This window comes from Saccostrea echinata, unplaced genomic scaffold, assembly GCF_033153115.1.
Source record: "Saccostrea echinata isolate AGI-Se365-2 ecotype Australia unplaced genomic scaffold, CSIRO_AGI_Sech_v1 ptg000062l, whole genome shotgun sequence".
NCBI classification, from domain to species: Eukaryota; Metazoa; Mollusca; class Bivalvia; order Ostreida; family Ostreidae; genus Saccostrea; species Saccostrea echinata.
The window spans coordinates 6,068,924-6,141,012 of NW_026889811.1; the positions used below are offsets into that span (position 1 = coordinate 6,068,924).

Genomic DNA, 72,089 nt, shown 5'->3' on the forward strand with positions numbered 1-72,089 from the left:
TGGAGAAAAAAGCAAAAATCAGTTCAGAATTGAAAAGCTTTAATGCATAAGTGGTCCTGACCTACCCTCTAAAAGGGAATGGGGGGGGGGGGGTATGATTTGAACAAAATTGAATCTACACTAACTAAAGATGCTTACATATTTCTTTGTCTGTGACTTTTTTCCTACAAGTTTGAACTTTCGTTATGGTCCCACCCTACCCCCGGGGGTCATGGTTTGAACAAATCTGAATCTACACTATCTATTATGACCAATCATAGCTTTGTTGTTCTTGAGAAGATTTTTAAAAAAAATTTCCTATGTATTCATATACATAACTTTAATTGCCAATTGTAGTCCCACCCTATCCCCAGGGGGTCATCATTTTTTTCAAACATGAATCTACACTAACTTAGGATACTTCCGTATAGTTAATAACCAATCATGGCTTTGCTGTTCTTGAGAAGATTTTTTTTCTATATATTCCTATGTAAAACTTTTATCGTCCATTGTGGCCCCACCCTACCCTAGGGGGGTGGGTTATGATTTGAACATACTTAAATCTACACCACCTGAGGATGCTTTCATATAAATATGACCACTCATGGCTTTGCTGTTCTTGAGAAGAAGATTTCTAAATTTTTTTCCTATACCCCTATGTAAAACTTTCATCGTCCATTGTGGCCCCACCCTATACCAGGGGATCAAGATTTGAACAAACTTGAATCTACACCACCTGAGGATACTTCCATATAAATATGACCAATCATGGCTTTGCTGTTCTTGAGAAGAAGATTTTTAAAGATTTTTCCTATAAATTCTTATGTAAAACTTTTATCGTCCATTATGGCCCTGCCCTAAACCCGGAGGTCATGATTTGAAAAAAATAGAATTTACACTACCTGAGGATGAATCCACACGAGTTTCATCTTTCCTGGCCCAGTGGTTCTTGAGAAGATTTTTAAAAGATGCCATTAATTTTCACTAATTTGTAATTATCTCCCCTTGGAAGAGGGCGTGGATCTTCATTTTAACAAACTTTAATTCCCTTTACCAAAGGATACTTTGTGCCAAGTTTGGTTGAAATTGGCTCACTTGAGCCTTCGGCTCAGGTGAGCTAAAGATTCAAATATTGTTTCATTTCTTACCATGTCAATCAGTCTCCCTAACAAAAAATATTATGCTTCTTGTCAGTTTGTCTCTATATATAATCAATACCCATCTATTTTCGCATAGTGTTCTAAGAGTTTATAAGGTGTAAGCATTCTATGCCGTAATAGTGCACGGCTTCTTTTTCTAAAGAAAATCCGACATCACCCACACCAGGGATCGAACTCACGATCACGAGATTGTCAGTCCGACGTGCTGCTACCGACATGACGCCATTATCAAACACTTATTTTAATGTATATAAACCTAGTTTCAAGTATTTGACACTTAAAAGAAAACAAAACATTTTTTTCAAAAATAGTTTCTTACAATTTTTTATCCCTTTTTTTAAATTAAGGTTCTTTGAAATTTTGTGTACATTATACCTAACTGCATGAAACACTCAAAATTATGACGTAATTGTTTCACATCGTGACGTTATAATAGGGGTATAACAGCATGTTAGTAAGAGGTGATGAAACGTTGGAAATCGAAAAAAATATTTTTGCTTTTATACAACAGTCAGCATAATAATAACAAAAGTGTTGTGGTTTGCATGCACCTCCGGCTTGTGCACCATGTATCAAACCCTGACTACTTTTTAGGCATAGTGCATGCAAAGCACATTACTATTACATAAATCAAACGCTTGAATCCATACTTTTCAAAACTTATTTCCCTTGGTCGCCATCTTTGAGGAAGAACCAGTAGAACCCTCACAGTAGGCTTTGTAGTTTTCTGGTTTGTTTTTTTTGTCATTTGACTAGAAAAATTTTTTGCTTCTATACTGATTGTCACAGGATAAGGCTACCCATACATTGAAGGAAAAGAATTTAAACGCAATTGATGCATCGGAGCACGCCCATATATTTGGTAGGAAAAAGTCGTTTTTTCCCTTTTGACCTTTTGGTTGACCCCGCAAAAGGACACACCTTTTGCAAAGTATGGATTAGATTATTCACCAAAGTAATGTGGAACAGCCTATTAATGTCCCCAATTCAACATTCCAAAATTATACATGTTGATACAAATTAATAAGGAGAATATTAGTGGTCCTGATATGATATCTACACTTTTAACCTAAAGTGACATTGAACATTGCCAGAATGACCTTGGATCAAGGCAACAACATACCTAAAGGCCATGTGTAATATTTTTGTGAAAATGAACGTTCAATGTTTTTTTTCAATTAAAGAGCTGTGAACAAGAAATGAACTTGACACTTTTCCTGGAAACGGCCTTGACCTTGCCAAAATGATCTTGAATAAATATGAAGGCACACCCCTGAGTCATTAGCAATATTTGTGTCAGGTATGGGCTTCCAGTGTTTAATCATTTTAAGATGTAGACAGTGCACAATGTATATATTTTTTAAATAGATCATGAACCTGATCAAATAACCTTTCATCAAAATCATGACATACTTTAAGGTCATAATCAATTTTTCTATGAAGTATGGACATCCAATACTTTCCATTAGAAAATTACCATAGACCTGGCACAAATTTAACATTTTTTCTGCCAGTGATTTTCACTTGCTATTATCATTGGTCAAGACCATGACACACTCTTTGTTCACATGCAATCTATGCCAAAAATGAACTTCGAAATGGCTCTCCATTACAAAGTTATGTGGCCTGGACACATATTTTAAACCTTTTGTTGAAGTGACCTCGATCTTACTGGAATGACCTTGGGTTAAGATTTGAACATACCAATGGGACATAAATCTTTTTGTGAAGCAATAATTCAAAATGTGGCCAGGACATAAATTATACATTTATCTGTAAAGGACCTTGAAGATCATGATACACCTCTTAAACAATCTCTGTATGAAGTATGAATATCCGATGTGCCTACATAAGAAAGTTACAGACCAGACAATTTTTACACTATTTACTGCCAACGACCTTGCACTAGCTGAAATGACCTTGGGTGAAACGTTAAAGTCAAAATTCAAGCTCAGATTATAAACAATCGTTTTTTCAAGAATGAACTTTCAATCTTTCTCCATTACGAAATTATGACCCCATCATGATTGCACAGACAAATGAACACAGAAACAGACAGACAAAGTGATTCCTTTATACTCCAGTCTTTGTTTGCTGGGTTATAACTATGGCACAAATGATGTGTTATCATGGCAGCCGATATTTTCATTGTTAGAATAATATTGGTAAAACTTCTTTTCATAAGGTAAACTATTTTTATTGTTTCTTTATCACTGCCGATAAAGTTAAGTCATGTAACTCCCATAATAAGATAATACTGGGCGTTTTTCTGTATATAAAATGTATGCCAAGTGTAACCATGGTTACCACCTATATAAAGATCTATTCTAAATACTTTCTTTACATAATAAGTGGAAATAAGGTTTATTGTTTTTATTTTTATATGTAAATGGCCAATTTGGTTTTTTGAGTGCTTGTGAAGGGTCAATAAAGATTCAAAATAGCCGAAAATCTAAATTTTGTTGAAATCAACCTGTCTGTTACCATGACAACCAAGGCACATAGCAACCAGACTTTGTTTGATTTAAAATTCTGTTGTCAAACTATTATAATTGTAACTATTATAACGAGCAAAGTTTCATGAAACAAAATCGGTTACCTTGCATGCCAAAAAAAGTTCAAGTTGTTACAGAAAATTGTTAGTAACTCTCCATAACATATTTTGGTTCTTATGTGCTCAAATGTTGTTACCATGGGTTAAAAGTATAAAAATGGGCTAAATTATAAAAATGTACTTTGCTAAGACATCTATTACAAAATCAAATTTGATTAATCAAAATATGCTACCAAACTGTGGATTAATATTTTATAATTGTTCATAAATATTTGCCGAAAGTGACTTTATTTGCTTTGTTGCTATGGAGAATTTGTGGTTGCCACGGAGATAAGTATCTTTACAATATTTTTTGGCTTGCAAAGGTGTCTCAGATATATTTCCTTACTTTAAACTGTGTTTTTATACTCTCAGATAACAAATTATTAGATTAATAATGTTTACATTGTACGATTTTCCATTTTTATTTATCAAAACATCCATTTTTGTTGCTAGGCAACGGATTGGAATTTTCAAAAAACACGCCTTTTTGAATTTAAAGTCCAAAAGAGACATTCCTCTGCTTTTATTCGAAATGCTTGCAACTCCTGTATTACGCCAGAAGTTTGAGTAATAAGGCTTTGAAAAGTACCAAAATCAACAAAAATGCTGAATCAGCAAAAAACACAAAACATGCATATCTACCCATGTCTAGTACAGATATATCTCAAAATCTTATTTCTATGTAATGCATTGTGAAAACACTTTAAATGTTTATCTTTACGATAAGAATAAATAAGAAGAAATTATTAAATATTCACAATAAATTTCAAGCCCTAAAGATTAGTGATTTTTTTGTCCATACACATGGAAAATTGACTGGTTGCTAAGGAAATTTCTTTTGTCATGGTTCCATAGTAACCATGACCCAAAACTTTTTTCACTTTGCATACATTGATAGTAGCAGAAGAGAAATCTATGTGTTGAAAATCATCAAATTCTGAGAACCCTCATGATTCACTTTCAAACCTACTTTGCCTGATTCTTTCAGAGACTTGCACTTAAGAATAAAATATAATTTCATTGATATTTCAAAGAATTATTGTTGTAACTATGACGTCAAAACGTGCGTTGTCAAAATTTTGCAAAAATTTGACAACGCACTTTTTTGACGTCATAGTTACATCGCTAATCACATTACGTCACACACTCGAGATTCCTTGAACGGTCCGCCCACTGAGCATTTTAATTGGTTAAAACTAATAGTAAATATTCATGAGGGAGTAGTCCCAGGTAGTAGCTCTGATTTTACAGGAAGTAGTCCTCATATAGACAGTTTAAAGGTATTTATATAGAATAATATAGTCCTCATATAGACAGTTTAAAGGTATTTATATAGAATAATAACAGTAGGTTGTTTGTTTGTTGTTTAACGTCCCTCTCTAGAATTTTTCACTCATATGGAGACGCCACCACTTGCTGGTGGAGAGCTACAAATTTTGATCTCTACTCGGCACTTTGGGCCATTGAGCAGTGAGGGATCTTTTTCGTGCCAGCACCTACTGCGACACAGGACACCGGTTTATACGGTCTCATCCGAAGGACCGCGTTCCACAGTGGGATTCGAACGGATCGGCTCCTTACTCCGCGTTTCTAGAGCAAACGCTTTAACCTCTGTGCCACGCGGGCGACTAATAACAGTAGATGAATAATAATATATCGAGGTTGAACACGTGTTTGAATTTCAGATACAAAAGTTTCGAGTGTTGAATATATTTGAAATTGATCCAAAAATAACGTCACAACTGCTATTATCTTTAATAAGCGAAAATTGTTGTATTAATGCCTCTTTTCATTTTGACTTTTCCCCTAAAATTTCATTCAGATATATCCAATACTTTATAAAATATTAAAATAAACACAACGTCGGGTCCCTTCTATCGCTGCACGGGAAAAATGTACCGATGTTGTTATTACGTTTCTCTTCGACATTCATTTTGAATTTGATAATACATAAGATTTTTGCAAAAAGGAAATTCAATGAAGTTAGAAATAATATTTGGACAAAGTTCAAACAAATTTAATACTACAACGCAAAACAAGGCGGTTTATAGCAAAATAGCAATAAAGATTATTGAAAGAAGAGAGGTTAAAAAGATGAACTGAAAATGAATGCCAAAAGTAATAAGTTATAACGTCAGTAACATTCTTGCCCTGATGCGATAGACAAAACCTAACGTTGTATTTATCTTTATATTTTTAAAAGTGTTTTATATATATAGGTGACTCTCGAAGATCAAGGGACCGTAAAAAATGTTCGAGATATCAAGGGGTTTGAGAGATAGGAAGTGAATAAAATCCGGAATTTGCAGTTCTGATCATCATTGTTCTACTTTCATAGATACCGGAAGTGTATGTTGATAATGTCATTGCACCTTTGCATTCGTATTTTACGGGTAATTCACTAGATTTCAACAACATTGATCGTGTTTTGAATAAATGAAATGATTTCTTTAAGTTTCAATATTTATTTGTTCTCATTTCTTGACTACATGTAACCTGAATAGCAATTGTCGATGTGGCTTTTCCCCGGGCTTGATCGGGTCCTTCACCAGATTGCTCGTAATTAATCGGTATTCAGTTCTTAATTAAAATAGGATTTCTTATGTATTGCATTGTTTGTCATACTTGGATTGTGTAGACTCTAATAAAAGTTTATAATCTATAGAGAATTATTAAATTAACTTATTTTATCAACTCGCATATTTTTTCTGAGGATTTGAGATTAAACTTGTGTAAAAACTTAAGTTTTTTTCCGAGAAATCCAAGCCGGAAGTTCGAGAGATCACGAGTAAATTTGCTTGGTTATATAGAGCAAAAAAAAAAATAATAATAATAAAAATTAAAAAAAACAAATTAAAATAAAATAATAATAATAATAAAAAAAACAAACCCGGGACCAGGGGTTTAATTCAAAAAATCGGAGTTCGAGCCATCGAAAGTCACCTGTTATTAAATGATTTTTTAGGCAAAAATTAGGATAGATAGGGGTGTTAGTATGTCAAATTTTGTTGGTAACATTTGATTGTTCAAAATTTTGCGGCAGCTGTAACATTACAACATAACTTGGATCAACCCTCGTACATTGTACTTCAATTATAGTGTGCCATGCTTCGTTTACGAGTAACCTCTATAGCTTACTCGAAATTTCAAGACTGTTATTAAAGTATCATCTCCTGTTGTAATATTAAAAAAGTACACGACGATAAATAACTAACTGCATAATTTTGGAGACTGTTTGAATTACTTTTCGCCAGAAATACCAGGTACTGCATAGTGATAGTGACCATTGATAGTGACAATTGGGGATTTATTTAGCACTGACAATTAAATACATTTACTCTATGATTTATAACTGAGTACTAGAATATCTATTTTGTTTTTCCGTGATGATCCTTTTTTCTTTTGCTAATAGCTATAGGTGATATAACTTCATCTATCAGAGCCCAACCTTTACACCAGAACCCCATAACCAAGGGCTATGTATTTCACAATTTTAGAAAAGGCAGCCTTGCTCATCGTAACTATGCACTTAGTTTATCTGCTAAATACTTAGCAGCAGAAAAGATTTTCAAATAATTTATTTTCACTAAATAAACAGATCCCTGCCCTAACACCAGAGCCACTGACCAAGGGGCCATGAAATTAACAATTTCATTCCATGCAATCTTGCTCATCAAAACCATGCAATCAGTATGCCACTATGTTTGCTTAATACCTAAGGGCAGAGAGGAAGTTTTGCAAAGAAATAATACATTTTCACTATAAATCAATAGAGCCCCGTCCTAACACCAGAAGCTCGTACCCAACAGCCATGAATTTCACAACTTAAAACTATGGATGGGTATCGCCAAAAATTTCGTATCGCGATATTTTTTCCAAAATATCGCGATAATATTGTGATATTTTGGAGCACAATGTTTGTTTGATTTATAAGCAATTACTCCTTTTTTTCATTTTTGTTGTAAATAAATGAAAAAACCATTCATTTCATAATGTATTTAATGTGTTTATATTGAAAAAAAAAATTAAAATCAAACTGCAGAAAACAAATAACAAGAAAATAAAATATTACTTATAATAAACTGTTCAAACTCAAATGGTTACAAACTTTCCTGTTTTGTTTGTAAATAAAGAAAAAATGATTGGCTGATTTAACTCAAAACACAGAAGTCAATTAGATTTGATTTTTAAGATTAGGGCAGGTTTTTTTTTTTTTTTAAAGAAAATTAAATTGGCAACATGCTTCGGCTTTAGACGTGCCCTCTGTGCGCTAAGTATTTCTCCAGCAGTAGAAAAAACTCTTTCGGAAGGGACACTTGTTGCAGGTATACATAAGTAAGCTCTAGCAAGTTTAGAAACAAGTGGGAATTTAAATTCATTTTCTTTCCACCAAGAAAGAGGATTTTCCTGAAGAGGTATTGCTTGTGCACTTCTGTATTCATTCACCTGCTGCTCAGCAATCACATTTGGTGATTTTGGAGGCTCAATTTCGGTAATGTACACATCATCTAAAAAACTGTGGAGTACAGATTCCATACAATCACCACAACTAGTAGAGGAAACATCTGCTTTGACTCTCATTTTGACAGAACTAACAGCCGGAGAATCTGAAAGTGAAGATAGTGAGGGCAGAGGTGGCTCACTCGGGACTTCAACATCATCTAATTCAGCATCTTTGTTTTCTTTCTCTCTTTTCACTTTGATAATATTCTGTACTCTAAAGACTTCTAAAACAATATCAGAGTACACTGCTGATCTCTCATTTCCTGATGAAAATGGAAGCATTTTGAATCGCGGATCCAGTGCAGAAACAATGTGTAGAGTGTGTTCAATGCGAGCAAATCTTTCCTTTAAGTCTTTAAACATAATATTTTTCATACTGCGGACAGTGGGAGTATCAGCATTTTGTTCACAAAGCTTGTCCAGAAGTTTATTGTGAAGTGGCAAGATAATGGAAATAGTGGGGGATTTTTCTGAACACAAGAGTGTTGTTTTGTCCTTAAATGGCTTTAACAGCTGGATCACCTCCTCTGCCACAGAAAAGTCATCATCATGGAAAGACTTCAATTCAGATTCTCTTTCTTTTCCTAACTCCTTTGATTTCAAGGTAGCAAATATTGCTACCTGCATTTCAAGAAATCGTGAGATCATATCATAGGCACTGTTCCATCTCCTGCGGACATCCATTATTAATTCGTGTTGAGGTAGTGACAAAGATTCAGCTGTATTCTTTAGCAAAGCTGCTGCAATGTTGCTTGTATGAAAAAAGGCAACAATTTTTTCTGATTTTGGCAAGAATATTTTCCAGTCTTTTAACCGCAAGGCATTTTTGACAAGGTAAAATAATGTATGAGCATAACAATTAACATGAATGTTTCCAAGTAGTTCACCTGCTTTCATCATATTAGCAGCATTATCAGACACCACTGGTGGAAATCCATAAGAAGTGGGCAGATTCCATTCCTTCACAGCATTTCTCAGAACCTCTGCAACATTTTCTCCTACAATCAGGACAAATATTTTTAAAATCATTTTTTCAAATAATAAAACCAATTATTATATACATGTATACTAATTAATATTTAAAATTTATAGCAATTTTCTTGGAATATGTAATTGATCAAGCAAATAAATATAATCAAATCAAAATTTTAACATTTACAATGATGTTACCTGTATGGGATTCTGGCATCATCCTGGGTTGTAAAACAAAATTACAAAAATTCCAATCTTTGTCAATATGGGTGGAAGTAATCGTAATGTAGGACTCTGTTGCTCGTGAACTCCAGCCATCAGTGGTCAATGCTACCTAATAAGGAGTGAAATATTAATTACTTCACTTAAAATATTTATTTAAGATTTTTCTTAAACTTTTAAACATACTGGTCTATAAATCTGAAAATATTTTTCTTCACTGCAAATTACGCAGTAAATACTTACTTGCTCTGCTTCGTGAAGACTACTTTGAACTTTAACTTTCACATCTGAATACATTTTTGGAATGACAATTTCACTAAAAGTCTTTCTGGAAGGAACCTGCTAACGATTATCTAAACAAACTATCATATCTCTGAATTCAGGGGAATCAACCATACTGAATGGTCGAAGATCTTTGACAATAAATCTAGCAATTTTATCCGTGATTTTCTTTGCACGTTCCGTGTTTGAAGCATACTTTTTACCAAGCAAAGAAACCAAGTTTCTAGATACAGGTGTGTTTACCATGGGCTTTTTAACCTATAATTTTTCTGAAGTAGACTTCGTAGGATTAGGATCTTCAGCGAGCAAATTCGGATGATGTCTCCTCATGTGACTGTTCAGGTTGATAGTTCCACCGGGGCATTTCACTTCAATTTTACATTTCGAACATACGGCTATGTTTTCAATAACTTTTCCTGTTTTCTTGTCTTTTTTTACGAGGAAGTATTTCCATACCTCAGATTTACCTCGGGTGAATTTTATTAAATCGACGTTCTTCAGAAGTCGCCATTTAAACTTCTGGTAATTGTAATTTAAAGTTTGGTCGATTAAATGATTTATTTCCGGAAATTTTAAACATGTGGAAAATATCGGTATTTTGGTTCCCGTATCGCGCGACAAAAAATCGCAATATACCGGTATACCGATAAAATCGCACATCCCTACTTAAATCAGCATCTTTGCTCATTATAACTTCGAATTTTATTTATTTGCTAAATAGACAGGAACAGAGAAGTTTTTTTTCCCAAATACTTTACTATTTAATTGATAGAGTCCCATCCTAACAACCGAACCCCTGACCCAGGGGCCAAAAAATTCACAATTTTGAAAGAGGTATCCTCGCTCATCATAACTCTGCACTTACTTTGTTAGCTTAATACCCAGAAGCAGAATAGATTTGCAAAGAATTAATGCATATTTCTCTATTTGATCAATAGAGCCTCGCCCTGACACCAAAACCGCTGACTCCAGGGGCCATGAATTTCACAATTTTGGAAGAGGCACCCCTAGTCCTCATAACCTTGCACTTAGGTTATGTGCGAATTATACAGCTGTAGAGGAGATTTTCAAAGAATCAATGCATTTTCATTATATGATCAATAGAGTCAAACTCTAACTCGAGAATCTCTGACCCTGAGGCCATGAGTTTCACAATTTTGGTCAAGGAATCATTTCTTTTAATAAATTATTCCCCCAGTTTGACTGCTTAATGTCTAGAAGTATAATGATTGATTGATTGTATCGAGAATATTTCACTCATATAGAGACGTCACCTTATACCGGTGAAGGGCTTCAAATTTAAATCTTTACTCGGCACTCAGGGCCATTGAGCTGTGAGGGATCTTTATTGTGGCAACGCCTGCCGTGACACAGGGCCTCGATTTTTAAGGTCTCATCCGGAGGACCCGCAACTTTTACTTCAAAGTGCCGAGCGCATGTCCAAGGAACAGTTGCTACCCATTTTTTATCGACTTGGGTCAGTCCCGGCCGATATTCGAACTCCCGACCTCTCCTGAGCTACCGTGAACGGTCCCTTGGACTGCAATTATTTGCAGTTTCCGATCATTTTCTTCGCAGAGGATGCACATACTGAAATGAAATTAAATCTACAGATTTATCAAAAGAATATCTAGGTCAACTTCTGTTTTGGATACGATCGAGCAATATTTGACTGAGCTATGATCCTTGGACTTGGAAATATTTCAATTATTGGGGGGGGGGGCATTAGTGTTTCACAAACATCTCTAGTTGAAAATTGCAGTAATTATGATGGTTAGGCCAAACCCCTTAGGCCCCCGGGAGGGGGACAGAGACAATGAAATTCACAAATTTTGTATCCCTTTGCCCCAGATGCTCCACACCAAAACCAGTTGAAATTGTTTTAGCGGCTAATGAGAAGAAGCTGAATAATTTCAAAAGATTACGACCGACGGACGAAAACGATAGTAGTATGTCACCTGAGTGACCTAGGTGACCTAATAAAATTTGGAGAGGAGTTTGGCCAAGTCATTTTCTTTCATTTAGTAACTCTCTTTTCCATTTAACCGGGGTCTGTGTTTCCTAGGTGGATCCAAGGTCATCGGGCACTCCCTCTCTTTGAAATTCTCCCACTTCTCACACACGCACTTGCACGGGAGAAAAGAAGATTTATTAAACATAAATTGGATTTTCAAAATAGACCATATCAGATTCACCCTGCGGCATGAAACTGCCGGGGGTGAATTTCACAAATTTGGTAACGGGTTCATTGCTCATTATTATCATAACCAGGAGTAAAGAATACGATTTTCTAACAACCCAGAGGTCATAAATTTCACGTTTTTAGTACAGGGCTAATGCATGGCTTATGAAGATGCATGTAATCATGCAAACAGTTTGAATACTTGATGTCAAGGAGTGAAGAACTTCAAGATGATTTTTGAAAATGTCATTAATTTTGATGGTTAAAGCCACATCTCTGACAAGGGCTATGAAATTCAAAGGCTTCCTCTTTACCAATAAACGGTATTTGTTTAAACAAACATAATTTAAATCAGCTTGACTGTTGCAGGGAAAAAGATCAAAAGTCGTAGGTTGCACAAAAATGGATCATAGCAATTACAGGTTACATCGGTGATTCGTTTAATCTGAACAAGTATTTGTTTATTATTGTTAGTGGGGTTTTAGTACTGTTTTGTTTGCTTTTGATAGGTATTTTATTTTTGTTTAGGCAAATAGGTCACCTTAAATAAGGATGTGGCTGGAACTTTTAAATACCATGAACAGTCAGAATGTTTTATCTGCATCGCTAAACTTTAGAGAACACTGGTCACAGAAATGGAACTAAGACTTATAATAAAATGTACTCATATGAGTACTTCCTGTATACAGCATCTGGAATATGATTAATTTTCCTGTAACATGTGTAAGTAGAATTTTTTTCAGGAAAACAGAATCAAGATGTATCTGGAAAAAAAACTCTTGCAATCTTTGTCCATAGATGCGTTCTCTAAAATTAAACGTTACTGACGAAAGCGTTTTCAGAGAATATAACCCTTGAATGCTTAGGCAAGAACCTTAGAAGAGGCACCCTTGAACATCATAACCACGCACTCAATATGTTTAATAAATACCCTGGGGCAAACATGATTTTAAAGAAATTATTAATGCATTTTCAATGTATAATCAATGGAGTTCCACCCTGAAACCTCAACCCCTGACCCAGGGGCCATGAAATTCACAATTTTGGAAGAGGCACCCTTGCTTATCATAACCATACACTTTGTTTGTTTGCTTAATACCCAGGGGTAGAGAAAATTTTCGAAGAATCGATACATTTTCACTATGAAATCAATAGAGCAATAAAATTTACAATTTTGGAAAAGACCCCCTTGCTTACCTTGTTTGTTTGTTTAATACCAAGGAGCAAAGGAGATATAAAAAAAAAATAATGCATGTTCTATATATAAAAAAATAAAATCAATATTGTCCCACCTTAACACATGAACCCCTTACCCAGGGCCATGAAATTCACAATTTTGGAAGAGAAATCCTTGTTCATCATAGCCATGTACTAAATTTGTTTGCTTACTATACAGTGGGAGAAATGTATACATTTTTATTATGTAATCTACATGTATAGAGCCCAACCCTAACCCTTAACCCCTGGGCCATGAAATTAACGTTATGGTAAAAGACTCATTGCTTTTTATAATCCCGTCAACAATTTGAGGAGTAAAGAACAAGATCTTTGAAATTGCAATTATTTTGATGGGTTTGGTACCATTCCTCAGGCGACTAGGGGGCGGGGACCATTTTGTCTCGCTTTGCCCAAAACTGGTTCAACAGTTTATGAGATGAAGCTTAAAATGTTCAAAAATTTACAGACGATAGACAAAAACAAATAGCAAAAGGTCACCTGAGTCACTCCAAGGGCACAGAGAACAGTCTGGAATCGCTGAAAGCTAATTTTAATAAATGAAATAATAAGAATAGGAGTTAAGTGGGCATAATGGTTTGCAGCTGTCGGTCAGTCATGTGCTGTATACTCAACATCTTACCAACCAAGTTAGATTCAATTAAACATTATTTTTATGTTCTTTTGGGTGAGGGGGAGTGGGCATACTAGTTTCAGCTGTTAGTGGGTCAAAGTTTTCAACTCAATATCTTCAGAACCCTTTCCTTGACAGACATCAATTTGGTACACAGGAACCCCCTTAAATGCAGGTGACACTATAGATTTTGAGGACACAAGGTCAAGATTCAAACTACTTTCGCATAGGAAGATATTTTTCGTTCAATATCTTTAAAATCCTTTAAAGGGGTCTGGACACAGATTTGAAGTTAAAATTTTCTCAAATTTTCTGTATAACATCATGACTTGTATGTAACTGAAACATTTCACACGGAAATATGATAAAAGCATGTTCAGAAACGTCTTTTATCTAGAATTATTGAAACTACGAATTTCGGGACGGGTTTGATTGACACATCCTTGCACTTTCACAAAGTAAACTTTATCCTTAATATTTAAGAAAAGTAGAATTTTTTTTATTGGATTTTCAAAAATGACCATAATCCAGAAATGTGAGAAAGCAAAACCAACTCAGAAGTATTGTCAGTCCGTGCTCAGTGATGTGCGCAGAGTTTAACAAATAGAACACACCCGGTGAAACTTAAATGTAAACAATAACAGAGCTCGTGCCCTGTTTACAAAAAGAGATGTTTGACGTGATGTAAAGATGAATGTCGTTGTATTGAATTCTAAGAATATTCATGTAAGTTCAAATCATTTAACAGGTTTTATTTTTGGAATAAGCATAGAAATTTAAAATATAAACAATGTAACTGTGTCCAGGCCCCTTTAATTGCAAATTATAAAACAAAATAATAGTGAGATTTCGTGTACAGAAGAGTAGATTAATCAGAGTCCCACACGAATCCCTTATACCTCTTTTAGATACACTTGGATGACATGTCTATCATTTTCACAGTTGCAATTAGTGTTAAATAATTGTTAATTTGAAATCGCAAGTTTTCTCTTAAGTGTTGAACCTTTTTTAGCATTAGCTACATAATCATAAACTTCCGTTTAAGATTAAACCATGCATTATTTTTAATCAAAATACCGATAATCCTGCACTGTCAAATACTATTTTATATTTCCTCTAAAAAATCTGTAAAAAGGAGATGGATAAACAAGGCGTGCAGAATGCCAATAGCTTTAGAAATATAAAAGGCATATTCAGTTTATGATTTTAGTATTTAGAGTAAAGTTCTCATTATTGAAATAAATGATTGACTAGTTGATTGTGAGTTGTTTTACGTCCCCTTCGAGAATATTTCATTCATATAGAGACGTCACCATATACCAGTGAAGGATTTCATATTTAGACCTTTAATTTACTCGACACTCAGGGCCATTGAGCAGTGGGGGTTCTTTATCGTGCCAACGCCTACCGTGACACAGGGACTCGGTGTTAAAGGTCTCGTCTGAAGGACCCACAACTTTCACTTCAAAGTGCCGAGCTCTTGTCGAAGGAACAGTTGCTACCTATTTTTTATCGACTTAGGTCAGCCGCGGCCATGATTCAAACAAACGACCTTTCGATCACGATGCGATCGCTATACCGACTGAGCTACCGTGACAGTTTGAAATTAATGAAGTTACGATAAACAAAACTTTACTGAGGAAAATGCACTCGCCAAATATTATTCTCTTTTTAAAAAAATAATGTGGTATTCGTGGGGTTCAAATCCTAGCAATAAAATCCTGAGTATCATTTTCTTTTGAGATTACACTAACCACTACGCCTCACAACTCCTGATGAATAGTGGCATTAAATCATGGTTGTGATACCGAATGGAATTAAGTATTTATCGGAAAGATGCAAATGCTGTGTCATATAAGAGTATTTTTAAGATGAAGTAGGTCTTTGCTCCATGTTTTGTTAACCGAAAAATGTATACTTTTACACAAACTTTGAGGATAAACTTTAAAAAAAAATCGAGCGAAGACCCACTCACATCACATAATATGAGAAAATGATTCTTTTTGCTATCTTTAGTGTGTGTATGCTATTTCATAGTCAAATAATTTCAATTTTTGTGAGATTTTTGCGAATTGTGATTCTACATAAAGTATACTTTAATGTTAGATAAAAGATCAAAGGAAAAAAATGTTATAATTGAGATCTGATTTTTCACCTTCATGTTTGTCGCACTATTAATAGCCATTTCGCTCGCCTTGTTCGCCCATCTTCTTGCTGTATATCAGTAATAGCCAAAAATCAGGCAAAGTACATACTTTTGGGATAGCAATTTGATTTAAATAAATGTGTTAGAAACGTCTTATTTTTTCTTTTAATTTTTTTTCCTGTCAACACTTTTGGTTGGAACAACAGTTCTGCCAATAAGAATTCAGAATACGTGCATTTACGCGTGTAAAAAAAAAATTACTTTCACACATCAATATAAATATCTATATGTGCCATTATATGTCTTACATATAATTCAACCAACCAGACAACTTTAAAAAAAAAAAAAGAGAGACAAGGTCTTGAAAGAATAAAAAAAATCTAATGTATTTAATAACTACTTGCCTTTAAAAATGTATAATAATGAAACCTTCTAACCCGCCACTATTTTTTTTTTTTCATTTGCTTCTGACCTAAACGGCTGCATGACACCGAAATTTAAACGAAGTTTCACTAAGTATTACTCAGTCCAAGAATTGAAATCGCCGAAAAACTTAATGAAGAAAGACGATTTGATTGTGAAAGGAAAAAAAACAATGCCCGTATATTATAACAATGATTTTTTTTTCTCCTCTGATTTTTGTTTTGGTTTCTTTGAATAATTCTTTTACCGAAAAACCAATCTTATTAAAATCAGATGGTTTGAATCTACCATCGCTTCTCGGAATCCAACAACAACATCACATAAAGCGACATTTTAGTTAAGAATAAACATGAAGATTTTGACCAATCAGATTGAAGCTTCTGAATACGACTCTAAAATAGTTCCATGCATTATCTTTATACTTTAATGCTCAATACATCTAGTCTGTCTTGCGTTGATTTTAGTTACTTGTAACTGTGCTTTAAATTGAATGTTTACATGTAGGTCCGCCATTCGCTATTTTTATGCCCCCGTATCGGGGGTATATAGTTTTTGCACTGTTTGTCCGCAAAAACTTTAACATTGCTTTTGATTGGTTAGAGTTATGGCTTTCATATTTCACATATGTATTTTTTGTGACAAGACCTTTTTTTTGTACCATCATATGTGATCTCTTTTGACCTTGACCTTGGAGTTGCAAAATTTTAGGGCTTTTATACTTCACATGTGTAATCCTTGTGACAAGACCTACCTCTGGAGACCACCAACTTGACCCTTTGATCTTGACCTATGAGTTTGACCTGAAAAACTTTAACCTTGGCCATAACCTTTTGAACAGTTGGTGCTAAGGCTTTCATACTTCACATGTGTAATCCTAATGACTAGATTTTCCTTTAGATATCAACAATTATAGCCCAGTGACCTTGACCTTGGAGTTTGACCTACTTTTAGAAAACTTTAACCACGACCATTACTTTTGAACAGTTGATCTAGGGCTTTCATTCTTCACATGTGTAATCCTTGTGACAAGACCTTCCTTTAGATACTAGCAATTATAGCCCTTTGACCTACTTTTGAAAAACTTTAACCTTGGCCATATCTGTTGAACGGTTGGAGTTAGGGCTTTCATATTTCACATAGGTATTTCTTGTGAGAAAGCCTCTCCTTGGGCACCATTAATTTTGACCATTTGACCTTGATGTTTGACTTACTTTTGAAAAAAACATTAACATTTTCCATATTTTTTCAATGGTAGCTGCTAGGGCTTTCAAATTTCACAGGTATATTCCTTGGGACGAGACCTTTCTTTGGGTACCAACATGTTTGATTTGCAATTGAGAAAGTTTAATCTTCGCTACAAGTTGCCATACGGGGGCATCAGTGTTTCACACACACATCTTTTTTTTTGTTTTAATTATGTTCAAATTTTGATTCAATTGTAATTTGTTCATAAATTCACACAAAAAGGAAGAACTCAGTTTGCCAGGCAGATGCATCGTTATCTTAAAAGTCTCAATGCGTTTACCGAAGATTCAAGTAACCGGAAGTATTGCTGATCTTCATCAACACTCAGGCAAGGGATAACTACTGTTCGTCAAGACATGATTTTGAATTTGAAAAATCTTACAGATGAATACAATTCTGACTTAAGTCTGTTTCATGATCTTTGGGCCTGGATTTATAGGTGTTGAGCAGTTATTGAAGCCAATGGTGGTCACATGCGGTATTTCCCATTACTCTCATCAAAACTCAAACAATATTAATGAATAACAAGCTAATTCCGAGAATTTGTGTCCCCCGCTTAGGGGAAAAAAGAAGAGCATGCGCAGTTCGAGGGGGGTGGGGGGATGGGGGTCGGACTCCCCCAGGATTTGTAGAATTATTTAATGTATACATGTATATTGTAGCAAATAAAAAAATACCAATATGGATGTAAAGATTATTCCTTAATATGTGTATAGAAGATTCTTTTTAATACATAGAATATTTATCACACTGTAATAATGATTTTATGAGTTTGTACACGCCAGACGTCATAACTTTTACATTTCACATGTTGAATAGTATCATTTAGTAAATCAAAAAAAAAAAAAAAAGAAAAGAAAGAGAGACCGTCCGGGATTTGAACCCGGGACCTTTGGCTTGTTGAGCAAGCGTCATACCCCTAGAACACGGAGGCACTTGATTATGCAGCAAATTAAATGCAAACGTTAGGTCGCATATAATGTTTATATGTTTTTATTCATTTATTTTTTGTTCATAGCGTGTTTATATTCACGTTGGATATTGTCAAAATTTTGCAAAATACATGGAGTCGAATTTAGCCTTTACTAAACAGTACTAATAGATGTTATTAGAATTTGAAGTCCGCCGACAACCTGTATTATAAATGCGTAATAACTCTCCACATGCCCCTGTGCTAAAAATAGTCCTAATAATACAATTAAAAAAAAAACAGGGGGGACACTTTGAGAGGGGCGAGAGAGGCCATAGGGAGTTATGGTGTAAAATCTCATTACAAAAGCTCAAAAGCTTCTTGAGATATCGCCCGGAAACGAAAGTGTTACAGAGACGGAATGTATGAATTTACGACCTTGAACTTTGACCTCAAAATCAATAGGGGTCTTCCTTAGGCCACAGGGAGCTGTTATGTAAAATTTCATTGCAAAAGCTCAAAGGATTCTCAAGATATCGCGCGGAAACGAAAGTGATAAAACAGACAGAATTCATTACTTTGAGCTTTTGACCTCAAAATAAATAAGTTTCTTCTTTCGGCCATAGGGAGTTGCTATGCAAAATTTCATTGCGATGGCTTAAAGGGTTTTTGAGATATCGCGCGGAAACGAAAGTGTTACAGACATACAGAGAAATACAGACGGACGGACGGACGGACAGACAGACAGACCCAAATTAATATCCCCCACTTTCAGTGAAAGCGGGGGACAAAAAATGATTTTTTTTTAAAGATTACAAAATACAAACGAGTCGTTATTTAACAACATAAAGATACAACCGGTAGTAACACTGTTACATGTTTGAGTAGCAGGCTAGAAGTTTTGATTAGTATATATATGATGGTTGCAATGCCTTATTTTTCACTTTATAATCCGTCCTGCGTTGCTAGAGGTAATTTGATGAGCTTATCCACGACTTCATTAGTAAGACCGAGATGTTGGTAAAATATGCAAGCTGATGAATTTAAAAAATAAAGGTTTTGAATGCAGTTTTATTCGCCAGAAATACTTTACTCAATTCAAACGAAAAATGTTCAGTCCTGCAATTTGTTGCAAGTTTTGCACGCATATTCAACTAATATCACTGTTTCAGTACTTCAGTTGGACGATAAGGACCAACTAGCAACTAAAATGTATGACAAACTTGATGACTTCAGCTTTCCCATAGTCAACTTTCCTTAATTATATGTATGTCTATAGTAATATTCCACAGTCACCTGCACATGGTGTTTTTCTCTCCTGTATATATATCGTAAATGGCAATCATTACTGCAAATATCTAATTAAACTGAATTAAAAAAAATAGACGCACTATATTGTGCTAATGATAGTGATACTAGCGAGCCAATGGCTGAGGTGAATTTATGAGCCGATGGTACAGACACAGTGCCTGGATTAGCGTGGAGCTAAGACTCCAATTTGACACATGAATTTTGTTTTTAAATATAGGGATACGTAAGTCATATTATTTAGCATCCCCTTGCTGTGTAGTTTCCAGTTTTTCATGAGTGCCCTTGAGGCTAGAATGTGGCCAAAATATGTAGTCAAAATTTTTCATGGAAAAGCCTGTTCTGATGAACAATAGGGCCAAGATTACACAGGTCAGTGTTGTAGCTTATGGACATATTTCATTTTTTTTTTACTTACTGCACTTTATATACCGCAAATTACTTTCATTTCAGGAATAACGAAAATTAATCCGGAAAAACATTTAAATGAGCAGTTTCCACCTTTCCATCTGTTACAGTTTCCGATCATTGATTTAAAATTACGCTGATTAATAATCATATATCACTTATCCCGTCACTTGATATATATTTTTTCCTTAATATTCACCGTAAATGATAGAATAAGTACTCTGTAAATGGCAGAATAAATATAATACAATAGTAGTTTAATTGAGTAGCTAATTATAGGTAGGCGGAGTGAAGGAAAGTATCGATGCTGATGAAAAGGTCATCTTTTAAAACATAATTTAAATTATCCAATGAAATCAAACTTGTGAATAATCTGTCTGATGATGAAAGTATATAAAATACTTTACTTTCACCATTGTTCAGTTAAAAATTAGCATCATAATGTTTAACACAACGCCGCCAAGAAGAGTTCTTAAACTTGCAAACAAGAAGAAATCTGCAACAGATGCTGTAGTTCAGAATCGCTCCAACACCTGTTCTAACTCTGGACAGCACCTCAATTATCGCAAGCCCCGATCTTCGAAAGTCTGTCAGCCATCAGCGATTCACCACCGATACTGCGATGCTGTTGATGGGGTTCCGAATTTTGAAACTACCTGCAGAGGGTACAACTGCAAAAATTCTTTTCAGTTTTCCAATTTGTTGGGAAAGAATTTGAAAAGCTACATTGAGTCTGAAGAGAAGAACGAAACCCTTGGTCAAAATGTCATTGTAAAGATCAATGTTATTGGATCGCCACAGGTTGGAAAGACTTCTCTTATACAAAGACTCAGAGGTAAACCACCAATTCTTATGTCCAAAAAAAAAAAAAAAAAAATTGAAAATTATATTATTTGAAAAAAATATTTTTTACAGAAGATGTCATTTAAGATTTTTGTTTATCGCTTTAGGTGATGCAAGCTCTCGAAAAACCGTTGTTGCATTAGATGGACAACCAATGGAACTAGTTTTTCATGAAACAGACATTCGTTTGCAGGTATGTTTCATACAATGCAAACTCAAATATATTTCTGCATTTAAGCATTCTTCAATGTAGTTTCTCATTTTCCCCTTTTCACATATAGCAACTAAGATTTTGGACAATCTACAAAATGTTTTGAAAGCAATGTAATTATATAGTTTTTATCTTGCAGAGGGAGATTACGCATAGAGATTCAGATGCCTTTCTCCTCGTTTATTCACTAGAAGACAGACGGTCCTTGTCTACTGTTGCTCAAATGGTTCGTCAGATGCGATACAAGTATAAGATTACCTCGCCAATATTCCTTGTGGCCAATAAGATGGATCTTGTTAGGAACCAGTCTTTAACAAAAGAAGGTGAGTAAAATTTCAAATTATAATTTTTTCATTGAAATATTAATGTAGTCACTGTACTCTTATAAAATATTATTTGATTTTGTTATTGGTAATAACCTTTTTTTTTCTTCTTACAGACGGAAAGCTCTTAGCACGAGAACACAAATGTAAATACTCAGAAACCTCGCTTTTACAACAGAATGACCTTGATACATTTCTTCTCACCATCCTAAAAGGAGTAGTTGTCAAGGATGAATCATATTCCGATATTGAATGTAAAAGTAATGAATTCGAATCAACGAACAAGACACAAAAAGGACCGATTCTAAGACTCCTATCAAAACTGTCTAAGTGTTATTCTAGCTAAGAATATTTACTATGCAAGAAGTGTCAGATCTAGACAGAAAAAAATGTTGAGAATTTCTCATATCAATGTCATTTTAGTCAGAGTTTTATTTTTCACAAAGGTGTGAATTTGTTGTGAACTTTTTGTCCATTACATATTTGTACTTCAAATTTTTTGTGAACTTTTTGTCTGTTACATATTTGTATTATGCAATAAAACATTTAAAATGTATTAGTATTTTGTAATTTTAGCTAGGAAGTGATGTAATGTCTGTAAAACATTTTAAAAGCAAATTTGATACTCCTTCCATTGTTTTAAGTGGATACATCAAAATATTTTAGTAAGAACTAGCCACAAGAATCTTTCTATGATAAATTCTGTCGAGGAATATGCCAGACAATGGGCTAAATATGAAGGAGAAGGCCTCAAAACTTTATCAGAATTAATAGATAAAGTCCAAAACTAAAGAATGTGTCAGAAAATTTAAAGACAAAATGAGTAGGATCTATTCTTTCGTTTTCAGTAAACAAAAGAACTGGGCTTTAATTCAACATCTGATAATCCCACATATACGTTCATTCCTTGCAAAGGATGAAATTCTGAAAAACATCTTTCAGTTTTCAATACCATTAACATTCCATTCAATAGAAAGGAATATTTTTATCGCACATATATTGGATTCCAAGAGACTTCATAAAAAGTCCTTGCAAACGAGGATACATTGCAGAGTCCAAATTTAAAAACATCTGATCAAAACGTAAAACTTTTTAACACTCTTCAAGGCAAATTAAGAGCCATTCTTTGTAGTGACTTGAACATTTATATAGGAGCTGGGGTACGCATATATATAGTCTCAGAATTTCTCCAAACTCTCTATGATAAAAGTCTTTGATACCGTTAACTACGATCAGGCAAAAAAATCTTGGTTGTTGTGTCATGGTTACTATGGGAACATGCCCTAAAGTTTAAAAAATGCCATTTTTGAACAATCAGAGCCCCATGGCTAACGTTTGCAGGAAAAGTGGATGACTGTTTCCAAAAGTTGAAGGCTCAATGTCGTGAATGTCTGATAATCATATTTAGGAAACCATTTATCACATAGGTTACTAGGAAAACAAAGTACTCAAGAGTAAAAAGTTTATTCATTTATTCTTATAAAGTCATACACTCAAAAAAAAAAAATGTGTTTGTGAAACACTGATGCCCCCGTATGGCAGCTTATGGCGAAGGTTAAAGTTTCTCAAGTGCAAGTCAAAATCCAGGTCAAAAGATAAAAAATGTTGGTACCCAACGAAAGGTCTTCTCTCGAGGAATACACCTGTGAAATTTGAAAGCTCTAGTGCAACTGTTCAAAAGTTATGGCCAAGGTTAAAGTTTTTTAAAAGTAAGTAAAATGTCAAGGTCAAGTTGGTGGTGTCCAAAGGAAGGTCTTGTCACAAGGAATACAAAGCCCTAGCACCAACCATTCAAAAGTTATGGCCAGGTTAAAGTTTTTCAAAAGTAGGTCAAACTCCTATGTAAAGGTTAAAGTGGTTGGTATCGAAAGGAAGGTCTTGTCACAAGAATTACATATGTGACGTATGGAAGCCCAAGCACCAACCATTCAAAAGTTATGGCCAAGGTTAAAGTTTTTCAAAAGTAGGTCAAACTCCAAGGTCAAGGTCAAAGTTGTCGGTATCCAAAGGAAGGCCTTGTCACAAAAAATACACATGTGAAGTTTGAAACCCCAAGCACCAACTGTTCAGAAGTTATGGCCAAGGTTAAAATCTCATAAAATTTTGCAAAAGTGGGTCAAACTCCAAGGTCAAAAATGATGGTACCCAAAGAAAGGTCTTGTCACAAGGAATACACATGTGAAATATGAAAGTAGTCGCTCCAACCAATCAAAAGTTATGGGCAAGGTTAAAGTTTACAACAGACAGACAGACAAACAGACAGAGAAGACAAAAATAATATACCCCCGGGATCTTTCGATCCGGGGGCATAAAAAAACAATTAGACGTTGAAATGCAAGCAAATGATAGAGAAAAGAAACCCTTGTAACATATTTCAAGAAGAAATGTGATATTCTTATTTGTTGGAAATGGTTGTTATGGTTTTAATACCATAAAACGATTTCAAATTTACCTTCTGTATGTTTTAATGTGATTCTGTCATTCTAAGAGCTTATTTCGATATAAATGGAGATCAACTTTTAAAGGCAATGGTGTGGTCCTAATTTCCACATTTCAAAAAAATCCAATTTAATTCTTAAAAAAGAGTGTTGTTTTGGGAATCATAGGAAACAGCATGTATATGAAGTTGAAAAATATTCTTTTTCCTGGGATACATATCCTTGTATGTACATTCCAAAACTTTTATGATTGATATTTATGAACAACTAAGACCACCTTTAAAATTATGTTGCCCTCTCCCGACCCATGATAAAAAAGTTGGGTAAGTACATGTAGGTAGGTAAAAAAAATCTTACACATCAATGCTTAATTTTCAAAGGATGAATTGCCATAAATATGGTCTGGGGCCCCTTTTTCTACGATGAATTATAATAAATCTGCAATCATTCTGTTTTTTTTCAAACAAGAGTGAAGGAAAATGACACCTTCTGAATAGTGTCGATAGTTCGTATTGTTTATAATTTTGAAGAATACTGCATTATCTATAAATTTTAGACCCAATGATTGCAAAATTCAGCCTGGTTTGTGACCATATGTTCTTTTATGAATAAAGATGGATAGAAAAGGCGGGTCTTAGTACAAAAGAGGGATATGCATGTCCGAGGAGTTTACCTTATATGGTTATTGTTATTATTTGGCACATAGTTGCTTACAGAGAATTGTCCAATATGATGACTGAATGACAAAACATGCCGGTTAACTAGATGAGTATATTTTATCACAGACACATGGTTTAGGCCAATTTACACATTTTTTCTACTACATTTCAAACTTTAAATGGTCAACAAAAGCCTTTATACATGACAATATGCATGGAACCACAGCGTCTATCGTTTTGGACCAAGCAATGCACATGAAATTTGTATTCACCGATACTCGGGAATACATGTAGCCAATTGTCCACCAATCGCACTACAAAACTATAAATTATAAAAAATATGTGTATAAATCAATTGTTTGTAATTGTGAGCAAGGAAATCGTAGATTCTTATTTAATCTGTGATTGAAGTGCATATAAAAATATCTTTCAGAAGCAAGTAAAACAATGCCTTTTTTCAAGCATTAATTACATCTTCCTTGTATTTTTGTAGTACTCACTCGTAATGCAACTCATTTAGCTGTTTGGTCGGTTAGAAAGTTACGCTGGTGCCTCAATTAGCATATGGATTTATTCTTACGTCAGAAAAAAATACCTTCTTTGTTCTGTTCATAATGGGAAAGGCCAATCCTCACAATGTCAAGGTTTTGTGATTTCGGAACTCCTTGTCACAAGTCGTTATTTAAAAGTGGGGCTAGAAAGCTACTATTTCATTTGTTCCTGGTCTAGGTCTGGAACCAATTAGAAAACATCTTTTATTGTAGGTAAGTTTTGTGAGCAAATATGACTCGTCTTTAAAATGGAAAGTGTCTATATTGTAGGATTTGTGACTAGTTACTTTAAATAAAACATCGGGAATTAATTTTTTGAAGATCGTCCTCCTTTAAATCACAAAAGATATGCTCTGGAGTTAGGCAATTTGATAACGACGGATTTGAAAACATATATTCTCATTGGTTAGTTTATAATTAGCCATTACGTCATGTGTAACCACAAGCCCAACTTTTAAATAACGACTTATGTCAAGGGTTTGTTTGGAGTTCCGAAATCACAAAACCTTGACATTGTGAGGATGGGAAAGTCCAGGTAGATACTTTGATTTCTTCCTAATGTCTGACATAGAATTGCACCCCTTTATATACTGTTCCATCTCTGCAGAACATTCTGTCCTAGCTAATAGTGTTTTGATAGGCTAAATTTAATAATGACATTATTCTTTCATTAGGATTGGCCCATGCGTTTACTAGGTGTTGTTCTGCGTGCAACAAGGAATTCTAAGTTGAGCTGCCTAAACAAAACAATCAAAGAAAGCTTCACTGCATGATATGTCGTCCTGTGATCGGGGCCTCCGTCAGTGTAGATGAATAAGCAAGCCTTAGGTTTCTTGTGGTCTCTACTTTGAAGGATATGTTTCAGTTCAACTACGTGGAAAAAGGTGTATTTGGCTGGAAAATGTTGTCTTTCAAAGTAACTGAAATTTAACCTCCCCAGAATAAAAGGAGTCAGAGACGTTATCTGGAATGCACACATCCAACACTACATATGGTGTTAGGGATCCTTTAGTCTGAACATCATCTAAGCACGATAGATTAGTGTTCTTTGGAACAATAGTTTTTTAGCTCTTAAACCAGAGGATGAAGAGTCCTGGCTCTCCAAAATCAACTTTTGCCCTCTCATCCATGCATATAAACATAACACTATCAGCAAATTTCACTGCGTATTCTGTAGCATATCTTTTTAAACATGCACAATAGTGATCGTCCTGATGACTTTGTCTTTGCTGTCCTGTCTGAACTTTCAGGCGCAAAGGTTTCTACCACTATACAGCTTTGCTTTATTTTTATTTTTTTTTTTTTATTATTTTTTTTTTTTTGCACAGATGCCAGTAATACTGTAGATTCACTTGGGACAGGGGTCCCGTCTGGCAATGTTGACTTCACCAGTTCGATCACAGATCACAGATAAGAATCTTGATGTGTGTTCAACACCATAACGTCGGTCATCAGCAGCTGTAATTTCACCACATCACTACCTTCTCCAAAGTGGAAAAAAAAATCCTTAAAGGAACCACTTTAATTAAGGATGGATTCTTCTCATATTTCTTATAATGGCAGAATCTTGATTTTCTGAATACTCAATATTCAGACTGTTTACACTATTTTAACATCCAAAAACTTTGGTGTCATCGGCCTTGATTTTCAGTCAAGGTCATTTGAAAGTTAGTCCTAAAAATAGTACTTTTACACAGAGAAGTTTTGAAATTTATGCATATGAATAAATTTTGCTGACTGAAAAAATATCTTTCACCATAAAATTAAAGTTGTTACTTATTTTTGATGACTAATTCATGTGAAATAAGCTGGTGAAAAGATAACATGAAATCCTTTATATTCAATAAATACATTTAATTCAAATTTCCTCGATATTTTTTCAAAATTCTAGTTTTCATGAATTCACATGAAATTTCATCTCAATTTTTACAATTGACCATATAATGTCAAATATTTAGATTTTTGTCTGATGAATATTCAAAGGTTTAAGATTAATTTACAAGGTAAAAAAGATATAGTAATCGGGCAAATTACTGAAAAAAATTAGCCCAAATTTGCTCTATACTTTCTGAAATCTTCAATTTACAGAGTGTTTTAAATGTCTATAAGAAAGATTTTTAATCCCCAAAAATATATCAATTTGGTGTAATTGTGACATAAATACATTCATTTCTACCAGTTATACATTCTATTTTTATGGTATTTTACACTAATGATATTCAAAATATTCATTTCGAATTTCCTCTGTCATTTTATTCTTATGAATGTTATGTTTGACAATTTTATAAAATACATCAATTTTCTAGTGGGAATTACAGAAAAATTATCACATACATTCTTCACATGCACAGGAATAATTCAAAGCAACTTAACCTTCAATATAACTACGAATAAATAATAAACCTTTCAAAAAGTTATGAGAAAAATCATACATAAAATTTTCATAGACTAGAAAAGATTTCAATACATTATTTATGACATAAACATGAAATCAATATACATGTATAGTGAACATGCCATTCAATGCTTAATATATGAATATCAGAGGGACTAATATATATGCCTATACATATATATGTAGTTATATACATATAGGTCCTTGGTATTATGTTATTATTGGATATTTTACATTTGTAAACTGAGTTTTGAAAACAACAAGCAAATTCAAAGAATGGTGGTCCCCCGCTTTCAATGTCATAGCGGATGGGATGCCATTATTTATGGCATATTGTAACTGTCTTGTTTGTTTGTCCTGTCTTATCTGTGCATCATACAAAAAGACATAAATTATTGAATTAATAACAGTTATTGCAAAGACTATAGCTTCTCAAAACTACATCAAACTTCAAAATCAAGGTCATGAGGTCAAATATCATAATAAAATCCAAAAGATCTTCTCACAAGTGATGCACATGTAAAAAAAAATATCAGAAACCAGAGTATACAATCAGAAAGGTCTTGAAACAGGTAATGCACATGTCAATTGTAAATACCATATCTTCTGTCAATCAAACGTTATTAGCAATGATAAACTTTAAAAATTAGGTCAAACTTCAAGGTCATGGGATTAAAAGTCATAGTACATTTGGAAATGCTTGTCACGGGTAATGCACTTGTCAAATATGAATGCCCTATCTTTGATCCTTCAAAAGTTAGCAAACTGATGAAATGTTTGAATATTAGGTCAAACTGGAAGGTCAAGGTCACGGGGTCAAATATCATAGCATATTCAGAAACATTTTGACACAGGTAATGCACTTGTCAAATATGAACACCATATCATATGTCATTCAAAAGTAATCACCAAATACAAAATTTTTGAAATTTAGGTCAAACATGAAGGGTCGCCCGCGTGGCGCAGTGGTTAGAGCGTCTGCTCTAGAGTCGCGAAGTAAGGAGTTGATTCTTACGTCGCGGGTTCGAATCCCACTGTGGGACATGGAGACCGGTCCTTCGGATGAGACCGTATAAACTGAGGTCCCGTGTCGCAGTAGGTGCTGGCACGAAAAAGATCCCTCACTGCTCAATGGCCGTAAGTGCCGAGCATAGGACAAAATTTGCAGCTCTCCACCAGCAAGTGGTGGCGTCTCCATATGAGTGAAAAATTCTCGAGAGGGACGTTAAACAACATACAAACAAACATGAAGGTCAAGGTAAAAGGGTAAAAAATTATAGCATGCTCGGAAACACTTTGTCACTACTAATGCACATGTCAACTGTGAAAGCCCTAACCATTCTAAATCAAAAGTTATAAGCAAAGATAAAAATTTTGAAAAGTAGGTCAAACTTCAAGGTAATGGTCATGGGGTCAAAAATCATAGTACATTTGGAAAGGTATTCTTACAGGTAATGTTCATATTTAATATGAGAGCCCTATCTTTTCTCATTTAAATTTAATGTCCAATTTAAAGAAATGTTAATTTTTGAAAAGTAGGTCATACTTCAAGATCAAGGTCACGGGGTCAAAAGTCATAGTATAATTTCAAAAGGTCTTGTCACAGGTAATGAACAGGCATAATATGAAAGTCCTATCTTTTCTCATTCAAAAGTAATGACCAATTTAAGGTAATGTTAATTTTTTTGAAAAGTAGGTCAAACTTCAAGGCCAAGGCCACGGGATCAAAATTCACAGTATATTTGGAAAGGTCTTGTTACAGGTAATATACATGTGAAATACAAAAGCCCAATCTCTTCTCACTCAAAAGTTATGGCCAAGGTTAAAGTTTTTGTGACAGACAGACCGACATTTAGATTTAATGTCCCCTCTCTTTCGCAAAAGCGAGGGACAATAAATACCTACACACATTTATAAGTATATAGTTTGTTCAGCACCAATAAATATAACTCCTCAATGTGATCATATATTGCGTAAAATTTCCTGGAGTTTTAAGATAACAAAAAAGCCATCTATGACAATCAAATGCCCTTTGACATCTTTGCCTGAATATGACATCCTTGAACTTGGTAACAATAATATGCATGCAGCTATCAAACTTAATTTCACATTTAGATGCAAAATACTTATTCAAGGATGAAATTTCTTTTTGAGAATTTGTAGCACAAACATTCATTGATCAGTGTCAATAACTTGTATTGAAATTGAATTAAAAATTACCTCTTAAGGGTTTCTACTGCAAGTACATGTATATGTAGTTCATTTGTAAAAATCTAAATTTTAACCCGGCCACTACCACCAATTTTGTTTGGCATGCTCTTGCTTAAAATCACCCTTTAACTAAATGATCTAAAGCAGGCACAATTTTTTGGTATTCCAGAACTGTATTTTAAGATTTTAACTGTATTTGAAAATGTAAAGCAACTGAATACATAGAGCTAGGTATATATCATTTACAAGTTGTTGTAATGCCAGTACATGTAAATCTTCACATTGTAATGTAATGAAAGATAATGCTTGAAAAATTCACTATGGGAGTAAGATTTCAAATCTGAATCAAAGATTTTGTAAAGTAATCACATTCTACAAAGTGTGCACTGTATCGGGTACTTGGGAATCAAATAATTAAACATTATATGATTATACATAAAACTATTTTTGACTGAAAGTTTCTAAAAAAAAATCAAGAATGGAATCATGCAACAAGCAGCAGTGACTTTGATAACATGCATTGACTTCCACATTTCTATAAAAATATTTCTTTGATCAGATAAATAGGTAATTCCTGCTTCTGGAATGAAATATTCTGAGAAAATCTCTTTTCCACAGACAGCCATCATTCATTTGATGTGAGAATTTCTTGCTGAACACGTGTCCACCTGGTAAAGTCCAAATTTTTTGTTGACCTATAATTTAAAAAAAAGTAATATATTTTACATAGCAGCACAGATGCTGCATTATATGATAGTTTGTTAAAGTTGTGTCCATATTTCTTATACATGTATGTACCTCAATAGTCCATCTGCCAGCACTCCTTGCTCAATCATCCTGCATTCTGACCTCCAGTCTTTTTTCTAGTCTAGGGTAAAGTAGGGTTGTTTTTCTCCTAAGAATTAAACATGAACATCCCTTGGACTATTTTTTTTTAATTCATGGAAATTGATTATAAGATTAAACAACTTATCTCATCTGTATTTCATTTCTTGATTTAAATGAATGAAAATATTTTAATAGATTCTACCACATGCATAATGTCTTATATTATAGTCTAATAAATACATCTACTGGTAATGTTTAACTTAGTTTTCAGTTTTACATAGTTTCAAATTGCACACTTTATATTTGTTATCTTGACCTTTGATTTTACTTCTTTTCTTTTAACAGTGCATTACGTAAGGAAACATACAAGGAATACTTGGACTTCTGTGATGTTGACCCTTCAAAACTTCTGAAGCACTGCTCAACCAGGTGGCTAAGTCTTGAGAAGTGTGTTAAAAGGCTGCTGCACCACTGGCCTGCTCTGACAAGCTACTTCAACTCACACAGTGATGTAGAGAAGCCTGGAAGAGTTAAGAGAGTGGCAGAGCTCCTCAGAAGCCATGAGATGAGGATGACATTCCACTTCTTAGGTTATGTGTTGGAGCCATTGAATGAGTTCAACACTACATTTAAGGTATGTAAGCTATAATCTTAATATTTTGGTAATTTTGTTTTAATAAGTCACAAAATTACAGAACTGTATATTACTTATTTAAGTACTGATTTCTTCTTCTATCTTTGTAGGCCGATGAATCAAGGATTGGATATCTTGGAGAAGAAATCCACAAACTTCTAAGAAAATTCCTTGGCCGTTTTATAAAGGCAGGAATAATCAAGAATTCCAAGGACCTCATCAGTGTGGACTTCCAAAATCCAGAAAACCAGCTCCAAGATAACATACTTGCAGTTGGAATTCTTACCAGGTTCTACATTGCAGAGAATGATGAGGATATTCCACCAGTAGACTTGGCAAATTTTTTCCAGTAAGTTTAGATTCTGACCTTTTAAGTTTTTTAAGCTGCCAGTTCTTGGCTCAGTTTAAGTAAATAAATAAGTTGCTAAAAAAACTTCCTTCAAATATTTGTGGTATGCAGTGTTCATCATGTATTAAGGAATGTTGCATGAATATACAAAAACTCATATTGATATTATACCTCTTTGTTTTTGTCCAATTCTAGGAATGTTAGGGGGTTCTACTGTGCCATCACAAAGAAAATGCTAAAGCACTTTCCATTCAAGGACCCAGTTGTCAACAATTTAGGATTCTTGAATCCTCACAGAAGGGAAGAGACCATCTTACAGTCTATAGTGGAGATCCAGAAGATTCCCTGCCATAGTTCAGGAAAAGGACTTCCCAAAGTTGGAAGAGGAGTATCTGGATTTCAGTGTTTCTCCTGACTGTGACCTTCCAAACTTTGAGAAGGGGCAGACAAGAATAGACTCATTTTGGGGAGAGATGGGGGAAATCACCAACAAAGTCTCTGGAACACCAAGATTCCCAATTCTCAGTAAAATTGCTCAGTCTATGTGCTGTATCCCAAACAGCAATGCAGATTGTGAGAGGGTGTTCTCCCTTGTGAGAAAAATACAGACAGAACAAAGAGCTTCCATGGACAATCAGACACTATGTAGTCTTCTATGTGCTAAAATAAACTGTAAAGAGGAATGCCATCAAGTGAAACCTTCTAAGGACACTCTAAAACTGACTAAATCAGCAGCTTACAATTACAATAAAGAACATGAAAGTGTATCATTTGTTATTTCTTAGTTATCAGTATGAACAAAAAGAACGCGCGATGACTTTTTACTATCAAAAAAGGTCGTCGCGCGTTTTCTCCCCCCAAAAATATTTGGAATGTTGACAGGTATGGTATTGGATATAAATAAATAGACATTTTTTATCCTAAAAGTACAGAAAAGTTAAAAAAAAAAGTAATATAAATAGTTTTTTAACAATAATGTTTCATTTTGCTCTATTTATTAGACAATTGTGTGTTTCAATATTATGGATATTTCCACGTACAATATCAAGTTATTTTTCCGTTTGATTTGTACCCAAGCGGAACACCTTACTTTTCTAATAACTTGATGATTGTTCCGTCTTGAACAAAGTAGGCTAGTTAAAAATATAAAATTTGTTGTAATCATACACAAAAAATGCTATTTTTGTGAATTATTATTCCTAAACCTGACGAATACACGAAATATATCCTCTTCAAATGTTGACAAGTCGCGGGAATAAGCAGACGAAATATTGATAACAGGACTTTAATTTCCGTGCGAATTCCCATAAATCAATACAAACCTGCATGTAATTGAATTATATTTCAAAATTATAAAAATCTTCAGACATATATAACTAATTTACATGCTCACTGCACACGACATGACATCAGACGAGACAACGTGGATTTGCAATCTTGCACATGTTTGTGACCTTCAAGTTCAAGCTTCCCTTTTGGCTGATCGGAATTTCCCGGGCATAAACAACTATGATTTAATTTGTCATAACTGTCCCTGGGCTTCTGCAATGCTTCGATAATGTTCACAGTTTGTACAAAACAACCCTCTCGGGGTTTTCTACGGAAAATGATCTGGACATGTTGACATTCGCTACCGAACTGCGAATATTATGGCGATTGTCGCAAATCAAAGAAAATATTACGAAAAATTTATTAACTTCAAAAGAAATAGATTCAACATTACTTAAACTGACAAATTTACTAATAGTTTTTCCTTCAGTATAATTAAATATGAATTTTGCATTTTACGACTTGCATAATTTATGGAGACCCATTGACGACGTTAAATGCTGACAAGAATCCATCCTTAAGTGTCTTAAGTCAACAACCAATTCAGGGTCTGGGGCTAATACAGATACAGCTTCATGTAGTCTGACTACTAGCAGGATTCTGGTCATGAGTAGCATCATTGGTAAGTGTGGAATAAATTTATCGTAAAATGTGTGGTGGGATGTGTTCACCAGCAAAATTTTCACATGTTGCAAAAAACTCTTTCCGCATTTGCCTTGTATGAAATTCTGGCACTGTATTACGCAATGAACTTAGGAGTTTGTTGACCCCCCATGAAGATCACTTCACAAGAAATGTCTGCTGGGACTCTCTTTTATATCAATATCAGAATCTTATCCATCCTCTACGACTATTCTTTTTAGGATGGTGACAAGAAATGCATTCATTCTGTTGTAAAGCGAGGTTTCTGAGTATTAACATTTGTGTTCTCTTGCTAAGAGTTTTCCATCTGTAGGGGAAAAAAATCCTAGTTGTTTTTCAATAACAAAAATCAAATATTTGACAAGGATACAGGGATTATAAATATTTCAATGACAAAATTATGTGCATAATTTGAAATTTCACTCAACGTCTTTTGTTAAAGACTGGTTCCTAAAAAGGTTCATCTTATTGGGGACAAAGAAATTTGGCAATGAAATCTTGTACTTGTATCGCATTTGACGAATCATTTGAGCAACAGGACAGTCTGTGTTCTAGTGAATAAACGAGGAGATGTGCATCTGAATCTCTATGTATTATCTCCCTCTGTACGAAAATATTGTATAGCTACACTACATTTCTAAATGTTTTCGTAGCTTGCCCAAAATTTTAGATGCTGTTTATGGAATATGAGAAACTACATCGAAGATCTGAAGGACGTTTAAATTCCGTCAGTAAAATGTAGAAGTAAAATTTGGGTTCGTATGAAATGAATTTAAAAAAACATACCTGTAAATGAATGTCTGTTTCATGAAAAACTATATGTGTAATTCCATTGGCAGTCCATCTAACGCAACAAGGTTTTTTTTTTCTAGAAGTTGCATCAACTAAATTAATTATAAAAATCCTAAATGACATCATTTGTTATAAATACGTCCTAATTCATTTAGTTTTCACGAAAGGTTTTTTTTTCTTTCATGATTACAATTCTAGAGTGAAAGGGAAAAATAACACGTTTTCGTCATGGTAAACTTGTATCTGATTTCGCAACTTGATTGGGAAAAAGTTACACGCATTCAAGCATTGAAATCTTATTTTTGGATATCGTCGGTCCTATAACACACCTGGCCGACAATTGAATACCGCGCGTTAACGCGAAACGTAAAAAAAAAAAACCCAAACCCATTATATCAGTATTTACTTTCTCTAATTTTTTCTCTTCATAATTGTTTATTTCGTTAATTTTTATCATGAACTTAGCGCCTTTCAGAACCGGTGTACATAATAGACGTAAGAGCCGTTTGTGACGTTGGAAAGTTAAATAACGCAAATAAAAGAACATTGAGAAAAAAAAGAGGAAATGAAAGAAAAAGTGAGCAAGCTCACATACCTCACGCTCCCCCAAAACTCGACAATGCAACACGTAATGAATGGCACAGTGCATTTTAAAAACACAGTATAATTCAAAAAGGGGCATTACTGGCAAAAAATCATCACATCAAAACTTCTTGCATATAAGGACATTTAAATCTTTGTATGTTACAAATTTAATTGGGCTGAAGTTTCTAGATAAATAATGGAATCAAAATTTCTTGGAAATATTCAAATCTATACATTATGTCTGAAATACCTACAAAGTTTCAGGAAATTCAGTGCAGGAGTTATGCTGACGAAATGTTATTTAAATTCCTCAGTGATTTCGATTTGTTAATGAGTGTAAGTCCATGTCCAACACATGACAATTTACACATTTAAATAGTTGATGAGAACAAAATTATGATGTAGTCATAAGAATTTGTTTATATATTACTGTGCTGAAATTATTTAAGGTAAAGCACCATTTTAAGGGGGGGGGGGGGGAGTGGGGGTGAGAACTATCCAAGATTTTGTGTGTGTGTTAAATCATTAATATTTTGATCTCAAAATCAATAGGGGTCTTTTAAGGTCATAAAATATTTCACAGAAAATTTCATTACAAAAGCTGATTCTAGTGGATTTCCTTATTACCTAGATGGAAATATTCTTCAATAATAGGCAAAACTCTTAAGGCAAAAATAATGGAATCGGAATTTCCTGGTAATATGCACATCTACACACTGTGTACTAAATATCTGCAAAGTTTAACCAAATTCTGTGCAGCGGTTTAAGAGAAGTTGCACTAACAAACTGTTCATCTCTATATTCAAGCTAAATATGGCCAAAAATCTACGCTGAAAAGTGCCGAAATTCTCAGAAAAGTAATGGAATCGGAATTTCTTGGTAATATGCACATCTACACACTGTGTACTAAATATCTGCAAAGTTTGACGAAATTCTGTGCAGCGGTTTAAGAGGAGTTGCGCTGACAAACTGTTCATCTCTATATTCAAGATATGGCCAAAAATCTAAATTGAAAAGTACCGAAATTCCCAGAAAAATAATGGAATCGGAATTTCCTGGTAATATGCACATCTACACATTGTGTGCTAAATATCTGCAAGGTTTGACGAAATTCTGTGCAGCTGTTTAAGAGAAGTTGCGCTGACAAACTGTTCATCTCTATATTCAAGATATGGCCAAAAATCTAAATTGAAAAGTGCCGAAATTCCCAGAAAAATAATGGAATCAAAATTTCCTGGTAATATGCACATCTACACATTGTGTGCTAAATATCTGCAAAGTTTGACGAAATTCTGTGCAGCTGTTTAAGAGAAGTTGCGCTGACAAACTGTTCATCTCTATATTCAAGATATGGCCAAAAATCTAAATTGAAAAGTGCCGAAATTCCCAGAAAAATAATGGAATCGGAATTTCCTGGTAATATGCACATCTATACATTGTGTGCTAAATATCTGCAAGGTTTGACGAAATTCTGTGTAGCTGTTTATGAGGAGTTGCGCTGACAAACTGTTCATCTCTATATTCAAGATGTGGCCAAAAATCTAAGTTGAAAAGTGCCGAAATCCCCAGAAAAAATAAAGGAATCGGAATTTCCTGGTAGTATGCACATCTACACATTGTGTCCCGAATATCTGCAAAAGTTTGACGAAATTCTGTGCAGCGGTTTATGAAGAGTTGCGCTGACAAAAAAATAGGACTGACTGACTGACACACTGATTGACTAACGGACGGGTCAAAAACATTATTCCTCACGCAACTTGTTGCGTGGGGTATAAAAATGACAAATTAATTTTAAACGCACAGTTGCTGTATTTTACGTTAATTTAACAGGGTAGTTATTTTTTTTTTATTAAATTGAGTCTAAACAATATACATTTTTGGTGTTCCTAGATATAAAAAATGCATATAGTTCCTACTGTATATTCTACCGCGCGGTGACAAGGTTTCGCGTGTGTTATAGAGATTTGAACTTACATGTAGTAGATTCCTAATGGATTTCATAAATAAAATTACACTGAATGTAAATATATGAATTTGAAAGTGTTTTTGGTTCCTCTGCCCGATCCTTTTTGCGTGCCAAAGGGTTGTAATCCTTAACGTTGAGCATCAGTTAACGTTCCTTCCGAGGTACAATCATGTACTTTTTTTAAAGTATGAGAATAGTTAAAAATGCAATATCAGTACGTTTATATACACAGTTTGTTTCCTTAAAAACTGTGTGCGTGTGTGTGTAAATACGTACATATACATGTATGTAGGTACGCATATCGTATTTGTTAAGATCCATATTAATTTCAACATATCATTTTTAATGTTTTTAGTAGAAGCCAATACTTATTTTTACAAGGGGGGTATTCTAAAAATACTTCGGAAGTTCCCTTAAAATATAGACTCAAAAGCCCCTTTCATTAATTATGCAGGTGATCTAACGCTGTTTTCAACTCTGTAAACACATTAAATCCCTGAAATGGCTTTTATGTCCCAATTTTAAATTAAATCCTGGTACGTCATTATTTCTCGCAGCATGAAAAAGTAAACAATCAGTTGATAGATAGGACCAACGGGGTTGGTTCCTCGCGACGCAAATGATTAAACACATCGAAGGATGTCGCTCGCCGATAAAGATTGAAAGGTAAATAGTTTGTTTTCTTTTACGGTCTTATGCAGTGCATCTACTTAATAGTAAATTATTAATAGTGCGTGGTTTCTTTGAAATGTAAGTGTTCCATGAGAATTCTTCGTTTACTCTGATAACAATTAATACTATACCATTTACTAAATACTATAGTCAGAAAAATGCATCAAATATTTACCTGTTTCGATACTTCTACGTCATGACATTGCCAAGAGTTAAATCTTAAAATCAGACGTGAGCCTACACCTGACATTTCATTGAATCCTAGTTTAATGTAATTACTTTAAAGATCAAATCCACATTCCTTCAGAAAGGATTATGGTATGAAGGGATGTCTTCTTCCGTATATGTGGGTGTTAATCTTACCTAATGATTCCACCACATTCAGAAATTAATTTTGTAATATATTTTTGTTTGTGGTTTATATGACATTACTTATATAAACTGAACAATACAAAACGGATCTTGATTATCAGTTTTAACATGTACAGTGAAAATTAATCCAACGTTCCATGTAACATCTTCTACTCGAATTACACATTTACGTGTAAATTTATGCAGATTTTGATTCGATTTTAAGTGACATGACCCTACTGTTAATCATTTTTATTTGCTTAATTACGCACGAGACCGTCTGCTCGCGAAAATGTCATTTTTTCGTATATATTTTTTCATAATGGAAAATATTCAACCAAAAACAGAATTCTTAAAAAAAATTGTCTCACTATAGCTAATTGAAAACATATGACTTTCTCGCGAAAATAAGATGTCGCGAGAGTTTGGTGATTCACAGATTTTCAAGGGTTTGGAAAAACTTTGGAATCAATGTTAGGATTCTATATGCAACTGGTGCCACTTCATGTATCATTCTGTTGAGCGTCAAAGACATCTACCATCAAAGTAAATGATTGAATTTTTTTTTCTTGTCATAAAAACCAACAGAAGGTACTTTGAAAATTAAATCTTAATGATAAGACATACACATTTTAATATAAGTTATGGAATTTAAAGCTCTCAATAATAAAGGCATTACTATAAAAGCGCTTCTGCAATGATTCGAAAAGATGCCCATTTAAAAGCGAAAATCAATTTTCTTAAAAAAAAAAAATCACCCATGCAAAAGTTGGAAATTTCCGCAACAATATGTGAGTTCTTAACTGATTTAATTAACTGTTGCAATTGTCACTGTTGGACAATACATTTAGGGGTTCTTTACCCCCCTCCTCCTCCCCCAACTTTTTTATCCGACATCAATCTTTTGATCATGTCTCGAAATGAACTTTTAATTAAAAATGGAATAGAACTGTCCAAAATGGACAAATATCCCCGCTGGTGTTTTCAGAGAAGTTGCTAAGTCACTAATACTAGTATTTGATGGATCTAAGAGGTGTTCACAATTTGTTGAAACATTTGAAGTGAAAATTCACCAGTAATTGCTCATTACATCTTTTAATGAATGAAAGTAAGGTACAGCTTAATAAAACATTAATACTAATAATAACATTGCTTTTTATTGCATTGAAAAAAAAATTACAATTTTGCGAGTATTTCTCTGTTGGAAAGTATGGATGCATTATTTATCCATTTTTTGACTATACATGTAGGTCAAGATCATGACACACCCTAAGGTCATAAGCAATCTTTGTGTGAAGTGGAAACGCCCAACATTATTCCCCATAAGAAAGATACGGACTGGACACGAATTGTGAAGTTTGTTTGCGGGGGTTAAAAAATAACACAATATCTTTTGTTACCGATAAATATTCTGACTGTCAGGTAAAAAGACATTTTCTTCGCCCCGAATTCTTTGCCGTAATTTCTGAATGTTTAGACTTTATGTAAATCTCTGCAAAGAGGTAGGAAGGGGTGGGATGGGTTGTTAGAAACGAATAAGATACCTAATTTGCATATATAGCCTAAGACCAGCATGCAATATGCAATGTTACAAACTACATGCATATTGAACCGTATGAACAATATACGGCATGTTACTGCCGTCTTAATATTTTTTTTTTATTTAAATTATCTTCTATTAAATCAATATAGAGGTTATTTACATGTACTTGTGGGTGTAAAGATGGGAAAATGCGTGTTTTAGAAAAAGAAAGCATTTTTCACAAGTCTGGAATGAATCCTATGTGTCTATCACAGCAACTACAAACATCCTGTTTTTAAAACTGAACTTGCATGGTCTGAAATCAGGATTGAAGGATTTCGGTGTTCTGAAGCAATGAAGACCCTAAAAAATTCTCAAAGCGTAAAAAAGCGCTAAAAATAGTACTATTTTGTCGCAGTTGATAAAACAGGGCACAGCAGAACGGAGGAAAGAGCACATCGATCTCGATATAAATGACTACTTGCGTAACTTCCGTTGCGCACGCACTCACCCTACCACACAAAAGCGAATTACTACATGTACATGTATATTCTCTCCAATTTCGTTGCGAGGTATGAATTGTGTTGTGATTTTTAAACCAGAAGTCTCTGACAAGACTGTGGCTCTACTGGTTGTATTTATAAAGGAAGAGAAAAGTAGCACTTGGACTTGAAACTTTGCAACAGCAATAAACAGAATAATGATCCTTGGTTTAGTCTCTTTTGTGGCAAGATTTATTATTATATCAGACTAAAACTGTAGGAGGAGTAGCCTTTTAAAACAATTTTACAGAAATTTTGATTTAAGTAACCATGGCAACATCATTCAACAAAATCAAAAAACAATAACACCAATTTAATATGTATCTCTGTAGTCTACTTGTATGCCACATTATACTGAAATCAGACAAAAAGTGTAGGAGGAGTAGCGTTTAACCTTTAGTAACCATGGCAACACCGTTCATTGAAATCCAAAACTGGTATAAAGAATTATGTATCTTAGTGTAGTATAATTGTGTGCTAAGTTATACTAAAATTAGACCAAAACTGTAGGAGGAGTAGCATTTTGAAGGTATTTCAAGGAAATTTCTATTTTTAGTAACCATGGCAACACTGTTCATCGGAATCCGAAACTGGTACAGAGAATAATGTATCTTAGTGTAGTTTACTTGTGAGCTAAGTAATACTAAAATCAGACCAAAACTGTAGGGGTAGCATTTTGAAGGTATTTCAAGGAAATTTCTATTTTTAGTAACCATGGAAACAATGTTCATCGAAATCAGAAAATCAATATAAAGAATTATGTATCTTAGTGTAGTCTACAAGTTTGCCAAGTTATACTGAAATCAGACCAAAACTGTAAGAGGAGTAGCATTTTGAAAGTATTTCACAGAAATTTCTATTTTTAGTAACCATGGCAACATCGTTCATTGAAATCAAAAACCGATATACAGAATTACGCATCTTAGTATAGTCTACTTGTGTGCCAAGTTATATTGAAATCAGATAAAAACTGTAGGAGGAGTAGCATTTTGAAAGTATTTCACAGAAATTTCTAAATTTAGTAACCATGGCAACACCGTTCATCGAAATCAAAAACCGATACATAGAATTACGCATCTTAGTATAGTCTACTTGTGTGCCAAGTTATATTGAAATCAGAAAAAAACTGTAGGAGGAGTAGCATTTTGAAAGTATTTCACAGAAATTTCTATTTTAAGTAACCATGGCAACACCGTTCATCGAAATCAAAAACCGATACACAGAATTATGTATCTTAGTATAGTCTACTTGCGCGCCAAGTTATATTGAAATCAGATCAAAACTGTAGGAGGAGTAGCATTTTGAATGTTTTTCACAGAAATGTCTATTTTTAGTAACCATGGCAACACCGTTCATCGAAATCAAAAACCGATATACAGAATTATGTATCTTAGTGTAGTCTACTTGTGTGCCAAGTTATATTGAAATCAGACCAAAACTGTAGGAGGAGTAGCATTTTGAATGTTTTTCACAGAAATTTCTATTTTTAGTAACCATGGCAACACCGTTCATTGAAATCAAAAACCGATATACAGAATTATGTATCTTAGTGTAGTCTACTTGTGTGCCAAGTTATACTGAAATCAGACCAAAACTGTAGGAGGAGTAGCATTTTGAAAAATTGTTTACAGACGGACGGACAGACAGACAGACAGACAGACGGACGGACGACGGACACCTTACTATCGCATAAGCTCTTCTGGTCTCTGACCAGTAGAGCTAAAAACTGATCTTTCAAATACTGATATTTCCCCCAAAAGAAAAAATAGACACATATTAAAGTGGATTTAAGAAAAGTTGCTTAAATTTTTGTGCATTTTTGGATATGAAAACCCTTGGCAACAAAACCTCAATTTTCACTCTATATTTCTACAAAAAAGTCAAACCCTTGTTTACAGCTTACACTGATTGTTCTCTTGCTGTTTTTTTTTTTAAATTTTACTTTAACCTACTGTTATTAATAATCATCTACAATCTATTCAAATTAATGCATTGTAACAAATCTTACCTTTTGCTTTATTATTTAAGTACTTAAATGTAGCTGTCGAAAAAACAGACATTTTTTTTGATATTCATTCCTTTTCAAAAATGATTATTCTATGGTTGACATGATACTTTCCTGTATCTTGTGGGTATGGCATGGCTTGAAAAAGTTTGAACATCTATATTTCCATATATTTCTAGCCTATGCATTAAATTGATACTTATACTATATTGATGTTCTCTAGAAAATTTGAGGTACATTTTCCTGTATACTCCGGCAAATTTGAATCCATAATGTGACTTCACACTACCCTGTGAATTGAGCAAAGAACTACGCACGCTAACATCAGATATCCCCGCCTACTTTGTATCCTTTGTACAACCCATTTAACTCAATTTAGTGACAAATTGGCAATTTAAGCTTTTTAGAATGCAAACAAGAGTTTAATAGTAAACTGATTAATAATTTTAATACCAGTGTTAAATAGTTAACTGCTCATAATAACAACTCTTTTCATAAGGTTTCACAATAGAGAGAATTTACATTTACCATAAATTGGTTTGGATTTATTTAAATAATTATCGTGATTAAGTGATTAATTAGGTGTTATCATTCTGATGACAAGCTTTCTATTATATATTTTGTTGTTCTTATAAATATGGTAGAAATAAGTAACATGTGATTTATCTAATTAAATGGAATGAAACTTTAAAAAATATTTTTACATATGATATTGTGCTGATATTTAATTTCTTGAATATTATTTAACAAAAATTGACATTGTCAGCGAACTTTTAGAATAGCACTCGATCTTGAAAAAACAGATTGGAACTATAATTAGTGTTTTGTATTAAATGGAATTAATTAGAATAGACCAATCGAACTCTTCGATACCAAGTAATAAAATTTTAAAGGAAATCCAAATCAAGTTACTTTTAAGATATTTAAGAAGGAGCAACGAAACAGGAAACTTAGAAGTGCATGTAGATATATTGTGCATGCAAGCATTAGACATTAAAGCCCAAACTCCTGTTGCGATATGGCGGGAGCTTATAATTAGCCCTTAAGTATTACAATCATTGGTAAACCCTGACCGTGGGGGGGGGGGGGGGGGGAAGGAGGGGTTGTGCCATGACGAGGTTCATTGACAAAGGATTAAACTCAACTTGCAAAGGCGATTACAATATATCCGGGACCAAAAACCCCTGTGCATAAAATACTCTGTTAAAAACTGTCTCGAACCATGAATGCTTTTTTGCACGGATTATGTAGATTACGTTAGGAGAGCGTAGCACAGTGGTAAGTGGGTTTCGTTCTAAAAGTCTCGGGTTAGGAGGTGATCCTTAGGTCGCGGGTTTGAATCCCATAGGGGGACGTGGAGACCCTAGTTCTTAAGGAGAGATAGTATAAACCGAGCTTCCCCCTAAAAACAACATCTGTCGCTTAAAGAAATGTATCTTATTACTTAAAAATAACGAAAGGTCATGGCATATGCATATACAATGAAAATTTAAGCAACAACTGGACATGTAGGGGTTCAAGAACTTTTCCAAAAATTTAAAGCAAGTCATAAGTGGGGGTCTAAAAACGCCCCCTTTTAATCCGTTTCCTTTAAATGTTTTCTTTGTTCCGTCAAAATGATCATTAATCGACCAATGCAGTCAACATTTATGAGAGGACTTGACGTAAGAGATCGTAGGCATTTCTTCTCCTACATGTATGTCATTGATCCGACTGCAAGACCTTTACTGTGCATCATTATGTACCGAATGTTTAAGCTTGTTTTGAAGTATCTGAAGAGTGAGTTTTTGTGAAAACTCTGCCTTATTACAAATCATTACATAGTGTATAAATAGCTGATATAATGAATTAATTGGACTTTACGCCGATTGTTTATTCTTTAACCTTCTCAAAAAAGAAGCGGTAAATTCTATTAGTAAGTTTTGAATACTGTTAAAATTTAAGAGAAACTGAAGTGTTTGGTTTTGCATTTAATACGAATATAAAGACATTGTAAAAAAGATTAGAAGTCAAGCCGGAAAAACATTTTAACGGAGTCAATTTATGCGTGGATTATTGAACACTCTACATCATCAGGTTGTGAATTCTTTGTACAAGTATTGAACGGCAGGCGGCAAACTTGTTATTGTATTTGTTCGGCTCTATCCTAAGATTGATTAACTGCTGGCTGTGCATCTAATTATGGTGACTGTGTTCGATCTTAATTTTTTTTCATTTCAATCTCAAACTCGATTGCCACAAGGCACTTTGGTCAATGGTAACGGATAAAGATAGTCTAAAATTCATCTAAGTGTGTTTTAGTGGATTGATGGCATATTTTTTCCATTCTCATTGAAGGTATGTTGCTTAGTATAACTGGCATTTAAACACAAAGACCAATCATTTCATTTCATGCTTATCCTTTATGTTACGTTGCAATGATATGGTATGAGATTTCCACGATGTATGAAGATTTGAAAGCTACGCCATAGTGCTCAAAAAAGTAATGATAAGGTATACAATGCAATGACATTCAAAAAGAGTCAAGTAAGTGTTTAAATATTTTACAAGAGGCCCAAGGGCCTTAACGGTCACCTGCGTATAATACAACACTGTAAAGAATCCTTAGAAGTATTAAATAAAAGAGAGGCTCGGAAGAGTCACATTTTCTTATTATACCTATACACCTAGTTGAAAATTTCCAAAGAAATAATGTTTTTTTTTACTATAAAAGCAATAGAGCTCCTAACGCTCCCAGAACCAGAGCCCATGAAATTCACAATTTTTGACGAGACACCATTGCTCATCATAACTATATGTTTAGTTTATCTACATAAAAACAAAGAGCAGATTATCAAAACCTTAATGCATTTTCACTATATAATCAATAGAGCCATCACCCCCACAGGAACCCCTGACCCACCCTTGCTCATCATAAGTATGCACTTAGATACCCAGAAGCAGAGAGGGACTTTCAATGAATTGATGGATTTTTACTATATAAATCATAGAGACCCAGGGGCCAGGAAATTCACAATTTTGGAAGAAGCCCCCTTGCTCTTCATAACTATGCAGTTGGTTTGTTTGCTTAATACCCCAGAACAGGGGCAGATTTTTAAATAATTAATGAATTTTCACCATATAAGCTCCTCCCTTACAAACTTCTGACCAAGGGGAATGACATTCACTGTTTTGGAAGAGGCACCTTTGCTCATCATAACTATGCATCCAGTCTGTTTGCTGAATACCCAGAAACAGAAGAGATTTTCAATACATTAATTCATGTTCACTTCATACTCAATAGACCCCCCCCCCCCATTGAACCCTTGACCCAAGGACAAAACATTTCACAAATTTGGAAGAAGCACACTTGCTCATCTTAACCGTGCACTCAGTTCATCATGATCAGCTTTATAGGAGCAGAGAAGATTTTGAAGAATTACAGAATTTTCACTATATAATTAATAGAGCCCTATCTTTACACCAGAACCTCTGACCGAGAGGCACCCTTGCTCATCAAAATAGGGCATTAAGCCTCAGCACCCCAATCCCCAGATACCCACACTCCTCGAAAGTTTGTAAGAGTCATATTTAGGAGGTAGGGGTCCTGTCCATGGGAAGCTAACACTTCCTCCCCTCCCCAATACTAGTACATGTAGATTCTTTGAGTTTCGACAGTTGCCGTAGTGTAGTTTTCTTAGTCAAATAATATACCTTCAGGAAAAATACATGGATCTGTCCTGGCTAGATTAAAATGAAATTGCAACCCCTGAAGTTTTGAACTTAATACAGCAAAATTTTGTGTCATGAAAATGTACATTGCAACGGGATATAGCAATTATAAAAACCTAGTTCTTGGGTATACTGCATCATCGATCGGAGTCTGGTATAAAGCGTTTGTGACATGTTTCGGAAATCAACAGTATTCTTTTAGTCCCTGGGTACGCCCAATCGCCTTTCCCCCGGTCTTTTCTTCCTACATATCACATGCATGTTGCTGTATTTAGTGATTGATCGTATGTTCTTTTATGTCCCATTCGAGAATGTTTCACATATATTTTCAGCATGTGTGAAATCTAATAGCACATACTGTCTACATTGCCTTGTTTTAAAACTTGTCGATATTGAAACACTTGAGTGGGGAAGATGAAAGTCGCGTGGTAAAGGGAAAAAGATTATGTAAGATACCATTTATCAATGACATCTACACATCATTGAGATGTTGACCATCTGAATTGAGCCCAATGTTAGTAAATAAAAAGTGTATGACATGAGGATGACGGGATAATATTTGGAATTTGAAATTGACCTTTGATTTGCACATTTACTCGTGCCAACTCTTTGATCGAGTGAGGTATGGGCCAAATGTGGCTCAGGGGAGAAACATTATCCAAACAAGGATTTTATTTTTACAAACACATCTGCCATGAGGTTGACTTCTGACCTACAAAAACTTGGTTAAAAGTCCCTGCTTCTCCATAACCCATGTGCACTCTATGGATGAAGTAGGGACCAGAGACGGCTCAGGGGAGAGAACACACGCTTCAGACAAGGTTTTCACTCAATGAATTTCTTAAATCTTGAATTTGATCAAGATCATTATTGCACACCCTCTACTCATAGGCACCCTTTGGTTGAAGTATGAGTAAGATAAGCCACGAGGAAAGAAAAAGATTACATACAGAGATCTGCCATGACATTTACCTCTGGCCTAAACATTGTTCTCATTATGCCCCCGTAATCGAAGATTCGGGGGCATATAATTTTTGCCCTGTCCGTCTGTCTGTTTGTTTGTTTGTCCGCAAAAACTTTAACCTTGTCCATAACTTTTGATTGGTTGGAGCTGTGGCTTTCATATTTCACATGTGTATTTCTTGTGACAAGACCTTTCTTTCTGTACTATCAGGTTTGACCTTGACCTCGGAGTTTGACCACTTTTGCAAAATTTTATGAGACTTTTACCTTGGCCATAACTGTTGAACAGTTGAAACTTAGGCTTTCAAACTTCACATGTATATTTCTTGTGACAAGACATTCCCTTGAGTACCAACATCTTTGACCCTTTGACCTTAACCTTGGAGTTTGACCTACCGTTAATAAAACTTTAACCTTGTCATAACTCTTGAACAGTTTGTGCTAGGTCTTTCATACTTCATATGTGTACTCCTTGTTAAAATACATTTCTTTGGATACCAACAACTTTGACCTTGACGTTTGACCTACTTCATTTTTGAAAATTTTAACCTTGACCATAACTTTTGAAAAGTTTATGCCAGGGTTTTCATACTCCAAATATGCATTTCCTGTGGGAAGACCTTTCTTTAGATACCAACAACTTTGACCCTTTGACCTTGAACTGGAGTTTGACCTACTTTTGAAAAACTTTAACCTTGGCCATAACTTTTGAACAGATGGTGTTAGGGCTTTCATACTTCAATTGTATATTCTTGTGACAAGACCTTCCTTAGGATACCAACAACTTTGGCATTTACCCTGACCTTGGAGTTTAACCTACTTTTAAAAAATTTAAACCTTGGCCATAACATTTGAACGTTTGGTTGTATGGCTTTCACATTTCACGATCATGTGTATCACTTGTGACAAGACCTTCCCTTGGGCACCATTTGACCTTGACCTTGCCGTTTTACTTACTTTGAAAAATCTTTAACCTTCGCCATAATTTTTCAACGGTTTGTACCAGGGCTTTCATATTTCACAAGTATATTCCTCGAGACAAGACCTTTCTTTGGGTACCACATTTTTGATTTCTTGACCTGGAGTTTGACATGCATTTGAGAAACTTTAACCTTCGCCATGAGCTGCCATACGGGGCCATCAATGTTTCACAAACACATCTTGTTGTAAATGCAAAAATTGTAACAGGTACTCTATTGGTAAATTGTGAGGCAGATATGCTCCAGAAATGGTTTTACACAGAATGTTGTTTTACTTAACCTTTGATCTAGAAAATTTGGTCTACGTTCCTGCATAAGCTTAACCAACAGGTACTTAATTGAGGAAGTACAGGTCTCAAGACTATAAAAATTTTGAAAATGGAACAAAATTTTTACCATGTTTAAATTTTAATATTATACAAACCTGTAATTTTTTAAGTATGTTTGTTAAATAAATTTTAGGATATTCAGAATCTAAAATTTGATTTAAGTCTGTTCTCAGTTTATAGTTTTGGAGTCTGGAATAAGCCAGATAGTCCCAAGGGGAGAGAAAATATGCGCAAACAAAGATTATACACCGAAATGTTGACCATGTCCTTTGATATAGAAAATTGATTTAAGATTGCTGCATATCCTCTACCCACGGGTAATCTATTAATGAAGTTGAGTTAGATTTGTCCAAAGGAAGAGAAAAAAATATGCCCTAGATAAGTGATATTAGACGGACAATAATTATATTATCATGCAGCAAAAAATATTATGACGGTGCGTTATTTCTTTTATATGTATTAATGTGCAATTTTAGATTTACCGAAGTGATTGACTTTGGTTGATCACAGTTGATTTTCATGACGCGACAGACATTTTTGTTTGACAGACATAATGCAATGACAGCATCATGTAAATTTATCATATCATATTAAGTATAAGAAGTATTTTAAAAGTATTTACTTTGAGATATAAACGGTGAATAAATTTGCGTACGTTTTTTCTATGTGCTAGTCCGAAATACCTGACGTTTTCCTGGCTTTTTTACGATTTTGATATTTTACGTGCCAGGAAAACGTTGGAGGTGGCGAATTCCCAGTTTTCGTAATGGCACCGGTTCTGACGTTTTCCTGGCATATAAATATCAAAATTGTGAAAAAAGCCTGGAAAACGTCAGATGTTTGGACTATGTGTGAGCATGAGTTTCATTCACTTTCGAAACGGAAAAACATCGTTCCGTTTAAGGTAAAGATTATTCGTTTATTGGTCTTTTAAAAAACCAACGTGTACATTAGTTCACTTGTTTAATAAGTAATTGACTATTCAGTGGCATTCTCGCGGCATCTGAATTTTACACTTACCAATCGCTTCCTTTATAAGGAATACTTGTTCTGAACTGAAAATAGTTTGTGCACGACAGGGATTGGGTAATAGTTGTTTGTTTGTTATTGTTCAACGTCCCTCTCGAGAATTTTTCACTCATATGGAGACGCCACCACTTGCCGGTGGAGAGCTACAAATTTTGACTTATACTCGGGATGCGGGGATTGGGTAATCATAAACAGTAATCGTTATCAGCTGTAATCTATTACAATTTGCTGTGTAATCGTGAATATTTACATCCACTGAATATTTTCGCCTTTATTTCTAAAGAAAACCATTGCCGTTTTTCAGTTCAGGAACAACACTAGGCATATCAACTCTACAGATTTCTTGATCAGTGGCTGTTCCATCAATGAAACGTACTATGACGTACATATCAATAATACGATAATTAATCTTTTTAATCCTACTTTAAAAGATTATTTACACAGATATAAATATAAACAATAAAATGTCTTTCTTTGGTTCTTAGTGTGGGAATTAACGTCGCAGCTATTGCAAAAAAAAAAAAAAATTACAGCGGGTTATATATATGTATTTGTTCTGCAACAGCTGCGACATTAATTTCCGTACTAACAACCAAAGAAAGCATTTTATTGTTTAAATGTTGACAATGGTTAAAAAATAGAAGTGCATAAAATCATTGTCTTTTATGATAATTCAGTGAATATTTTTCAGTCTGAAAATTTGTTTATAAGCAAAAAATATTTTAAAATTAAAAGGGTGTATGTAGCTATATCTTTTGTTGGCTTCAGGAATATTTAATAATCGATTGTTGACCATGCAGTGAGTGAATCCTCTCAGTTACATGTACTAGGTATAGTCCTTTTCAAAACGCTTTGCTAGCGTAGCTATTCCCATCCGGTAGGATGCATATACTGATTGATTGTATGTTTTACATCCCGTTCGAGAATTTTTCACTCATATAGAGACGTCACCATTTACTGGTGAAGGGCTTCAAATTTAGGTCTACATGTATACTCGGCACTCAGGGCCATTTAACAGTGAGGGTTCTTTATCGTGCCAACGCCTATCGTGACACGGGGCCTCGGTTTTTAAGGTCTCATCCGAAAGACCCACAACTTTCACTTCAAAGTACATGTACCGGGCGCTTGGCGAAGGAACAGTTGCTACCTATTTTTTTATTGACTTAGGTCAGTCACGGCCTTGATTCGAACAGACGACCTTCCGATCACGGAGCGAGCGATGCATATACTGAGGAAAACTACAAGACGGTCATTTTAAAGTTTGAAAAGATGAAAGTTTGATTAAAATTATTGTAATCTAGACTAATAACAAGTAATCAATAACATGATTTAATGATAGGAAAGCAATCGTATGTAATTGATAACTTTGAAAAATGGCTGTTATCAGCTTGTAATCAACTACTTTTAAATCCAATTGTAATTTTATCGATTACTTTTGAAAGTAATCGATCCCATCCCTGGTGCACGATATGTGTGGTAAATACATGTACCTTCTCTCATAATGTGTACTCTGTGTCAAAAACATCTTTTAATATTATGAGAATGCAAAGCCATGTGATCTCAGATTGTTTTAATTCTTTTTAGCCAGAGGATCTACAAGTTCTAATATTCATGGCGCACGAGTTCAGATCTTCATAGCCTGAGATAGCCATCATGGTCCATTGAGCCTGTAGACATATGTTTATATTGCATGTAGATCCCTTCAGTGTGCCACCTTATGTTTTTTTTTTCAAAATCAAATCGTCAAACTCTATTGATAAGAATGTCAAAATGTATTATTGTTTTTAAAGCCGAAGTTCGTTCTAATACAGTACAGGTCCGTGGAACGCGTGGGGGCATTTTTTTTTTCTGAGTATAGTTAATTTTCAGTTAGATGCTGGATTAATCCCTCTCAAACACCCACACCTTTTTGTTGCTGTAAGGTTGAGCATTGGCAAATTCAAGGATTTGGACAGTTTTTTTGTTTGTAAGATAACTTTGGAAGTTGTCCTCTCCCTCTTTTTTGAACACTTCAGATTTCTTTTAATTTTTTGCTTGTCAGATTTTTTTGGAGGTTGTTCCTCCCCTTCACTTTTGAAACCATTGCTACTAGCTTTTATGCTATATGTAGCGCGTACGACTACAAGGAATTGTGGAGTATTGTATATTACGTAAAATGTACCCACGGTCCAAAAGCACACAGGTGAGGTCTAGCTTGCTTTTTAACAAAAAATAGCTGTGAAAATACGGAAGTAAAAATCATGTTGTGGGTTTGAGAAATGTGACATTTGATAACAGATATGCATATTTATTATATCTTAAATATCACCGCGATTATTATGCCCTTTCTACAGCATGATTCGAAAGTCGAAATATAATATGTATATTGATATCATTTTAAGGAAAGTTCGATCTACCCTACTTGTACTGGATTCCTTAACTACGGGTCCAGCAAATGCTCTACCAACCATCTATCTTTACTCTTTATAAAATATTAAACTGCTGTACAGGAGAAACTTCAGATGTACTGTGTGTTACAGCACATTCTAGAAGTGGTGTAAATTAGCTGTAGATTTTCAAAAACTCCAAAGAACTTTTAGAAAATTGAAAACTGACAATTGTTTTTCACAAGTCGGTAACATCAAAACGTACGACTTTTCTACACTTTATATAACCTAGTTAGAATAATCTGTGTCTCGGGATAGGCCATCACCACAGTTAGAATGCCTCCCATATACCTGCAATGTAGCAGAAAATTGCAGAATCGCTCCGAAACTATTTTGAAGAAAATAAAGTTGCATTAAAAATAACTACCAAATTAATAATAATAAACATTTTTGAGACTGTGGATACCTTTCACCCAAAAATTTAATCCATATAATGGAAGAATTCAACACTTTTTCTCAACGAATTTTACTCGTTTCAAATTTGCACACATTCGGAACTCTCTGGAATTTATATAGTAAATGCACTGAATTAGAGTTATCTCCCGTGTTTTCTTTCCTAACGACAAAAATAATTGTGTACTTCTAATTCAGGAGACTAAGATACCAAAGAAACTTACAACAGTTGCGCAGGTCAGTGCAGTATACAAACACAAATACACCTAAGTGCAATAAAATGAAAACAAAGTTAATGTAAGAAAACCAGCACGAAGACGTGTCGCCTTTCCATACCGATACTCGTGACAATAAAGCAGTCAGGTGTAACGAATGCGAAGGGTATACCCCGGTGAGTATTTTGCCTATTTACGTGTCGTGTTCAGCTTTGAACCGGGTCCGTAGGACATTTATAATTTTAACGATAGAACTTTCTATCTATGTATAACCATTCCTCATCATGAAATAAAAACTAGGCTTTGTGATATACTTAAGTCTAGTAGTAGACAACGGCTTCTTAGAAAAAAAAGTAAGTCGGAAATTTTCGTATCTTGTGATTGTTCATCAACAAAATCACTCTGCTTCTACAGAAAGGTATATTCTTTGTATTCCTATCAAGCAGGACTTATTAAAAAAAACTTCTACATCATACGAAGAAAACACTTGTTGTGGCCTTCATCTCGATATTTAGATACATATCGATGTATTATCAATTAACAATAGTTACTTCCATTTATATGATACATTGTATATAAGTGTATGTTACAGGGATTTCAACGTTCTCGTTTAATTTTAGCATTTCGAAAATTCTATAGTCGTAATAATGACATTACAAGCAAATAAAACTATCATTGGGTTGTATCTTGGCTGACGTGTGTCCTTAAATTGTTAGGCCTTTGTTTTCTACTGAATTTGACTACGGAATGTTCTGACTACCAGAGTAATTAATACATGGGGTTCACGGCGGGTTTGACCGGTTGACAGGGGATGCTTACTACTTCTAGGCACCTGATCCCACCTCTTGAATTTCCAAGGGTCCATGTTTTATGTCCCTTTCACAGATTTTGAGATTATCTTCACCTTTTTCATTCTAAGACTATTTCACTGGTTAAAAACGACCTTACATTAAAATAAAGGCATATTTGTGTGCTTTCTTGAAACATCTGTACTACTTGTAGAAGATTCTCCATGGGAGAAGTATTTGTAAATGCATTTTATTGATTTTAATACTTTTATGTAACTTATACATCTTCTTAGTATATCTCTCAAATTTTTTTTCTGCTTAAAATCAATATATGCTTCTTAAGAATAATTATTTAATGACAAAACAATGTGCTTGTCATGAACAAAAGGTTGGTCCCCGTACCCTAAAGAGAGATCGATCGATATTTAAACAGTAAAGAAAACTAATCAATCTTATTTTTTTAATGTAAACAACCAAGGCAGTAACTGTTTAATATGCAACAGGAAATTAAATATTATTTTTAACAAATACTTATCCTTGATCGACCCCTTCTAATTAGTTTACCGTATGTTGTAATAAATCTTATTTTATTGGCCATTCTGTCGTACTATTTGGCCTTCACGGCTGTTTAATCGCAGAAGACAAGACAAGGTGCAGTAACACAGAACCTTTATTTTCATCGTTGATCATTAAAGCAAGTTATTGATTTTTCTCAATAGTTGAAAAGTACATGTATGTGATTTTTGTCCCTGACTTCGATATTTGTTGGTACTTCCCATGAGTATAGATCATTACAGATATAACATGAATGACCTTAAATTTACAATTTTGTACAAAGTTGCTGATACTAATCCAATAATTTTTATTTGAATAATATTCGAGAAAAACCTTGTTGAAAAAATATAATTTGCAATAGGAACAATGTTTTCAAATTTAGAATTGATCAACAAAGTCTTCTTTTCTTTTATTGCAATTAAACAAGTTATTACTTTTTGGTAATTGAAAATTTTTAATATTAAGTTATTTATAAATATATTAATTTAAAAAGTCATTAAAAAATTCCGGAAAACAGAAAGTATTGCTTTAAACGAACATAATGAAACATTGTTTTGTTATAAAACTCAAAAACTGAACGGAAAAAATGACATGATTGATTGTTTTCCTGTCAAGTAAAAGAGAAAAAAAAATATATTTCATCAAATTCCCACGTAGTTATTATCATTTTTTTCAGAAAATAACAAAAATATCGTTATCACTTCCTCTCCAAATGCAGATACCAATTACCATTTCAAATTGTGCGTATCGAAAATGGATTAATTTAATTTTTAACAATGTAAAAGAAGTGTCTTTGTGTGATGTTTAATAAAATGCATTTCAAAGAAATATATTGCATACTTATCCTTATCTCTACGTTGGTCCTATTCGGGGTGCTTAAAGTGCAAGTTGTTTATAGTGTTATATATAAGGTTGATCTAAATATATTTATTTATCGACACGAAGAGTCTGAATGACTTACAATGTATAATAATACATTTTCAATTCTATAGTCCTTTTGGTCCCCCGCTTCCGCGAAAACGAGGGGACTTTAAACTTAATTGTCTGTCACAAAAACTTTTACCTTGTTCAAAACTGAAATGGGGCTTTCCTATTTCACATGTACGTTACCTTTAACAAGACCTTTCCATTTTTTTTGACCCCGTGACCTTGACGTTTGACCTACATTCAAAAATGTAAACATTACTATAAATTGGTCGTAAAGTTTTAATGATAAAAGATATAGGGCTTTCATATTACAAATGTAAATTATCTGTGATACTGTGGTTTTTAACCCCTTGACCTTGAAGTTTGATCTACTTATTAAAAAGTTTATCTTTGTTTACAACTTTTGAAGATACTGTGGTTTTTGACCCCTTGACCTTGAAGTTTGACCAACTTTTCAAAAATTTTATCTTTGCTTATAACTTTTGATTGAGAGAAGACAGGGCTTTCATATTTGACATGAAATTTACCTTTGACAAGATGTTTCCGAGCTTGTTATGGTTTTTGACCCTTTGACCTTCATGTTTGACCTACATATATTTGCAAAACTTTGGTGGTTTCTAATGACGTGATAGGGAATTCGTATTTAACAAGTGCTTTACCTGTGTCAAAATGTTTCCGAATGTGCTATGACCTTGACCTTCAAGTTTGACCTAATTTTCAAACATTTTATCAATGTTGCTAAATTCTGAAGGAGCGAAGATTAGGACATTCATATTTGACGTGTGCATTACCTGTATCACATATTTCTAAATGTACTTTGATTTTTTTTTTAAATTTCAAAAATTTTATCATTGCTTATAACTTTTGATTGCATTGATAGACACACAAACAAGACGGGTACAATATGCCATAATTAATGGCATCCCATCCACTAAGACACCGAAACTGGAGGACCACAATTCTTTGAATTTGCCTGTTTCATCATATTTTACAAATCAGAACAAGTCAAAATTTTTATCATTTCAAAGATTGTGAAAGTTAACATTACAAACTTGCGGTAGTTTTTAGATACTATCATAATATCTTTTGGATGTTAGGTACTTTGCATTTAATATGTGAAAACGAGTCTTTACAGATAAGGGATGTCATGCGAATTTTTGATTATGAGAAAATTACGTCATGCAATTTTCAGAATCTTTTATGAGTTTATGATTCCTATGACCATAATGTCTTGGGGGTTTTCTGATTAACGCTAATTAAAATTGAAATCACCAAAAATAACCCACGGGCAATTATGGAAGTAACATTCAATCACTCTGAAATATTTATTTAGTAAAAAGCATATATACTTTATTGATTTTGACACTAATTAATTTCGCTTCTCCTATGGCACACTAAGTAAATGTATCCCTCATTCTCCTGCCTATAAGTATTATGAAGAAATATTATTGTCCTGTAAAAAATTAAGAATGCTGGTCTTATTTTGTTTGCTCCTTTTAAAACCAATCTTCGTGATAGCCAACTCGTGACAGAAGCCGATATTATAAAGTATTATAAACTATTAATACAGTAATGATTGCAGATTATCGTGCATCAAGATATGAAATATCGAATTTTCGAAGGGTATTTCTGGACTGTTAATTGCTGACAGATGACGGAAATGCTTCCAGTTAATTTGAGTAGGATTTAATTGGAAGGGATATTTGTTTAAGCACCCAAAAGAGCAAACATTTCGTTTATTGTTCTCTTTTATTTTATTTTCAGACTGACGACAGTGGAATCATATCATGTCTGGATCACAGGTTGTATTCCTTTTCTTATACATTTATTATTAATTAAGCATTAAATCAAATCCAAAGTAAAACTGCAGTTAAAAAAAAAAAAAAATTTCATTTGCATTTTTTCTCTTGCCAGAGTGAAGAAGTTAGCATTTTGCAAAGGTATTCGGAAGGACAGATAAGAGGTATTGTTAATTGTTAACATTCTTCTTCCTATAGTCTTTTCAAAATTTGATAGTGTCCAAATGAGATTAATACAAGCAAAACATTATCAATATTTGCTCGAGTATGAGTTTCCATTGAGTTTCTTTAACAACAATATGGTATAATATCTATTATAATAATAACATCATTCCAAATAATTTTAAAAATTAAACAACAAACGATAAATGACAGAATGAATAAAAGTTTATGGTACATGCATTGACTTGTAAATTTTACCCTTGTGCACTAGAAAGTGCAAAATAATGGTCATGACACACACAGGCATAGAATTTTCAAGAAGACCTCCTACGCTTAAATATAATAGGGTAATCGGCGTTACACTCCATTCTCTCTGTTCGAAGAGCAGAACTTCAGTATGCTAACCGTTGACTATCCGTCAGTCTGTAATCATTTTTCTTCTCAAAATACTGCTTCAGAAGTAGTCCACAATGATATACTTAAATTGCAATTCGTTTCTCAATTTCGATGAACGGCATCACCTTGGCAACTAAAATAGAAAATTCTAGAGACAAAATTCTTTAAAAATGCTGCTCTTCTTAGGCATTAGTCTGATAAAAACAAACCTTTAACCTACTTTAAAAATTTTTAACCGTTATATATTCTATTAAAGAAGATATGGATTAAGTTTATATTTCACGTTTTTCACCTGTTAAAGCCTTTATAACTCATGACTTTGAATTTTGATCTGTGTTCCAGAAGTTTTTAATCTTCGCCACAACTTTTTCACCAGAAGTTACATGTACATGACTTTCAGACATTTTTACATATAAATTACCAGTGACAAGACCTTTTTCAATGTTCTATGATTTTTGACCTCATGACCTACATGTAGATATCGATGTTTGACTTAAAATCTAAGCCTTTACTTTTGCACCAGTACATATATTACTTCCAAAACTTCTTTTATCATGATTTACAGATGAACAGACAAGACAGAAAAGACAAAACTGTTACAATATTCTATAAATCACTGCACCCTCACATATACATGTACGGTGCAAGTCCCTGAACGCGGGGGACCACAAGTCTCTGAATTTTAAAGTTGTTTATGTGCGTAACATGCTAGAGGTAATTGCTGTTAATTAAGAAAATACGACAATTTGCCCTCAATAACAGTCAGAAATCATTAACACCCAATTTTCAGTGGTTTAGAAATGTTTCCGTGAAGTAATTGGGTCATTGGGATTATTGTTGTGGTAGAAAATGGCGACGCCGGGTACTAAAATTTATGAAGGTTAGTTGGATTTTTCAGATAAGTGTCTAGTCTCGTTTGTTTCTTATGCTCAAGATTCGTTTAAGTCCAAATTCAGGAATAGTTTAGCTCTCAAATCATTTTTAGCAATCGATCATTTTAAGTATTTATTTCATATAGTTTGCGTTTTGTTTAATTCGAATAACAGTAGGAATGGGGAACCTTATTTTTTTTTTCTTACAGACAAAACGATGAAAAAACAAAAAAAAAACGTTTGTATTAAGGAAAACTATCGAGAATAAGAATTGATTTTAAATTACATTACACATCTTTTTTGCTATTATTATAATTTTTAATGAACAAGATGAATGAATATATATATTATATATATATATATATATATATATATATATATATATATATATATATATATATATGATGGGTAAAAAATGACAATCTGTCTGACTGTTTAATTAATTGCCAAACTCCTTTAGAAAGATGACGTATCCTGGGAACTTCATATTTTCATCTAATATTGTATTGTAAAATATAAATTTTTATGACGTGTTGAAGTATCAAATAAAGATTTAATTAGTGTTTTTCGGGCATTTCCATTGAAGAAAAAAAATCTTTGACGTCAAGATATTATATAACGTATTTTTTTCCGAATTATTTTTGCAAGCAGTTTAATACATGTATATTAATTTTAAATCGAAATATTAAATCTGATAAAAATGTCTGTACTTCCTTTTGTATTTGAACTTTTATATCTTAAGTACTTAAAACCATTATTAAAACTGAAAATATTTTCAGAACTTCGAGAGGCTTTTCGGCTTTTTGACAAAGATGGTGACGGGTCAATCACAACGGATGAATTAGGAACTGTGATGAGGAATCTCGGACAATTTCCTTCCTCAGAAGAATTAAACTTGATGCTGAAAGAAATTGACATTGATGGTATGATAAACATTCAAAAGTGTGCTATGGTTTATCATAAAATAGTTTTCAAAAAAAAAAAAAAAAAGAAAAAAATCAGTGAATCTCCACTTTAAACAGCAGCCCCTCCCCCCACCTCTAAACGAAATTGCTTTGGGAGTACACTGAAATCATCATGCCTGTCTGTCTGACTGTATTTTTTTATCCGAATATTATCTCTGATATTGTTTAAGATTTTTCTATAAAACTTTGTGAAAAAAACACTTTTAAGGTTAAAAAAGTGCTTGTTTTTTATGATTAATTTGTCAATTAATATTGAAACGGTGGTATATTGCTAAATTGAGGGAAGTTAAAGTCATCACATTGATCACATGAATTTTAATTGCTGGTGTGCCACCAATGTCTAACTCCTCTTGTTAAATATCTAAATAAGAAGCATTTGAATCAGACTCTGGTGCCTCTTATTTTGAATTCAATGGTATATATCGAATCAACGTATAAATTAGGGACAATGTCAATGAGTATTTTTGATTGGCAAAATGTCCTCAATGTACAGTGTAACGAAATGAGAAAACTACAGAATTTCTTCTATGTAGAAGCTTTTGAATAAAATCTGCTTCACAAAATGCAAACAAAAAAAAAACCCAAACAAAACAGGTCGGCTAATTCACATGGGCACAATTAGTGTTCATGTGAATTTCAACAGATTGTTGGAGGAATGGTCTCCAAAAACTACGTAAGGGTTAAACATGATGTAATTAATACATAACCATGTTCTCAAATTATCTGGTAAAATATTCATTTTCTTTCATATTTAATAAATGCAATATATTTTAGAAAATCATCTTCTCTACTGTTTGATGTCAAGCAGTCAAAGTGTTTGCATCATTATGATAAAGCACTTGATTGATTACAACGAGTAATTATCCCTTTACTAAAATTTTATTCATATTCTTTACCTCTGGGTTCAGGCCCAGATGTGGAACCTAATTGGTTATACATGTATATTGAAATAACACTAGTTTTGAAAATTTTCTCTACCCATGGGTCTTTAGCAAGGAAACTATTTTCTTGTTTATAATATCTAATTCTTTGCCTTTTCTAAGTTAAGTGTTCCAGGATTGGGCTAATTTAATTGTCATTTGCTAAAAATAGATTACACCAGTGAAAATGTTTCTTTTTTATTTATTGACATCTAAAAGGCAGACTGATTAAAAGATTTAAATAAGTGTTTAACTTAATTCATAAATTATGACAAAATTTAAAATGCATGATCCTGTGGCTCTGTAGACCCCAGGATGAGGCTAATATACTCGTATAGATACATTATCTACACATTTGAAAATCCGTGGGCAAAGTAGATATCGACAAAAATTGTAAAACTTATTGCCCCTCGGTCCAGTGTTTACGCCCATAGGATTGGACCAAGTTGATCTTTAACCTACCATAAACTGATGGATTCATGCAGTCAATAGGTTTGTGTGATTATAATGAATAGTTAGGCCCGTACAAAGTTATGAAATTCATGCTTGGGTTTTCTTTGTTTGTTTGTTTATTGTTTAACGTCCCTCTCGAGAATTTTTCACTCATATTGAGACCTCACCACTTGCCGGTGGAGAGCTACAAATTTTGACCTATACTCGGCACTCAGGGCCATTGAGAAGTGAGGGATTTTTTTCGTGCCAGCACCTACTGCGACACGGTCTCATCCGAAGGACCGGTCTCCACGTCCCACAGTGGGATTCGAACCGGCAACGTAAGGATCAACTAACTCCGCGACTCTAGAGCGAACGCTCTAACCACTGCGCCACGCGGGGGACCATGCTTTGGTAAACAAACTGTATGGTTGTAATGAGCAGCTAGCCCTCTAACAAAGTTCGCTGGGTCCAGAATTGCAACGCAGATGGTCATAGATACCGTGTTACTCTTTAAAGTACCTTTGAAAATCTACGGTTAATGGACGGACATTAAGCAAGCATACTCTATGCACAGTGGCCGTACATTCTTTGCCTTGTACCCGGTGGGTGGGGGGGGGGGGATTGTTAACACTATTTTTGCGTGTTTCTATAGCGCATTTTGAAATTGATCCCCAAATTAAAGTTGTAAGGACTGAATTTTGTGGATTTGTTATGCTTAACATAAACGAAAGTTTTGATTGGCTTAACATATACAAAGTAAATTAAAGATAACATAAACTATTAGAAGTAACTTAAAGATCTAATTTTTATTTTCCTTATGTCTCAAAAATTAATGAACTAAATCTCAAAATTTCTTGCAGGTGACGGAACATTCAGTTTTGAGGAATTCGTTCAGGTTATGGCAAACATGGGAGGGATATCTGAACAGTCAGCTGAGGATGAGGAAGAGGAGCTGAGACAGGCATTTAGGGTGAGGACTGTTTGAAGGATTAACAAAAAGATAACCTTTAGTTTTCATAGGAAACTAAAGATGGGTCTGATTTCCCAGGTAATGCAGACAGCAAATATTTACTTCCGATTCTTTATGTATTTTTAGATTGCTTAGAAAATAAAACTTTTTTACTCACTCATGTGATTGGAATAAGAGTCTTATATGCATTGTTGGTCACCTGACGATCATGAATCTCGGGATATGACTTATACGATATGACTAAGTCAGATCTACTAGCGATTTCAACTCTAGAATTTTGTGACAGGGATTTCCAAACTTGGTAGAGAGTTGTTTTGTTTGTCTATTGTAAAAAGTTCCTAGATGCTCAACATGATGTTAACACTATATAATAAAACAAGCACTCTGAAAGTATTACATAAGCAATATACTATAGTCCCCTACTGGCAAGTGCAATCTGGTTCCCCTTAAATATGAAAAAGGACACAATTCCATAAAAAAATCATTCAAGCGGAACAAAATGCAAATTGACCCGTAACTCATTTAGGTAGACTCACATACCAAAAACTAGCTCAATATCTGCAAGCGTTTGGGGAAAAGTGCGAAAAAACAACTGGGAAATCTGGTTTCCCAAGGCCATAACTCTTTCAACAACATGTGCTTGTGAAACACTGATACCCCGTATGGCAAATTATAGCGAAGGTTAAACTTTCTCTAATGCAAATCAAATATGTTGGTACCCAAAGTAAGGTCTTGTCTCGAGGAAAATACCTGCGAAATATGAAAGCCCTAGCAGCAACTATTGAAAAGATATGGAAAAGGCTAAAGTTTTTTCAAAAGTAAGTCAAACATCAAGGTAAAGTGGGCAAAATTGATAATGCCTCAGTAAAGGCCTTCACAAAAGAAATACACATGTGAAATATGATAGCCTTAGCACAAACCGTTCAAAAGTTAAGTCATGGTCAAAATTAAAGTTTTTCGAAAGTTGGTCAAACTCCAAGGTCAAAGGGTCAACGTTGTTGGTAGCCAAAGTAAGGTTTTATCACAGGGATTACACATGTGAAGTATGAAAGTAGTAGCTCTAACTTCATAAGTCATGGCCAAATTAACATAAAGTTTTCCAAAAGTAGGTCAAACTACACTGCAAAAACTATATGCCCCGAATCTTTTATTACGGACCGGGGGGGGGGGGGGGTAGTAAAAATCATCGAAACGAAACGAAATGCCAACTCTATCTGTAATTCATCAAGATGCACTCATTTGCAAAAATGCAAACGTTTAGGAAAAATGTGCGGAAAACAAAGTAGGACAGACTGACAGAGTGTCAGGAAGACGGAGAGGCGAGGAAGAGCCCGATAGGGGACTTATAACCACTTCATAATTTTAATTCTTTCGAAGATCGCCGATTTAATTCTGACTTGGTTATCGTCTATCATCACGAACTTGTGTTAATGCGTGTACAGTGGAATTTACTCAAAATGATTTCATTATAAGCGGATTGTCTGGATCATAATTTTACTTCCTCTTGTCCCCTTGACAGACACAGTGATAATTGTAAAGTAAAAAGATAATCTAACCTTCTTAGAGTAGGCAATCCTGGGAGATGGAACTTTAAATGCTACTTAATTGTACAAAACAAATTTGAAGTATTAAGAGTGAAGGTACATGCCGTGATTTGATGAGGCATTAAATAAAAATATCTTGACAAGCCAAAATTATATTGATTAGGTTAAGTATTTGTAATTATTGGTTTCATGTTTTATTATTTATAACAGGTTTTTGACAAGGGAGGGTGTGGCTACATTACTGCATCTGATCTAAGAGCAGTCTTACAGTGCATGGGAGAAGATCTTACAGAGGAAGAAAGTTAGTCAAGTTTAATGACCATTGAATATCCGTGAGATTGTTGAAAATTAATCATTGATAATTCGTCCTGTAGGGAACAAACCAGTGATTAAACTTTCATTAACGTTCATTAACAAGTACAACGTCATTATACGTATAATCATGTTCAAACGATGTACCTAGTGTTAAAAACACCCATTTAAAATTGCTGATTCTATAAAGTCGGTTTTTCTTCCTTGTTTGTGTGTAAGGTTGTGTGTGCACGTGTGGAGGGGTTATAAAAATAGAATTTAGATTAATTTTTAAAAAAAAAAATTATATTTGCAGTTGACGAAATGATTGCTGAAGTTGATATCGATGGAGATGGTAGAATAGATTTTGAAGGTAAAAAAACTACCTTCTGTGAGAAGTATTTATTCACGTTCAGAATTCTGCTAAAATAAGTGTCCATTTAAAAGTATCTGTGAAAACATAATATTCAATAGAGAAATACTTTGAATAAATGCAAAAAAATATTTCTAACATTTAAAAAATTCTGTTGTTTCTGTAGAATTTATCGCATGTATGTGTGAAGACAAAACTGACACCAAGAGGCAAGATCCCTTTGATGATTGATCAACAATTGCAACTGACACCAACATAATTATACATTATCATCGTCAACAAAATCCATAGCTGGGAAATAAGCTCCAGTGTTCAAATCTGTCATTTCCAATAAAGTGAATGAATTAATATTAGCTTTATTTTATCCTTATACTTTTACATACACTGAATTTTATAATTCCCCGCTTTCACGAAAGCGAGGGGACATTGAATCTCGTTTGTCCGTCAGTCTCTCTGTCACAAAAAATTTAACCATGGTCATATCTTCTAAATGGGAATAGATAGGACTTTCATATTTCACATGTAGGTACCTGTTACAAGATCTTTCCAAATACTCTATGATTTATGACCTAATGACTTTAAAGGTTGACCTACTTTTCAAAATTTTAACATTAACTTGGTCATAACCTTTGAATAAAAAGCAAGGCTTTTATATTTCACGTGTACGTTACCTCAGACAGAACCTTTCAAATTGTACTATGATTTTTGACCCCGTGATCTTGACCTTATTTTCAAACATTTTGACATTGGTGATAACATTTTTAATGAAAAATTGATTGATTGAATGTTGTTTAATGTCCCATTCGAGAATTTTTCACTCATGTACTTTTGAATGAGAGAAGATAGGGCTTTCATACTTTATGTATGCAAGTACATTGCCTACAGTGTATGACAACACCTATCAGAAAGTATTATCCTTTTTTGCTTCATTTCCTTGACCTTTAAGTTTAAAGGACACACAAACATGTCATAAATAGTTGCACCCCAACCACTAAGACACCGAAAGCGGGGAACCTCAATTTTTATTTTGCTTTTTTCCTTTCTTTCTTATGAAATCCATTATCAATCCATTAACAATAAGCTATATATAAGAACCATTTTTAAAAACAATTTGTTTGAAAGTTTAAGAAGTTGATCCTGGGCCAGGTCCCAAAGACCACAAACTGAGAACAGACGAGATGACATCAGCTTTTTTTACGTCAACTTTCCTTATTTATGAAGAAATATTCCGCTATCACGCGTATATATATAGCGCTCACGGCAGGTGTGACTAGTCGACAGCGGTGCTTACTCCTCCTACATGTAGGCACCTGATCACATCTCTGGAATTAACCCTTCACCTTGACGCAAATGCCGGTTCAAAATTGCGGCGTCGTTATTTTTCCCATCAGCTAGGAAGGGACCTAGAATGTCCAAAATATAGCCATCTGAAGCAACAATTATCAAAGGCTTAACTAATGGACGACCCTTGCAGATAATTATTTTTTGTTTTTGGAAAAGTGTACTTCGAACTTTTCTGAATGTAACATCTATTAACAATATGGTAATATTTTTAACTTCCACAAACTAATAACTCTGGGTGCAAATGTAGATGTGTGATTTGAAATTACATCATCTCCAGAAATGTGATCAACACCGATGTATTTTGGCACGAAATATTGCATTATTGCTTCCCTTGCGCGTTTCACTATGCGACATATATACTTACAGCAACTAATATTAAATAAAGTTTTCAACATACTGAAAGACCTGTTCTCAATTCGTTAACAAAATGCCTACTGCAGTTCTATTAGAATGTTTTCTATTTCTCGAGTTTTTCTCAACCATAGAGCAAATAGTATTGATTTGATCTTTTGAAATTCCGGTGAGATTTATGTAATCTTCACCGTTTCGAAAATCGGGGTTATCAAAGTCAATTCTTACACACTCTTTCTTAAGTAGTAATTCTCTACATTTTGACAATTGCTGTAAAAGGTCATTGTTTGACATAGGAAACGATCTGCGTGTCAGTCTGAAAGAGTACTTTTGGTATTCTGATTCTATTATGGAGTTACCCGACAAATAGGAAGGACAGGAACGTGCATTGTCATGAAATAAGATGTTGTGTTTTAAAAAGAAATCAGAGCGGCATTCTTGAGATATTCTGTATCGTTGTTTCCTTTTCATTCCACATATGGCACAATACCGGTATGATTTTGTTCCCAGGTAGAATGTTGTAGCATTAACTTTGTCCTCAGAATTCTCCGATTTGGAATTTTTCTCTAACTCAACCCTATAATTCCGTATATAACACTTAAACACATACAGTCATTTTCCCCCACCCGTCGCCCAAGCAGTGCGGAGAGTTTCTCCCTTAAAGTTCCATTTTTCCCACCCTTCAAAAGCCTACGTCCGCCGAAACATGGCTGAAATATTGCCGACTCGGCGTTAAACAATCAATCAATCTAAAACCTACGTCGCTTAAGGGGCACCTGTTTTTTTTTGTTTGTTTTTTTTTTATACAAACAATGCAACAATAGTGTTTTGGCATGGTTTTTCTCCGTATGAAATATCCTTATCTGTAGATAATCAAATGTTTTACATATGGAGAAATGATGTACAGTTTATTCATGAGGTTGCTCCAACGTGATTTACTTCTCATTAATATTCATAAGATCCTTCATAAACTCGAAATATTCCATTTCTTTAAATTTTTAAATTAAAACATGCAAGCACAGTTTGTTTTGTTTTTTAAGCCTCCGTCATAGTTATTTGGGCAGAGTTTTGGGTTATTAACAGTTGGCAACTCATGAAACCATCTTTCTTTGGTAATAAGTAGGTCACACTGATGCAAGAAATTGCCGTTTTCAAATTAAAAAGGCGGTCGTAACTCTTCATGAAATGATAAATCATCTGTATTTTATAAAAATAGGCATTCGTCTGCACCTATTAATCGGCGGAAGAACTCTGTCAACTCGAATAAACACTTACATTTAATCACCAAAAATGATAAAGACACCAATTCTGTGTTCTTTCCTCCATTAAAACATTATACTCTCGCTTCGGAATTTCAAATCTAAAAGGCGGTCGCAACTTTCACTTTGGTATCAACAATCTTGTCATTTCCGGTCGGTAGAAGATATTTAGAAGAATCAAACCATCGGCGGAAGAACTTTATCCGAAATAGTAGGATATAAAAATTCGCAATTTTTGTATTTTCTCTATATAAACCTTAATAAATTTGGCCGCCATTATAGTTCCAAAATGGCCGATATGCAAATCAGCAGAATGAACACCATTTCTCCAAATGATCCCCTTACTTTACCGACTTACCTTTGTCAAGTATGACGATCACTTAAACAAAATATGAAAGTTTAAATGGCAATTTTCTACAAAATATACAACCTGCACCAAAAATAATAGATAACTTTTAAAATGTGATCGTAATTTACAACACTACACCCAACTAGATATCATTGAGATGGTGGCCATCTCAAAGGGCCCCGCTCTCAGCGACGAATATGAAAATGTAAGGTAGCTGAAAAGGGCTTACTAATATTTTAAAGAGGAACATTTGTGTACTATTAAGGGATGTGTTGTTTGAGTCTAAAGGGCTTCTGTGTCATCCTTGTTATAAAATAAAAATGGCACGAAAATCACGAGTGCTCCATACCCTCTATCAAAAAACGGCACGCAAATCTTGAATGTTGCATATCCTCTATGAAAATTGTTGCTTATCCTGTGTCAAAATATGGAAGGAAAATCACAAATGTTCCGTACCCAAAGTCAATTGGTAAAGTTCGAGGCTGAATGGACTTAAGAGAAAGAAATTATGCGCCGAACAAAGATTTTAAACAGAGAGACTATTTTTGTTGGCCTAGAGACTTCGTTCAATGTCACAGCACATCCATTGACCAGTGGCACTCTGTGAGTGAAGTATGAGCCACATTGGACCACGAGGAGAGAAGATATGCTCCGGACAAGGATTTTTCATATAATTCTGCTATGAATTTAACCTTAGACCTAGAAACATGGTTCATAGTCACTGCACACCCTTTAGCCAAAGACACTCTGTGGGTGAAGTATGAGCCAGATTGGGCCAAGGAGAGAGAAGATATGCTCCGGACAAGAGATCTCGGACGTACGGACAGACTGATCACTATAGGGCACCCGCAGAGCGGGGCCCTAATAAACACCAAAAACAGACCATACAGTGCTGGGGGCGAACGATTTAAACGTGTCAGCGATTTACAGTGAGCACATTTTACAAAGTTTAACGTTTACCTGGATAGAACCCAGTGACTAATTAAAAATATTCATTCCTCAGGTGGGTTCATCCTGGGTCACGCCAATAACTGCTCCCGCTTGCTATAGGAAAAACATTTAAAGTTTTCTTACATTTTTCATTTTGTAAGTACCAGCTTAATCGTGTACAAATTTCTTCATTTCACAGAAGTTTTCTAAAGGTATTATAACAGTGCGACATTTAACTCCGGACACGACATTTGTCCGGACTTTCGCCAACCACTTTTATAAAGATACATGTCAACCATTTATGTCATTTGATGGGATTATTTAAAACTTAACACATGAACCAAAATTTACACCTGATTATCTTCTAGGTAAACAGATATTATACCTGTATCAGGAAATCACATGGGATAGTGGTGGGATTTCTTCTCCTAACCAATATCCCACCATTATCCTATGGGAGAAAAGGTATCCCGTGGGATTTTTTCTCCCATTGAAATTTGAAAATCCTATTAATTCTTTATAATGGAACAAAATCTCCCATATACTTGAATATAGGAGATAATCTCCCATCTCTTTATAAATATGGGATTTATCCCATATTCTTAAAAAAATGGTCAAATTTTCTCCCATGGGATAAAGACACAACAGTTTTAACCCAAATAAAGAAACAAGTCATTTAGTGAACAGTTTAACTATCATTTATTTTGATTAAAGTTTTGTGTTTCCTAAACCATTTTTTTTTATTTCTTAAATTTAAACAATTTGGGGTAATGTTTAAAAATAATTTCAATATAATTAAAGATTATAATAGCACTAAAAATCAAAAGTTCTTTTATGATAATTCTCTATGACACTGAGTTTTCAAGTAAAAAAATTTCCTGTGTATCAAGACTACATTGCTACACTAAATTATAAGCTGAAAAATGACATGGAATTGGATTGTATCAGTTACACAGAGTTTCTAAGAAAGTATAAAACCTTATTCAATTGCACAAGCTGTAATAATTTACCACATTTTCACTTCTAATTTTCTTTGTGAAATGATTTGCTCCAATGACAGCTGGAAGTTATATTATACACAACGAACCCGATCAAATGAACGGAAAATAATGTTGAAAACAATCTAACCGTCTTCATTATGCTCATTTACTCGTAGTTTGCATTAAAAAAATATTTGACACCTTTTAAACTAATTTCATAACTGTTTATATTAATCTTACAATCATAAGAATTTTGAACAGTGTATTGAACCCTTTGAAAAATAAACATGATGAAAGGGCATGGATCCAGAAATATTTGCGGTGGTACTCTACTCATTGTTTCATATCATAGAGTACAAAACAAGTTTTCCTTCGTTGTGTTACTTCTACTTTGCCTTTATTTTCTGTGAAAGAAAAAAAAAAGAATAAATCATTCAATAATACCATATAACAAAGCATGGATTAAATTTTTCACTAAAATAAGAGAATGAATTGAATATCACTCAAAATTTCTGATCCAGTCAAAATGACTGACTAAAATTCACCCGTAAAGAGGTCAATGTATAAAAGACTTAAAAGTATTATTTTTCATCTATCAATATACCATAAATGAAACTTTGTGTATATTCTGCATACATTTACCGGTATCTGTTTGTCGCCCGCGTGGCGCAGTGGTTAGAGCGTTCGCTCTAGAGTCGCGGCGTAAGGAGTTGATCCTTACGTCGCGGGTTCGAATCCCACTGTGGGACGTGGAGACCGGTCCTTCGGATGAGACCGTATAAACCGAGGTCCCGTGTCGCAGAATTCGAAGGTGCTGGCACGAAAAAGACCCCTCACTGCTCAATGGCCGTAAGTGCCGAGTATAGGACAAAATTTGCAGCTCCCCGTCGGCAAGTGGTGGCGTCTCCATACGAGTGAAAAATTCTCTCGAGGGACGTTAAACAACATACAAACAGTACAAAACCGGTATCTGTTTTGAAGTAATCTATATAAATATATTCACAACTTATAGTGTTATAAATAATTTACCATCATTTCATTACCATTCACACATAAGCTTTTCTTATGTTCCTACAGCTATAATTGTCTCGATTTTCTTTTTAACATCGGGCTCGATGCTATATGATGTTCTAGAAGCTTCCGTCAATATTAAGATCGGTGAATGACAAAAATAATTTGCACCTTTCCCTTTTTAATTGGTTATCACAACTTATTTCTTTTATGTCATTTAAATCAAGTTTTGATTGAATAAATCAGTGATGACGTTTTATGAAATAAATAAACGATTGATTGTTGTCAGTTTCATTGAAAATTGCCAGAAACTTAGATCCGCCAACCGGAAACGCCACCGTACTCACGTTTTTGCTATTTCATGACTGTTTATAGAAAATAAAAGTAGACTTTTAATTTAATGTACGATACTTACAATGCGAGTGAAATATTAATATAGTTTACGGACATCATATTGTATCTAGTGTATTCTTAGAGGAGTAAGTAAAAACTCTGGTGCATCCGTTTCGGAACTTATTTGCAAAATTTATTAATTTATAAGTATAGATACATGTAGTAACCTTAAACTAGATGTGTTGCGCCTCAATATAACTATATGCACTATACATGTAAATTATATTCTTTTGGAACTTGAAAATCTACTTATTTTCATTAGAATCAATTAAATTGTTAGGAAGAGAACAATTTAAATGTTATCATTCATAGATTATAAACCCTGCAGTTCAATAGAATAAGAAAGACATTTGAACTTTTTCTCGAGATATTTGGTTCATCTGTTCATTTTAATCACAGGCTTCTACAGCAGTAAATTTTTGTATGTTGTAACAAAGCAAAAGAGGAATGCGCTAGAATGGTGTTCTTCAACATGGAAAACATATCTGATATTATATTGCGGGGCAAATGACCCTGGCTGTGTAAAGACATGCATTGATAAAACTGCCGAATCCTTAAATAGTTCAGTAAAGTTAACTACCCGGTAAAGGGTCGTTTCCAGATGTGATGGAGGTTCGATCAGGAAAAAGATCGCAAAAGTAATTAACTCAGTTACCAAGAATAATTAATCTAGTTACAACAGAGGATATTTTATATATAAACAATCCGTCTGGCAGTAAACTAAAATTTTTAAAAGCGGGCTTAAAAACATAATGAACTGCCAATGTGATTTAATATTATGATTTATAGTAGTAGTAGTATCATTGATATATATTGTAGTGGGTCACGGCTGGTTTTGTGAGTAGGGTGTTGAGCTATAATAGACTCTTAAGGGGGTGTTCATCCCGTGTTACGAACCATACTGTGAAACAGATTCTGAACTACATTAAACGAATACAAGTAATGGTGAAATTTTTGTCACATGTATCCCCTGCCTCAAAATGGTCGCACGAATTTTGATTCTCCAGTTAAGGACAGATGATACGTTCCTCAGTAATATATAATGTTTTCTAAGATTGTCACTGAAGTATTGCTACTTTAACATGTTAACTCATAAAAAAAATTAAGGTACCTTACCTGGCATTTGTGCAAGATACCAGAGGATGGGGTTTCCTATAAAATCCTTTTGGAAAAAACTTAATTAGCCAATATCACATTTTCTAGTGTTTCAATTTTTAAAGACAATCAGAAACCAGTTTAGAAATCAGAAGGTAATTAAAATTTGAATTTTTACCATACGAAGATATACAAAACAGATATTTGAGGAACGTATCGACTGACCATAACTGTTGATACATTTCTTGAATTTCTATTATCTTTCAATTTCAATTATCTTCACCTTTAATCTTTTGATCTCAAAATCAATAGGCGCTTTCTTCAAGCCACATATATATATATATATATATATATATATATATATATATATATATATATATATATATATATAAGTCCCATTGCACGAACCTGAGAAACTTTTTGAGAAATCAACAGGAATCAAACGAGATGTGTTTATGAAACATTGATGCCCCCGTATGGCAGCTCAAGGCGAAGGTTAAAGTTTCTCAAATGCAAGCCAAACTTCCAAGGTCAAGGTAAACAAATTAAAAAATGTTGGTACCCAATTGAAGGTATTGTCACAAGGATAAGAAATATGAAAGCCCAAGCACCAACTGCTCAAAACCTATTGCCAAGTTTAGAGTGTTTCATAAGTAGGTCAAACTCATAGGTCAAAATTATTGGTACCCAAGGAAAGGACTTTTCACAAGGAATACACCTGTAAACACATAAAAGCCCTAGCACCAACATTGAAAAGTTATGACCAAGGTTAAAATCTTTGTGAATTATATCAAACTCTAAGGTCAAGGTCAAAAGGTAAAAATTATTGGTACCCACGGGAAGGACTTGTCACAAGGAATACACCTGTAAAATATGAAAGGCTTATTTCCAACAGTTAAAAAAAGTATGGACATTGTAAAAGTTTTAGTAAAGTAGGTCAAACTCCAAGGTCATGAGTTCATAATTGTGGGTACCCAAGGGAAGGTCTTGTCACAATAAAAACATGTGAAATATAAAAGGCATAGTTTCTACTGTTCAAAAGTTAAGGCCAAGGTTAATTTTTTTTTTTTTAAAAAAAAGGTCAAACTCCCAAGTTCAATGTCAAAAGGTTAAAAATATTTGTATCCAAGGAAAGGTCTTATCACAAGGGATACACATGTGATGTATGAAAACCCTAGCACTAACCAATCAAAACTTATGGCCAATGAAAAAGTGGTGTAAAATTATGCAAAAGTGGGTCAAACTCCAAGGTCAAGAGGTCAAATATGTTGGTACCGAAAGAAAGGTCTTGTCACAAGGAA

At 34.1% G+C, this 72,089-nt stretch overlaps 3 protein-coding genes across 3 annotated transcripts; 2 read left to right on the top strand and 1 right to left on the bottom strand.

Annotated features, from left to right (window-relative positions):
• Nucleotides 1–4,648: 4,648 nt before the first annotated feature.
• LOC133175331 (E3 SUMO-protein ligase ZBED1-like) lies at nucleotides 4,649–8,969 on the bottom strand. The gene is made up of 2 exons (XM_061310425.1): nucleotides 7,975–8,969; nucleotides 4,649–4,732 (listed from the first exon to the last, which is right to left on the bottom strand). The coding sequence occupies exons 1-2, from the start codon at nucleotides 8,920–8,922 to the stop codon at nucleotides 4,649–4,651; spliced, it is 1,032 nt and encodes a 343-aa protein (XP_061166409.1). The 5' UTR covers nucleotides 8,923–8,969.
• Nucleotides 8,970–20,626: 11,657 nt separating this feature from the next.
• On the top strand, nucleotides 20,627–21,908 carry LOC133175332 (GTP-binding protein Rit2-like). The gene is made up of 4 exons (XM_061310426.1): nucleotides 20,627–21,020; nucleotides 21,136–21,221; nucleotides 21,379–21,562; nucleotides 21,679–21,908. The coding sequence occupies exons 1-4, from the start codon at nucleotides 20,627–20,629 to the stop codon at nucleotides 21,906–21,908; spliced, it is 894 nt and encodes a 297-aa protein (XP_061166410.1).
• A 22,386-nt stretch (nucleotides 21,909–44,294) lies between these two features.
• Nucleotides 44,295–63,424, top strand: LOC133175223 (calmodulin-beta-like). Its single transcript, XM_061310332.1, has 8 exons — nucleotides 44,295–44,370; nucleotides 56,114–56,151; nucleotides 56,264–56,312; nucleotides 58,358–58,501; nucleotides 60,759–60,868; nucleotides 62,623–62,713; nucleotides 63,020–63,076; nucleotides 63,243–63,424. The coding sequence occupies exons 2-8, from the start codon at nucleotides 56,137–56,139 to the stop codon at nucleotides 63,305–63,307; spliced, it is 531 nt and encodes a 176-aa protein (XP_061166316.1). The 5' UTR covers nucleotides 44,295–44,370; nucleotides 56,114–56,136; the 3' UTR covers nucleotides 63,308–63,424.
• Nucleotides 63,425–72,089: the final 8,665 nt, after the last annotated feature.

Excerpts from the sequence above, each read along its gene's own strand:
- LOC133175223 (XM_061310332.1), top strand. Across the intron at positions 58,502-60,758 it reads GAAAGAAATTGACATTGATG|GTGACGGAACATTCAGTTTT; the intron begins GTATGATAAACA and ends AATTTCTTGCAG. Across the intron at positions 60,869-62,622 it reads AGCTGAGACAGGCATTTAGG|GTTTTTGACAAGGGAGGGTG; the intron begins GTGAGGACTGTT and ends TATTTATAACAG.
- LOC133175331 (XM_061310425.1), bottom strand. The coding sequence starts at position 8,922 with ATGGATGTCCGCAGGAGATGGAACAGTGCCTATGATATGATCTCACGA. Across the intron at positions 4,733-7,974 it reads CACGTCTAAAGCCGAAGCAT|TGCAAGTCTCTGAAAGAATC; the intron begins GTTGCCAATTTA and ends TTTATTCTTAAG.
- LOC133175332 (XM_061310426.1), top strand. The coding sequence starts at position 20,627 with ATGTTTAACACAACGCCGCCAAGAAGAGTTCTTAAACTTGCAAACAAG. Across the intron at positions 21,021-21,135 it reads TCTTATACAAAGACTCAGAG|GTGATGCAAGCTCTCGAAAA; the intron begins GTAAACCACCAA and ends TTATCGCTTTAG. Across the intron at positions 21,563-21,678 it reads CCAGTCTTTAACAAAAGAAG|ACGGAAAGCTCTTAGCACGA; the intron begins GTGAGTAAAATT and ends TTCTTCTTACAG.